The 65,161-nt window shown below is 58.4% G+C and overlaps 6 protein-coding genes across 8 annotated transcripts in view; 3 read left to right on the plus strand and 3 right to left on the minus strand.

Moving 5' to 3' along the window:
* The first annotated feature begins 25,801 nt into the window (after window positions 1-25,801).
* On the plus strand, window positions 25,802-32,353 carry TPST2 (tyrosylprotein sulfotransferase 2). The gene is made up of 7 exons (XM_014068245.2): window positions 25,802-25,936; window positions 28,818-28,900; window positions 29,581-30,472; window positions 30,720-30,918; window positions 31,122-31,172; window positions 31,669-31,717; window positions 31,917-32,353. Exons 3-6 carry the CDS (start codon window positions 29,634-29,636, stop codon window positions 31,696-31,698), a joined length of 1,119 nt encoding a protein of 372 aa, XP_013923720.1. The 5' UTR covers window positions 25,802-25,936; window positions 28,818-28,900; window positions 29,581-29,633; the 3' UTR covers window positions 31,699-31,717; window positions 31,917-32,353.
* A 1,645-nt stretch (window positions 32,354-33,998) lies between these two features.
* TFIP11 (tuftelin interacting protein 11) lies at window positions 33,999-38,912 on the plus strand. Its single transcript, XM_087705412.1, is given in 13 exon segments — window positions 33,999-34,287; window positions 34,383-34,557; window positions 34,647-34,803; window positions 35,092-35,218; window positions 35,574-35,751; window positions 35,980-36,504; window positions 36,597-36,703; window positions 36,798-36,853; window positions 36,856-36,965; window positions 37,052-37,295; window positions 37,777-37,919; window positions 38,139-38,304; window positions 38,425-38,912. Coding segments are annotated over 13 exon segments (2,562 nt in total). The 5' UTR covers window positions 33,999-34,069; the 3' UTR covers window positions 38,781-38,912.
* A 1,508-nt stretch (window positions 38,913-40,420) lies between these two features.
* On the minus strand, window positions 40,421-42,658 carry SRRD (SRR1 domain containing). Its single transcript, XM_087705415.1, has 7 exons — window positions 42,436-42,658; window positions 42,246-42,286; window positions 41,912-42,108; window positions 41,718-41,816; window positions 41,463-41,614; window positions 41,150-41,195; window positions 40,421-40,867 (listed from the first exon to the last, which is right to left on the minus strand). Exons 1-7 carry the CDS (start codon window positions 42,561-42,563, stop codon window positions 40,676-40,678), a joined length of 855 nt encoding a protein of 284 aa, XP_087561541.1. The 5' UTR covers window positions 42,564-42,658; the 3' UTR covers window positions 40,421-40,675.
* Window positions 42,659-42,665: 7 nt separating this feature from the next.
* On the plus strand, window positions 42,666-46,370 carry HPS4 (HPS4 biogenesis of lysosomal organelles complex 3 subunit 2). 2 transcript variants are annotated; one of them, XM_087705414.1, is made up of 13 exons: window positions 42,666-42,835; window positions 42,916-43,006; window positions 43,124-43,267; window positions 43,366-43,473; window positions 43,645-43,761; window positions 43,887-43,981; window positions 44,269-44,341; window positions 44,519-44,555; window positions 44,693-44,783; window positions 45,060-45,231; window positions 45,459-45,591; window positions 45,696-45,804; window positions 46,073-46,370. In XM_087705414.1, the coding sequence occupies exons 1-13, from the start codon at window positions 42,822-42,824 to the stop codon at window positions 46,242-46,244; spliced, it is 1,356 nt and encodes a 451-aa protein (XP_087561540.1). In that variant the 5' UTR covers window positions 42,666-42,821; the 3' UTR covers window positions 46,245-46,370. The 2 variants fall into 2 exon arrangements, with proteins under 2 accessions (XP_087561540.1, XP_087561539.1); XM_087705413.1 differs by having other exon boundaries at window positions 44,663-44,783; window positions 46,073-46,369.
* Window positions 46,371-48,171: 1,801 nt separating this feature from the next.
* Window positions 48,172-52,638, minus strand: ASPHD2 (aspartate beta-hydroxylase domain containing 2). 2 transcript variants are annotated; one of them, XM_014061184.2, is made up of 4 exons: window positions 51,871-52,638; window positions 49,429-50,571; window positions 48,544-48,657; window positions 48,172-48,421 (listed from the first exon to the last, which is right to left on the minus strand). In XM_014061184.2, exons 2-4 carry the CDS (start codon window positions 50,231-50,233, stop codon window positions 48,312-48,314), a joined length of 1,029 nt encoding a protein of 342 aa, XP_013916659.2. In that variant the 5' UTR covers window positions 50,234-50,571; window positions 51,871-52,638; the 3' UTR covers window positions 48,172-48,311. The 2 variants fall into 2 exon arrangements, with proteins under 2 accessions (XP_013916659.2, XP_013916658.2); XM_014061183.2 differs by lacking the exon at window positions 51,871-52,638 and having other exon boundaries at window positions 49,429-51,292.
* Window positions 52,639-55,828: 3,190 nt separating this feature from the next.
* Window positions 55,829-65,161, minus strand: part of SEZ6L (seizure related 6 homolog like) — a 10,315-nt gene continuing 982 nt past the window's right edge. Inside the window, exons 2-16 of the mRNA XM_014061189.2 lie at window positions 65,091-65,161; window positions 64,118-64,307; window positions 63,117-63,302; window positions 62,865-63,030; window positions 62,118-62,284; window positions 60,746-60,940; window positions 60,532-60,670; window positions 59,050-59,246; window positions 58,752-58,946; window positions 58,099-58,290; window positions 57,789-57,983; window positions 57,616-57,648; window positions 57,402-57,516; window positions 57,188-57,290; window positions 55,829-56,564 (exon numbers count right to left, since the gene is read on the minus strand). The exon at window positions 65,091-65,161 is cut by the window's right edge and continues 63 nt beyond it. Of these exons, the coding sequence (XP_013916664.2) occupies window positions 56,535-56,564; window positions 57,188-57,290; window positions 57,402-57,516; window positions 57,616-57,648; window positions 57,789-57,983; window positions 58,099-58,290; window positions 58,752-58,946; window positions 59,050-59,246; window positions 60,532-60,670; window positions 60,746-60,940; window positions 62,118-62,284; window positions 62,865-63,030; window positions 63,117-63,302; window positions 64,118-64,307; window positions 65,091-65,161 (2,174 nt within the window). The 3' untranslated portion in view covers window positions 55,829-56,534. The remainder of the gene's footprint in view (window positions 56,565-57,187; window positions 57,291-57,401; window positions 57,517-57,615; window positions 57,649-57,788; window positions 57,984-58,098; window positions 58,291-58,751; window positions 58,947-59,049; window positions 59,247-60,531; window positions 60,671-60,745; window positions 60,941-62,117; window positions 62,285-62,864; window positions 63,031-63,116; window positions 63,303-64,117; window positions 64,308-65,090) is intronic.

A 65,161-nucleotide genomic window follows, 5' to 3' on the forward strand; every position in this document is an offset into this window, starting at 1 on the left:
CGTGGGCTCCACGGAGGGAGAGGGGCCTCGCTTCCCCTTTGGCTCAGGGGCTTCCCTTGCTCTGAATCGGCAGCCCCAGGGAAGCCGGCCGAAGGAGCTGCCCCCCCCCCGTGAAAGAGCTGCCAAGCCCGGCCCACCCAGGCTGGCAATCTATGGAGGGGCGGCTAATTGGCTGTAATGGGATTAGGAACCTAATATGCTAATGTTTGAATGAGAATTTAATAAACTCTAATGTGATCGCAGAACACAGCTCTGCTCCGCGTACGGCGGCCTGCCGGTGGGAAATGGGCAGCTGTGATTAGCCAAACAAAGTGGGTTCATTACTCTGCCAGGTCCTTCAACCCCTTTTCAATCAAACTGCTCAGACATGAAAGGGAGCCTGTTTGCAGGGCAACTCTGGGCCGGAGGAAGCCAAGAGCCGCCTGAGAGGCTGGGAGGAAAGCGGGGCTCCCCTCTCCTCAGCGGCTGCCTCCACACAAGGAAGGCTCTCCGCGCTGGAAGGAGGATGGAGGCCCCGCCGATGGTGGGGGAGGGGAGCTCAAACCCCTCCTGGGTCTCAGTGGGAGGAGCCCTGCCTGGGTCTTCCCAGCTCCTTCAAGGGGAGCCATTTCTCCCCTGGGCCCTTGAGGGGCCGGGCCCCCCAGTCAGGTGAGGGGTCCGGACTGTGGGCGGATGCTGCCCCAGAGGCTTGCCTGGCGCCTGTGCTTGGAGGACCCAACCATCTCAGCTCCTTGGGCTTCTCCTCCTGGGAGCAGCTCCTCTCTGCTTAAGGCTGCAGTGGTGGGCCTTGGCTCTTCTCCTGTAACCCACCGCCTGGACCGACGCGGCTCGGACAGAACCTCACGGCTGGTTGTGGACCTCCCCCCTAAGAGAGTCTTTCTCCTCTGGGGGAAAAAGGGCCGTGGATCAGGGAAGCTCCGGGGTCCTGTTTGAAGGACAATTGGAGGTTGAACGTTTTCCCTCCATGACTTCCAGCACATCTCCGGAGATCAACCCCTTCCTCCCTCCCTTCCTTTCTTCCTTCCTTCCTTCCTTCCTTCCTTCCTTCCTTCCTTCCTTCCTTCCTTCCTTCCCTCCCTCCTTCCTTCCCTCCCTCCCTCCCTCCCTCCCTCCCTCCCTGGGGGGACTGGTGGGCTTCTGCAGCTTCCCCTTGACTTCCGCTTCCTTCCTACTCCTGCCACTCACCTCCTACTTAAAGACGGGAGCCCTCCTTAACACGGGTGATAGCAGTGCATTATTCAGAGCCTCTATGCATAATGCAGGCTGCGCACTGGAGGATCTATATTTTAAAAATCAATTCCCTCTCAAAGGGCCTGGGAGGGACGGAAGCCTGCTTTGCATCCAGGCCACGTGCCTGATCAGAGCCGGCAGGGAGGCTCCTCCTGCTAGCCTGGAAGCCGAACGCTCACCTAATAACCGGGTATTTTGGGGCATTTGCAGCAGATGTTCCTCAAAACCCCCGGAAAAGCCCGGCTACCTTTGCCTCGGCTCACCTCTGCTCACCCGGCAGCTTTTAAAGCCGGGGAGTCAGGCTTTGTTTACGCTGCCACTTGCAAATTGATATCTCAAGTCGTGTTAATCTGCATATTAAACTGTATTAAGCAGGCGTTCAGAAGCCGGCCCTTTCCCAGACGAGACCACCGTACCGATCGCAAAGGAGGCCTAAGTGGAATCAGCGGCTGGAACGGGAGAGTCGCGTCGAGTCATTTTGATGGCATCGTTGGAGGACTTTGTCCCGGGAAGTTTTATTGCTGATGCACAATTTTGAAAAATGTTCTGAAAACAATTTCTTCTTTTTCTCTTTTAAAAAGCATGCAAGTCTGGAAACGTTTTCAGATAATTTCAAAATTGACTCTCATTATGTTCTAAAGATGAATTTAAATGGATACCAAATAATGGTTCTTAGAGGGTAACCAGCCATGCTCAAATCATCAAGTGCCAACAGGGACCGTCCGAAAAGCCGCCAGGGGGGCCGGCTGGCACCTTTGACTCCGGGCAACCTATCAGTGGCCTGGAGCGGGAGGCAACCTGTCCTCAAATTCGCTCAGAGGCACTTTTGCCTCGTGGGTCGATGATGATGATGATGATCCAAGTGTTGGGTCTTCCGGGCCGAAGGCAGTTAAGAACCGAGGTCCGAACAGCAGAGAGGCTCCCAATAACCTGGAGGGAGCTTTTCCCCTTGATTTCTGGAAGAAACGGCCTCCATCTGATAAATATGAAGCTCATTTATCTAGAAATTTATCTCAATCAAATTAGCCCTTTGATCAAATTAGCCAATGAAGGCGGAGATGTTTGGTGGGAGGGACCCAGTGAGGGAAAGGAGTGTTTCCTAGCAGAATCATGGATGGCTTCCCTATTAATCACTCCCAATCATTATTTCTGCTTTGGCATCTCTTACACACTTTCCTGGCCCATTAATTACCTGAAAATTATTATTTGCTTCTCTCTCTTATAAATTACCCGCCATTCCTCTTCTCTCACTCATCTCTGGTTTGCTCCAACGCACGCGCACACCCACGTATGTATCTTTGTGCATGCACATGTGTGCACACTCTGGTCTGATTCCACCAGCGTTTCTACAGTGGGACAGAGGAGAGCATTGCAAGATGTATCCACGTGTCACAGCACACTTCTGTGGATGCTATTACGGATCCCCCCCTCCCCCCTCCCCGGCCAAGGGGGAACGGCTGCTCACTTTCCAGCCCCGGAATGGGACAACTGGCCAATTCACCGCAGGACAATGTAACAATTCAATTTAACTATTTAAAATTTTAAAAAATCTCAATTTTTGTCCCACCTTTTGCATCCTTTCTTTAATGGCTATTCCAGCATTTCTTTGATATTGGTTGAAGGTCTTGTCCCTCAGCGGGGGTGCTGTGGCGAGTTGGCCATGGCAGGTTGGCAGCAGCAAAGGTCCGGAAGGCCCTGCCAGGGTGGCCACCTGCAGAGGGGAGCCCCTTTCCTGAGAGGGAAGCCTGCAAGAAAGCTGGCGGGCTGCCCTTGTCGTGGGGTGGGAGGGGGGCTGGCACCGCTTCTCCCGTGGAATTAAAGCCCTCGCTTGGGAGCGCTGGGGATTAGGGTGCTTCGCCAGGAGCTTCGGAGGTGCTCTCCGAGGTCCTGATCTCTAGCCCCCTGTCCCTCTGTGGCTGCCAGCTTCCCTGCCAGAGGCAGGTGATAACGATGGTCACTAAGTGAGGAGCAGGCGGTGACAGCAAGTGAAATGCACCTGAGAAGGTGGAGAAGCCTGGGGTGCAACGGAGGCTTTGGGGGAAGAGCTCTGACTTCTGTCTCTGACTGGGGGCCAGATCAATGATTCCCTCTATAAAGGGGCTGCCCACCCTCACCTCTTCTCCCCCCCCCTGAGTTTTCTGTCCCTTCTGAGGCTGCAGGGAGCAGCCAGCCTCCCCCCCCCCCGGGGCGAAATCACCCACCTGCGGGAGTTCAACGGAAGCCCCTCTGTCTTTCTCTGCTGCAGCTGGATCTGGCTCAAGGTCAGAGAAGGACCTTGATCGACATGGCAGACAATATTTTGTAGATTTCAGGGATGAATATGGAAAGGAGCTGGGGGGGGAGGGAGGGGGAGGGGAGGGGGGAGCATCTCATTAATGGAACTGCACAGGGTCCAGCATCGACTCTGGACGGGCTTCTCCCTCCTGCTAGGTTGATGCTTTCACAGGAACATGAAGCATCCAATTAACCGACCATTTTTGCACCGTCTGAGTAGCAGTTTGAAAAAGGTGAAAGGTTGGCACAATCTGGGGGGCCATGCAGAGTGTGTGTGTGTGTGTGTGTGTGTGTGTGTGTTTTCCTCCAATATCTGTTTAATTACTGGAACAAATGTTTGAACATTTGAATATATTAATTTAGCAGGAGCATAATTGTGTGATTACAAATGCACTTTGACCGGGAGAAAGTGAGCAGATGAAGCTTTTTTAAAGCTAAAATGAACACTCAGACGTAAAAGAGAGAAGAAAGAGAGCAAATCTAAACCTGGTCCTCAGGGAACCTGTGTTCAGTTTCCACCCTCCGTTCATTCCTCAAAAGAGTTTGCATCAAAGAGAAGCAGAGAACTTGGCACCCAGAACCTTCTACACCAATTGCACGAAGCGCTTTTTCTGGAGGGCTGCAGGGTTTTTAAGCTGCTGGGGGTGGAAGCGGCAGCATTTCCGGAGCTGCTGGTAATCGTCTTGCCCACCCAGGGCGCCCGTCTCTCTTCCCACAACGGTTGCCACACAGAGGGCAGCAGAGGCAGCTTCACAGTTCTCACCCAGGAGGAGTGCCAGCTGCTGTGCAGAGCCCAGAGATGGGTTGGCGTCGTTTTAGGAGTGACGGGGTCAGGGCAGTGTGGGAGGTGGCAGAGGGAAAGACCCAGCGGGCACCAGGAAAAGGTGCCGGAGGTGCTCAGAGCGAGACGGGCTCGGTGACGTCCAGCTGGTGTCCTGGGTGTGAGGCTCAGCCACTCCGAGGATTGAAGTGGGCCTCCTGGGCGGCTGAGTGTGGACCGGCCGAGTGGATCTGCTGCTAAGAGGAAGAGGAAGATGGCAATGCTAGAGCAACAAAGTGGACACCCTCCAGGAGAGTTGCTGAAACTCTGGTGTCTTGGGTGATAATGCCAAGGTGTGCTGATGACAAAGGGAGGGAAGGAAGGAAGGAAGGAAGGAAGGAAGGGAGGGAGGGAGGGAGGGGCAGCTCCCCCTCTGCAGTGCCACATGGGCGAGCTAATTAAACCCTCCTCCTCCTCCCCCTCCTCCCCCTCCTCCCCACAGATCCCGGGCGCTTGCAGAGAGAGGGGCACGGTGGTGTTGCTGGTGGTGGGGGCGTGGGCTGCCAAGGTACACCGAGGGAGCCCTCAATCTACGGGTCGCTGGCATGATAAACAATAATGTCTCGTTTGGAGCTGTTATAACTTATCTTGTTAATGGGCGGTTTGGGAGCCTGTAATTGGTGATTTGTGCACAGAGTGTCACAAAATTTTAAAACACGTTTGCCATCATTTCTGGGGTGTTTGAACAGCAACTGGCTCCCGAGGCCAACAGGGAACCACAAACAAAACTCCACCTAAGGCTCAGGCAGGGTGTGTGTGGGGGGGGGAGCAGGAAGGAAGCTAGTCCTCCCCAGACCTCCCCCCCCCTCCCACACAGGCCTGTTCTGGAAGGTTTTAGGCCTCCGCTGGTGCTGCCCTCCCAGGATGGCAAATCAGACCAGGGTAAATAAGGAGGCACTCAGGGCACCCTGGCCGCAGCTGAAGGGAGAGCCCCAGGGGCAGCTGGAGGGGCCCCCTGGCTCCTTCTGCAGGATTTCCCAGGACTGGCAGGAGCTCCAGGAAGCCCCGTTGGGGGGGGGGGAATGGCCGGAAGGGGAAGGACTAAGTGGGTGGAGGGGTGTACTCTCTGGCCACCCAGGAGGCAGAGGAAAGGGGTGACCCCCACCCACCACGCTCAGCTGGGACTCAGGGCCTCTGGGAGGGGCTGGGACTCCACCAACATTGGCAACCTTTGCCCAGGCTAATGAGTGGGGGCGGCAGGGGGCAAACCGGGACCCTCCCACCTTCTTGGGCTGTTTTCTGTGGAAGCATTAATTAAGAGCACCTGCCCTTGTGTAGTCAGCCCTGCTTCATTAGAAATACTGCAGAGCGAGTGTCGATGTGTAATTAAAATTATGCATATCTTTTTTAAAAATAGCTCTTTTGAAATAGAGCCCCAGTCATCCATAGCTATTAATTTAATCAGCCAATTTTGCTCAGGTGAATTCCTCCCTCCCCTCCCCACGCAAAGGAGCAGGGGGATTTTCACCGATGAAGTTACCATAGCAATGCAGCCCTTCTCTTCCCCCCACCCTGCCGGGGCCCCGCCAGCACAGGAGCTCAACACCCCCCACTCATACTTCTCCCCCCCCCCCCCAATGCCCATTTCCCCCTGCCTGCCCGCCTGGGCTGGGCTTCTGCAGCGCCAGAGGCATCCCAGAAGGGAAGCGGGGATTTGGAGAGGGAGGGGGGGTAAAACCCTGGGCCAGGAAGGGGGGGGCTCTCTGAACAGCAGTCCCTCCCCCCCTTTTGTCAACACTCTGATGTTGGTCCTCCCTGTGGCACGTTTAGGAAATGCGCAGCCACCGAGGGTCCCTTGCAGGCGAAGCAGCTGAGCCTCACTTGATCTTTGCCACCAGGTTTTGCTGGCTCCTGTCAGCCTGCTGGAGGTTTCGGCTTCTCCCCCCCAGAGCGAGGAGGGTGCAGCTCCAGGGGTCGAGACGCTTGGCCATCTCGGCCGAGGACCTTCCTGGGCAAAAGCAGCTGGAGGTGTCTGTGCAGAAGCTGAGGGAGGGAGGGGAGGGGGCTGAAAGAATCCTGCCTTCTGCCTCCTCCAGACCCCAGCAAGCAAGGAAGCCCACCTGCCCAGGAGGAGAGGCGAGGGGAGTTGCCCACCAGGAGAGCCTCTCATTAGGGATGCAGGGCGCATCCCCCTGGGTGGCGCATTCTGCTGCAGGAAACCGGGAAAGACAAGAAAAATGAAGGCAGCTGCAATCTCATTTTCTGAGGGCTGCAAGTCAGCCAGGAAGCGGCCATGATTCCATCGACTCTGTCGGCATTAAGTTATTTCCTTCGCTAAAGACGGGAGGGGGGGGGGTTCATGAATATCTATTGAGTTCCAGGTAGTGGCGCCTGGCAGAGAGCGCCTGGCTGATTGTAGCTTTATATTCCTCCGACAACACACCTCAATCTCCCTCTGAAGTGAAAGACAATAGTGTTTTAAATTGGTTAATAAATCTCTAGATTGATGCTCCAGAAAGGCCTGGCGACTTCATCTCGATCACATGAATAAAAGTGATAAGGCCTCTGCCACAGGGGGGCTCCGAATTGGGGGGACACCCCCCCCCCACGTCCTTCAGGCCTGCAGCTCCAGGGAGGCTTCCGAGGGTCTCAGCCGTCCTCCTCCTCCTCCTCCAGGGAAGGGAAGGGACTGCAGGAGGGGAGCCGGAGGGGAGCCTGGCCTGGTGGTGCCCCAGGGATGGCAGGGGGAGAGAGCCAGTCCTTTCCCACCCTGGCACGGCTTCCGCCCTTGCCAGGCCCTGCTGGAGAGAGCGCTCCCTCGCCTCCTCCTCAGCCTCGGGGCCCCTTTCTCTCCCGTGGAGACTTTCCAGGGCTTCCTCGCCCTTGAGCAGCTGATGCCCAGCAGAGAGAGTTCCACTTCTGCCAGCCACTTCACGATGCCCTCTCTTTATCCTCCCTTCCTCCTCCTCCTCCTCCTTCCCCACTTGCTGCCCTTCTGCTGCCCAAAGGGCCTCCTCAGGCTCCACAAATTTCTCCCCCCTCCCCCCCTCCCTCCCTCCCCAATTGAGGGTAGCATTTCTGGACCCTCATCTGGAACTCCATCGTCGCGCTGCGAACTTCCACTTCATGCCAGACCAGCACAACTCCACCGTGGCTTCTTGCTGGTTGGCCCGGCTGGCCGGCAGCCCCGGGAGAGGTCGGGGAGCGGCTGAGGATTGAGTCCCCTTCCTCCAGTTAAAGGGTCCCGATCAGCGACGCTCCTGTAGGCTCCTCCTTCTGTCCCTTTGCTGATCCTCTGTAGCCCGGCTGCTCTGCCAGTGAGGAGGCTCTCCTCCTGGCTTTTAATGAAGGCGGGACGGAAGTGGCAGAATCAACCGGCAGGAGGAGCCCAGCGGTGCCCCTTCTCCGGTGGGCTCAGCCTGGCATTGGGCTGTGTGTGTGTTCCTGGCGGCTCCTCCCTTTGCCTTCCTCTGGTCCTGATCAAGTGGCAGCCGCGATGCAGAGACTCTTTGGCTTTGGGAGGAAAGTAGACTCGCTAATTCAAAACGGTTACGTTAGCCGATATAAATTTATTTACTGCCATAAATTACATAATTGAATTTTTATTTCCTTCATATATTTGAGTGAAATAACTAATATTTTGAATCTGCTTGGCCTGCGTATGTCTTTCACAGGAACATATTTTCTGTAATATTATGCCTGTATAAAGCTGACATTTAAGTGGTTTAATAAATGAGCTGTTGTTTGACTTGTTTCAGATTCAATACATTCTGGTACATTAATAAAATATATTTCATAAAGCAGCTCGATAGACCAAATCCTTGATTTATTAGCGATACTTTTGCTATTAGGGGGACAGATATTCAAAATGTCATTAAGGTTAAAATAATAATCAATCACACTAATTAGCCCAATTTTTCATATGCAAATATAATTAAGCATATATTTCTCAGGAACTTTAAAGAGAACTATTGAAGCTGGGGATAGGATCCTGGGCGGGGGGGGGAGGGCGGGCAGAGAGATCCAGTTTGCACTAATGGAACAGCTGTTTCCCCACTTAAATCTGCCACCAGATGGATTTGGCACTTTGCACTCTGCCCAAAACTCAGGGAGGCCAAAGGGCAGCCGAGCCACCCAGGCCCAGAGCAGACTTCACCAGCGGTTGCCTTGGCCTGGTGGGTTTCAAACCTTGGGATCCTTTGGGGAGGAGTCAATCATTTCTGCCCCTCTCTTGCCCCTCCCTGGCATTGGCGCTGGGCCGGGCCAGGCCACCAGCCCACCGGGAGGCTTCTTGGGCGCAGACTCTGCCCTGGGTGCCCTGTGCCGGAGCCCTTTTGGCTGGACGTGGAGAGAAAAACCCTCTGAAGCCTCAGTGCCTGCCTGGGGTTTCCTGGGGGTGGGAGGGGCACTCAAGGGGCGCAAGGCAGCCCCTGGCATCTGCCTGGCCAAAAGCCCTGCCCGACCGGCCCTGGTGGAAGGAGCTTCCCCGGGAGAACAGGCCGCTCCTTGGAACGAGGGAGTCCCTCTTTCTCCTGCGAGGAGAAGGGTTAATAAGGGATGTTTATTTATGAACTTGGAACATTACTGTTGTTGGATAATTTGAATACATGCCTGGGTTATATGTGTCTTCTTTATTGCACACTATAATTTCATTTTTTAAAGCTTCCTGAGTGCCATCCTTTAAAAATAATATCACACACAGGGAATAAATTCTTTTTTTCTTTCAGCTGTGCTGGAGAGAGAGCTACCCAGGGACCCAGCCCCCCCTCTTCTCCCAGAGGCTTTGTGGGGAGGGGTGTCTGGGTGTGGGGAGGGGTCAGCACAGGTCTTAAGGGGGGGGAGGGTTGGGGTCTGCTCTGAAGGCAGGTGATTTCAGGCAGGCCAAAGGGGGGAGGAGCCAGGCTTTGGCCCATCTTCTTTGAAAATCCTGGCGTCCGTCCGTCCTTCCAGCTGTTGGCTTCTGTGACGATCCCCCTTGTGCCTGTCTTCAGCCAGAGGACGAGCAAAGGCAGGGAAGGGCTGGGGGATTCCACCTCGGGAGGCCTGGGAGCAGGGAGGAAAGGGCTTCCTGGGGGCATCCTGGGGAAAGGAAGTCCGTTTCATCCCTCTCCCACCAATGGAAGCCTGCAGATGTCACCGGGGCCAGAAGCCGGCAGCACAGCAGCAGAGCAGCCCGCAACGGAGAAGCAGGAGTTTTGGGGAGAGAGGGGGGACCTCTGATGAGCAGCCTTGCCGTGCCCCCAGTGGAAAGGCCGGCCCACCTGCCCAGCCCAGGACAAGAGCCTGAAATAAGACCCCAGAACCAAAAGAACATATCCCACCCCCACCACCCCCGCACGGCTGGTCTCTGGGGGTGCCTCCTGCCTTTGCTGGCTTGTTAGCATCGCAGTGCAAGGAAAAATCCTCCGGAGCTGAAGGGCGGCCTTGGCGAGGAGAGGGTCAGATGGGAGGTTAATTGCTGGAAGATCCCCGGCCTGGCTGAAGGCAAAGCCACGGCCTCCAGTCTCACCCGCAGCCATCCAGGGTTGCAAAATGCTAACAGGCTGCAAAGCTGAACTGGCATCTGGAGACGGTTGGCTGCTCAGGGCTCTGCACCACTCCTTCCTTTCTCCTTCTCTCTCTCTCTCTTCTTTCTCTTTTCTTCTCCATTTTCCACTGGGAACTTCCCTCTCTTGCAAGAGGCTCTTCTCAGCTGCCTGGCAGGTAGAAATTCAACCAGGGATGCAGATTGCCTGGCTAGATGGCCCAAAGGAGCCGGCGTGGGACAACCCGCCCCCAATGCCTGGCGGGTCCTTGGTTTCCTCTTTGCACCCGAAAACGGACCCCTCCGGCCTGTGTTTCCTTTGCCTCGGCTGCAGTTTGGGCCACTAAGGTCGGCTGCTCCGGACTGGAGCCCACTCGGTCGATGCCAAGCCTTTTCTGGGAAAAACCGGCCCTTTACAAGCTAGTTTCAGGCAGGCCAGCCACGTCCAGGCACTTACGTCGGATCAGAATTGGTGGTTCGAGAGAGCTAGACGGGGGCTGCCAGCGGAGGCTCCCTAGAGACCAGGCTCCGTGTTTGGATTCTGGGTTCGGAGCAGAGCCCCAGTCGTGCCGTTCGCCTGATGCTTGCAGCCTTTCGGCCAAGGCCCACTGCAAAGCTGGGTCGTAGCCCAGGGTCAGAGGGCACCGGAGCCCCTCTCTCCCATGCTCCTGCTGTCCCTCTGCAGCCAGGGAGACGGGCATTGAGGGGGGCTTCCCGTGCATGAAGGGGACCCGGGAGGCTGCTCTGCCCAGGGACGCTCCCTGCCCTGGCCGAATAATTCAGTGCCGCCGGCCTTGGGGGCCTCGTAGTCGGCCGTAGAGGCCAATGAACAAGCCGGCAGCCTGCTGAAAGGACGCCCAGCCGGCTGCCACGTTCCGTAAATCAGGGCTAACGAGGCAAGGGAAGCACCTCAGGCCCAGCGCAGTTCCGCCTGGCGGATTCCCAGCCAAACAATGGCACGGCGAGGCACGGCGGGGGCCGCGGTTGCATGTCCTCAGGCGGTCTGCCTGCCACCTGGCAGCTCATGGATAACTAGTCCTCTCTGCCACTGGACAGTGTCCCCCCCCCCTGGCCTGAGGACACTTCCGGCCAGAGGCCCTGCACCCGCCAACCCTTTGTTCAGCCTTCAGACCCACCTGCGCAGCCTCTCCCGGAGGGCCCCCGCCTTGGGGTGGAGCGCGGTGGGCCTGGGAGCCGGGGTCTTTGCCCGGGAAGAGCCTGGGCAGCCTCCTTTATTCTCCGCCGGCAGCTTCCCTGCCAAGCCTCAGCCGTTCTCCGGAGCACCTGCTCAGGCTCGGAGCCAGCCATGCCAATGGCCCCCCGCCTGGGAAGAAAATGCCACTTGAAAAGCAGGCTTGTCCCTCTAGGAAAATGTCCTCCTTCCTTTGGTCCCTGATCCATCATCCCCTCCCCTCCCGTCACCTTCGCCTCTGGCTGCAGGCAATCCATCTTCTGCTTAAAAAGGAAAAGATTGATTCTCACAAAATGCCATTTTCAAGCAAGACCAACGGAAAGGGAATCCGCACAAGATCCCAGCTGGGAGTCACGGGCAGATCTCTCTCCTGGGAATCCAGAGGGGGGGCTCATAGTGCCAAAAGGAGCGCTTAAAATGGGCGCTGCCACGGGCGTCCCCCTCCTCACCCATCTCCTGGGCCAGGTCAACAGTGGGGAGATGGGGGTCTGGTTAGGAGAAATGATTCTGCACTAAGCCGAACTAGCAGCCCTGATCTGGGAATCCCCCTGCCCACCTCCTGGCCCTCCTCCTCCTCCTCCTCCTCCTCCTCCTCCTCTTAGGAAGAGAGCTGGAGAGAAGGAGCCACCAGAAAGCCCCTCCCTCCCTCCCTCCCTCCCCCCCTCCCTCCCCAGCCAAGGCCTCTTTCCTCTTCAACCAATTCCAGGACCTGGAATTTCACTTCCAACCTTGGTTCGGAGGGCAAAAGCAGGAGTTGCAGCCCAGCCAGGGCTGCTCTCCATATTAGCCTCGGGCAAGACGGCAGCCAGGCCAGCTCCTCCTCGGCTGACCTTGGCTGCAAGGGAGACGTCCATTCCTTGGAGATGGGGTGATGCCCTCAACCGCTGAGCCTGGCAGAGGGCCGGCCTTGGCCTCTCCTGGCAGAGCAGCTCCATGAAGCCCCCGGCCCCTTCCTCCCTTCGGCCACCCGTGGGGAGCCCAGGGCGGGCCAAGAGACGCATCCCCGGCCTCTGCTGAGGAGGCTGTGGGGGGGGGGGGGGTCCTTGCTCCCTTGCCAGGTGGAGGAAGTGCCGCCTGATTGGGATGCAGAGCTTCGCTTCTGCTTTTCTCCCTAATGAGGCAAAATAAATTTACACCGTGTCGTTCCCCTCCCCCTCCGGAGCAGAGGCAGTTTTTACGCCCGTTTAGACAGCCTCCGATCTCGCCCCAGCCACACGGCGCTTGCAAGCTGACTGCATTTTTATGAGCAGCCTTGTTATATGCCAGCAAAGTATGCAAAATATGTCAGGCCAAGCCGAGATCGGAATCAAAATGACTCTAATTACGTGTAATAATTTTTGCATCCCTGCATAAAACAAGATTTTGGCTGAGAGAGAAAAGTAATAATGCCTTCGCAAGAGTTGTGGAAGGAAAAATCATTTAGAGGGGGGTTCGGGAGGGGCACAAGATTTAGAGGGGTGGGAGGCCAAGGGCTCCTGCCTCTGGCGGGGCAAGGAAGGGCAGAGGCGAAGGCTCCAGCATGGGTCACCCGTGGAGCACGGCCTTCCCAGCCTCTATGGCTTCCTCGCCCGGTTTTGGCCCAGCTGCTCCGATGGTGCTCAGCACAATGGAAAGGGGGGGCTGCCCGGCTCCCTCGCGGAAACTGGTTTATCCCTGGCCCGACCTCTGACGGTTTCTGGGCATCTGGCTAGTTGTCCAGCAAGAAGGAATTTCGTCCTTTAGAGAGGTTGTTATTCTGAAATACTCTTGCAAATCCCAAGCAATTTCCTCACGGAAAAGGATTTGTTCCAACAACAACTGGGACTGTGGAGGGTAGGAATTCCAGCGGGGGGGGGGGGAGAAAGGAAGTGGCATTCTGAATGCAAATATGTCATATTTACATAAAATATTAATTTGAAGGCCAGGTTTCTTCCTTGCATTTTTTTACGATTCCACTATTTACAGTAATGGCTGAGATGGTTGAATTGTTTCAATTGCTGGAGAACCCTTTGGCAATTTTTAACCAGGGATGCACAGCACATTTATGGCACAATATCTCTGTTGTTGTGCATAATGCATGCTCACAATACACACACTGAATTGTGTTTAGATTATGAGGCAGGTGAAATACAGCTGAACTGGATGGGCGCCATGACATCTTATGATGCCCATCCAGGCATCACCAGGAAGGAAGAGACCCGCCTGCAGGGTCCCTGGCTGCCCTTTGAGGGGTCCAGGGGTCTCCCTTGAAGGACGGAACTGCCAGGAGTGCCTAGAAAGCAGAGGAGGAGAAGCGCTCGCTCTCCCATTGGCGGGATTGCCCTCCCCTCCCACGGCAAAGTGGACCACCTCTGGCAAACGAGACGTCCAGCTGGTCCGCAGCATTTTCTGGTCTCCAGATCACTTCTAGCCTCAACACAGCGACTGCAAAAGGGAAGCCAAGTGGAAGGATTCAGTACTTGAAGGCCTTGGAATGGAAAGAAAACATTCCCTCCTGGTTTAGGAGCAGGATGGAGCTGAAAGGGATTAGAAAAAGTGGGTAATTATTTATTTCCCCAAATAACCCTGTGTGGCATTGGGGCAGCTGCGCTGATCCATCCCGCCCCTCCTGGAAGACACAGGGATCTCCTTCGCCCTGCTCACAAGAGCCCCATCCTGGGCCAAGAGGTGGAAGTGACCGTTGGGGGTGTGTGGATGACTTGTGACTGGAAGAGCCATTTCCACTGCTTTGACCCTCCCCCAAGGTCTCTCTCTCTCTCATCCAGGTTTCCGGGGCTTTGGAGGAAGCGCCTATGGTCTGGCCAGGTCACACCAGAGTGGAGGCTCCTGGAGGCGCTGCGCCCACTCTCTCAGGGGGCTGACCACCAGCCTTCCCACCCCTGGGGCCTAGTGGGCATCAGAGGAGGAGCAGCCGCTGGCTGAGCTTCTTGGCCTTAGATGTGGAGCCCCTCAGCCAGCCTTCCACAAGGTCTTGACTTCCCCCACCCTGGCAGGAGGAAGGCGCCAACTGTGACTGCAGAGAACTGCCTGTTCTCTGCCAGGGGTCAGGATGACACAGGAGGCAGGGCCAAGGCAAGGAATTTCACTTCATACATGATGTACAATGACAATAAAGGCTATATTATTATTATTATTATTATTATTATTATTATTATTATTATTATTATTATTATTATCGCAACAAAAGAATTATATCACAGTGGCCAGTTGTTTCGTCAGATTTGGCATTGGTTACTAGTCGGGCCCCACCCAGGGGCCTAGGACGTCCTAATGTATTTTCACAATATGAATGCAGATCCAAGCAGTGCGGCTTTTTGCATTTGACTGATGGTGATTTTGTCAATTTTTAACTGTGTCAAATGTAATTCCAGTGCTTTTGGAATAGCACCCAGTGTGCCAATTACCACTGGAATTACCACTGCGGGTTTGTGCCATAGTCGTTGAATTTCAATTTTTAAGTCCTGGTATTTTGCTATTTTTTCATGTTCCTTCTCGTAGACCCTGCTATCACCTGGTATTGCGATGTCTATGATTGTGACCTTATTTTTCTCAACCAGTGTGATGTCTGGTGTATTATGCGCCAGTATTTTGTCCATTTGTATACGGAAATCCCACAAGATCTTGACCATCTGATTTTCGGTGACTTTTTCAGGCTGATGTTCCCACCAGTTTGTTGCTGTTTTAATATTATAATTTTTGCACAAATTCCAATGGATCATTTGTGCTACTGAATTATGCCGCAATTTATAATCAGTCTGCACAATTTTTTTACAGCAGCTGAGTATGTGATCAACAGTTTCATCAGCTTCTTTGCAAAGTCTGCATTTGGCATCATCAGAGGATTTTTCGATTTTGGCCTTAATGGCATTTGTGCGGATAGCTTGTTCTTGCGCAGCCAGGATTAGTGACTCTGTTTCTTTCTTTAATGTACCTGTTGTTAACCATAACCAAGTTTGTTCACTGTCCACTTTATCTTTTATTTTTTCCAGAAATTGGCCATGCAGTGCTTTGTTCTGCCAACTCTCCATTCTTGATTTTATCACATGTTTTCTGTATTCTTGTTTTGTCTGTTGGGCCTTCAGTAGATTTTTGTTCTTTACTTCAATTAATAGATGTTCTTGACTTTCTTTTAAATAATCAGCCAGTGCATGTTTTTCTTCTTCAACTGTTTGCTTCACTTGTAATAATCCTCTGCCACCTGATTTTCGGGGCAGGTACAGTCTATCAGTATCATCACGTGGATGTAAACTATAGTGCATTGTCATTAGTTTCCTGGTTTTTCAGTCCAAAATGTCCAAATCAGCTTGTGTCCAGTTAACTATACCGGCTGTGTATCTTATAACTGGTATTGCCCAGGTATTTATGGCCTTGATTATATTTCCACCATTCAATTTAGATTTTAAAATTTTCCTAACTCTGTTGGTGTACTCTCACCTGACAATAGTTTTTACTTCCCCATGCTTGATGTTATCCAACTGCAGAATGCCTAAGTATTTGTAGGCTTCATTTTCGTTGCATTTAATTAGTTGGCCATTGGGCATTTCAATTCCCTCACATGCAGTGATTTTGCCTCTTTTTATGGATACAGTGGCGCATTTTTCCATGCCAAACTGCATTGAAATATCAGTGCTGAATGCTCGGACTGTATTTGTCAATGATTGGATTTCTATTTCTGACTTTCCATAGAGTTTCAAATCATCCATATATAGTAAATGCGAAATTTTTTCAACTTCTTTGGCTGTTTCGTAGCCTAATTTCATTTTTTTTAAAGATTACTGATAGTGGGATCATTGCGATGATGAAGAGAAGAGGTGAAAGTGAATCACCCTGGAAAATTCCTCGTTTGATATTAACCATTCCATAGATCTCATTCCCTACTGCCAACTCAGTTCTCCATTGTTTTATCGCCTTTTCAGTAACGGATGTAATATTTTTGCTAATGCCAGTTGTTTCTAAGCATTTTATGATCCAACTATGTGGCAGTGAGTCAAATGCTTTTTTGTAATCAATCCAGACCATATTCAAGTTCGTTTTTCTGTTCTTACAATTTTCTAATATCATTTTATCAATTAGAAGCTGATCTTTTGTGCCCCTGCTCCTTCTTTTGTTGCCTTTTTGCTCTACTGGCAAGATGTTGTTTGTTTCCAAATAATCCATCATGTTATCTGCAATAATGCCTGTGAGTAATTTGAAGGTTGTTGGCAAACATGTTATTGGTCTGTAGTTTTCAGGTGTTGTTCCTTTAGTTGCATCTTTCTGAATCAAGTATGTTTTTCCAGTTGTCAACCATTCATCAATTTGGCTCTTTTGTAAAATTTCATTCAGTTGCCTGGCCAATATTGCATGTAAACTGGTCAGATATTTGAGCCAGAAACCATGTAATTGGTCCTTTCCAGGTGATGTCCAATTCTTTACCTTTTTAACTCGATTTTTGACCATCTCAGTTGTTATTTCTAATACTTGCATTTGTTTGTTGCCAATGCTTTTCTCAAAGTCATGTATCCACTTTGCTTCCTTATTGTAGTCCTTTGCATTTTCCCACAATTCTTTCCAGAATTCAACTATGGCCTGTTTTTCTGGTTTTTCACTTTTGGTGTCACCATTCACATTAAGACTTTGATAAAAACGCCGTTGGTCTGATCGAAATTGCTGATTTTGTTTATATTGGATGATTCGTGCCTCATATCTTTCAATTTTTCTAGCTGTTGCTGTTATCTGCTGTTTTACAATCTCTACAGCTTCATTGATGTTTCTTGTATCCAATCTATATCTTCTGATTAGCCGATCTATGATTTTGTTGTTTTTAAGCCGTTGCTCATGCATGTTCCTTAAGTTACTAGCATCTGCCCTTAATTTTTTGATTTTTTGTTCTAATCGGATTTTCCACTTTGGCTTTGATGCTTTTTCTGTTGTGTGACTAGGTACTTTAATTTTAATGCCTAGTTCATTAGTGACTATTACAGCTGCGCTGTACATTAACTGGTTCGTTTCCAAAATGGATCCCGGTTCAATTGTTGAAAACACTGCATTAACCATTTTCATGATAGGGGCCAAAATTTTCTTAGGCACAGTTTTTAGTGATGGTAAACGTTGCCTTTCCTCATTAAGCAGAAAATGCTCCATGATCTTATCCTTCAATTCTTTTTGTTTTTGAGTTAGTTCATCAGTTGGTTCAGTGATAAATGGTTCTAGTGGTGGTGGTGTTATTTCCTCCCCGAGAGCTTCTTCTGGGAGTTCTACTATAATGTCTTTAGTTGTGTCTTGAATATCAGTTATTTCCGCTTGTGATATTGTTTTTTTGGTTTTGCAATTTGCCTGAATTTCCTCATGTTCAACTTCACTAAACACTTTATTCCATATAATAAATCGCCTTTGATCTGCTAGTCGTTGTTCACTAACATTTGAATCTGGATATTGTTGTTTCCATAATTCATACATTCGCTTTAAATAACCTCTTTTTTCTGGCTCTGAGTTGTAGTAACAGGCCATTATGGCACGGTTTTCATCTGCACTATATTTTTGTCATTTTGTTGGCTGGTCCACTTGTAGCCCACTTGTTGACGGATGTCCAGGGACCCCAACATCTGCCACGGCCCTTGTTAACCCGCGCGACGACCGATGCAGTATAAAATTTTTATTTGTTTCTTTCACCATATTGTATGGGTTGGCGGGGTTTTTTTATGGGGCCAGTTGCCAATCTGACCCCAACCCTCCTCCTTTCTCATCCGGGCTTGGGACCGGCAACGGAGGAGTTGTTGTTGTTGTTGTTGTTATTATTATTGCCTGGCTGAGCAGCCACAGAGCCCTCATAGCAGGGAGAGCTGAACATGGGCAGAGGCCTCTGCTGATCGCTTGTGACCCAGCTCAGAGAAAGAAGACTGGGGGCTATCTCCTCTGGGGCCCCGCTCCTCTCCAGAAGGGAAGGCACGTGGGGCGGGGAGAGGAACACGATATCCAAGAAATGGATGAGAAACTGGAAAAAGCAGGAGAAGGGAAGAATGGAAATGAGAAGCAAGAAGTTAGGAACAAAGAGGAGAAGTAGAAGACAAACATATAACACCACAGTTTATAATGGGACAGAGAGAAGAGAGAAAAACCCCTTTAAAAACAAAACCAAAAGGAAGCTTTGTGGGTGGGGGTTCAAAAAATGCAGCCGAAAGAGGCAAAAGGTCCCCAGAAGGGAAAGTTTAGTAGAGACAAAACAAAAATAAAAAGAGAGACAAGATCCCGAGAGAGAGAGAGAGGGGTGGGTGGGGAGGGGGGAGAGAGAGAGAAAAGACTGACCAAAAAAGCAATAAACGATGGGATTTTAGAAGGACAAAGAGATGGTGGAGAATGAGAAAATATATTAATAAAATGGGAAAATACCATAAGTTTAGGTTAGTGGATGATAATTTAGGAGTAGACAATTTAACTGAAGTACGAATATTAACAGGGTGTTAAAATATATTGTGAATTTAAAATATGGGGGATTAGAAATGGTGGGGACCTTGAGATAAACCGTGATGGACTGAATATTGTTAATAATTGGTGTTCTTAGTAGTCCTATACATTTGGAATATGGATGTTATGGTGCAATAATGAGTGATTTTTAAAATAACGAATGACAACATTTACTAAGGGATAATAAACACAGGTTGGGAAGAAATGTTATTTATGCTTAAAGGAATCAAAAGGAAAATGTAAAAGGAATAGGGAATGAGAATAGCATTGCTTGAAGTTGGAAGGTTAGAATTTCACATACTATTTGTACTATTATTGTGAACGTTGTATAAAAAAGAGCTGACCCAATCAATGCACTGTCCACAAAATATGTATGTTTATATTGGGGAAAATGTATACATATAAAAAAGAAGGGAGGGCACATCCAGAGGCCAAGACGGTGAGGTACATTAGCACAGGATCCCTCATCTGAGGCAGGTGGAGCCAGAATGGGGGACAGGGAGTTCCACCACCTCTCCAGAGGACGGGCAGCTCTTGGCTGTGGTCGGGAGCATCCCCTTTGCTGATGAGCTTCGGACACTCAGACTCTTTCACCTCTGGCAATTATCCCCACCAGAGTCTGTTGATAAACACTGGTTGGCTACCAAGAGTGATACAAACACAATAAATATTGTGATTTAAATTAATCACAGATCTATTATGCCTCAACTGCGATCTAGACACTCGACTTTTTAAACAATTCTTCCCAATGTTACAGTTCTGTCTTCACACAGATTGTCGTCATGTTATGGATACCAACATCTGCAGCTTTTCCATTTTGCTCTTATGAATGAACTACCGTGAAATGGGGCCTTTTTCACAGAGCAGGAAGCCTCCAAATTCCCTTCTCTTCTTCCTCTCCAATTTTCTAGCCTTCTTGCAGGAAGCTCCTGGCCTGTGAGCCTGACTTCTCCTGGGCAAGGCCTTCTTCTCCGGCGGGGCCTCTGGGGGAGAACCAGAGTGATCCCAGTTGCTTTCTCTCCACCAGAAGGATTTCCCCTTCCTGGTCGCTCTCTGGCTCATGTCCAGCGTAGGGTTCCTTCCTCACGGTCCATCTCAGCCAGGACGGACCCTTGGCTGGCCATCATCACCTTTGGCCGAAGGTGACCTCCTTTGGTTCTGGATCATCCATTCCAGTTCAAAGGTTCCGGAGCCACCTGGAGCTCTCCAAGGTCCTGAGCTCCCTCGGGCTTCTCCCCCATTGCCCTCCTCAGTCAAAGCCTCTGAAGAAGGGTGCAGGACGTCCCCAGAGGCCTTCCTCCCTCTTCTGCCAAGGGTGCTCGGACTCCTGCCTTGTCTGGCCCCTCCTTCCTTCCTTCCTTCCTTCCTTCCTTCCTTCCTCCCTCCCTCTTGGTGGAGCCCCCTTCAGCAGGGTTGAATTACAGCCCCAAGTCCTCTGGAGGAAACCAAGCCTCCTCTGACTCCCTCCCCTCCCCACCTCAGAAGGGGGTATGCAACGTTCTCCCTGTGCCTGAATGGATGTGTGTGTGTGTGTGTGAGAGAGAGAGCCTCTTCAGACAGAACAACACCCCCCCCCAACAGGCCTTCTGCCCGAGGCCCCTGAGGCAGAAGCTTTGGGATGCCCCCTCCTTTCAGGGCATGGAGGGTGCCCATCTGTGCCCCCAACCCAGACCCGGGGCTCCTCTGGCCCATTTCTTCCAGCAGCCACTCTGCCATTTGGAGCCTTCTCGGAGGCTCGGAGTCGCCGGCAGCAGCAAGCAAAGCTTCCACGGGGGAAGCCGCCACCTGCCCTCCTTGGCAGGGAAAGCCCATTGTTCTGGTCAAGCAGGCTGGTGAAGTCAAACCTGCAGGGGCCGTTTAAGCAGCGGAGGGAAAGACAGAGAGACAGAAAAAGGTGGGATAATGAACGGCGTTGCCTCCTTCAGCTTCAACGTTGCAGGAAGAGGGGAAAGGCCTTCCCTCTCCAATCCTGCAGCAGCTTCTTCCAAACACTCCCCCATACCCCAGCCTCCCTCCCTCCCTCCCTCCTGGCAGGTGGGGAGGCTTTGCTGTCACCCAAAAGAAGTGCCTGTCTTCTTCTTCTTCCGAGCTGCATGGAGGCATTCAATTTGGAGTCAATTTAAATTTCAATTGTCTGTGAAATCTAAATCAATAGGCTATAGTTCAATGGTGCTTTAATAAAACGGGACATAACCGAGGACTCGCTGGGGGATTTGGTATGATAAGAGATTGCAAAAACCCTCCCTGGCATCATAGTAGCCAGGGACCCTTAGAGAATCCGGAGGCGCTTTGACAAAGGGGAGATTCTGCTCCTCAGGAGCCCCAAAGGAGGCAAGAGAGGCTGCCCCACATGTGTCGTCCCCCCCGGAAAGCAGGAAGGACCTTCTGCCGCTCAGCTGCTCTTTGTGGGGTGAGCAGAGCCAGGATCCTGGGACCAGGAGGCACCCCGTTAAGTCCTTTTAGGAAAGGCAAGGAAGGGAGCGGGTTAGATGGCTGAAATTAAAATGTCACCCAGATTCCAAGACTGGTAATTGAAAAAAGATGCCGGCATTTAGAATGCATGAAATGTAATATTTTCCATGCTTTATTTACTTACCTTCTGTTATTGAGCCCCCTTGAAAGAATCCTGAATAGTTTTGCTGATAAAAATTGGGTTTGCAGAAATTAAATGCTCACAGGAGTCAGAAAAACATTGTGGAGAAATCCTTCACAAGCCCTTCACATTTTGCATCCACACTCATTGTTGTGGGTCTTTCTGGAGCCCATTGCTGGATATCCTTTGTGCTGGGGAAACTGGAGGCACATGGGTGCTTTGCCATGCTCCACAGCAGCTGCGCAGTTCAGCAGATTTCACCTCTGCCCATTGCGGCCAGGGGCTTCCTCCTTTCCTAGCTGGGCAAATTCACTGCCCGGGCAGAGCAAGCCCACCAGCTGTGGTTCCATTTGAAACGCCTAGAAAAGGGGTTCAGGAGAGGGCAGCCAGATGGCACTCACTTGGGAATGAGTTGGCCAAGGGAGGTGGGAAAGTGCCCTCCCCCTCCCCGCCCAGAGGATGCCAGGAGCAAACATCTCCTTCTATCCTTTCAAGACTGGTGTGTGGTGTGTGTGTTGTGTCCCATCCCCCCCCCCCCATGATCCTCTTGTTCTTAGGGATGAAGGGAGGCACTTGCCCAGTCTCTGTGCTCACCCAAAGAATGCCTTCACCCGCTGGGCAACCCTCGTGAGCTCTGCCCAGCAACTGTGAATTCTGCAGAGGGGCCCACCCCCAGCGTGTCTCCCATCCCGCCCCAGGCTGAGTGCAGAACCTCTTCCTTTCTTGAGCAGCAGCAAGAGGGCTCATCCTCATCGTCCTCCCAATGCGAGAGGGCGGGCAGGTGGGCATGGCACTACCCAGGGTGCTTGGCCCAGCCGGGCCCTTCCAGGGCGGAGGCCCAGAGCCACTCTGGCCAGAGGCAGGAGCCCTGCAGCCCTGATCAGCCTGGGCCTTCAGTGCGGCTCAACTGCTCCTCCTGCCATGCTTCATGCGCCGCTCGTATCTCCCCTCCTAATTTATGGCTTTTCTGTCACTCTGAGCGGCTCCCAAACAACATTATTTAACTTTATTTGCATTTAATAATAATTCACTTTTTCTCGGCGCATTGCAAATTATCATAATCAGGCTGGAGGTGAGATTGGATTTCATCAACAGCTGAGGGGCTTCTCCCTCTCTCCCTCCCCCCTCCCGAAGCACAGAAGAGGGGCTTGTCCACATCTGGAGGCCTCTGCAGCCGGGCCAGAACTGGAGGCGGCTGCTTTCTGCCAGAAGGGCCCAGGCGGTGGAGCGGGAAGGGTCCGGGCCCACGGAAGGACTTGGCAGTGGCTTCAGCCCAGCACCAGACCGGATCCTCATCCCCAAATCTGCTGCATGAACGAACACGCGTGAAGCAGAGGAAGAGGATTTCCTGAAGGCTTAAACAACCCGGAATGCCTCTCTTGTTTGTGGGGGGGGGGGGGAACCTAACCTTGTTCAACAAAGCTCTAAGCTGTTTGTCTCTCTAAATTTATTATTTGGGGAGAAAAAGCAAACAAACCGAAAGGAATAAAAAAATAATTTTCTGCATGGCCTATTTTTGCCTGAGAAAAAAAAAAGTGGCTGGGAAGGATGCCAGGGTCTCCCCTTTTCCCCCTGGAAAATCAGAATGTCACGCTGTTTACTCCTCCCCATCTCCACCGGAGAGGCTCCAGAGTCCTCTCGAGTTAAATGGAACTTTTAAAAGTCTTGTTCTTGAGAATGGCCAGAGACCTGGAGAGCAGCTGGAAAACAGCCCGGGAAGAAATACTGCAAAGCCCTAATGAGAAAAAGAACAAGTGGAGATGGAAGCTTAACGAGAAAAACGCTTCCTCCGCACAAGAAAAACTACAGCCGCCTGGGGGGGAGGGGGGATAGGGGGAGGGGGCTGCAACCTCCACGCGGCCGGCCGGCCAACCAGCATATTGATCAGGGCCAAAGAAATGAGAGGAGAGACTGGAGGGGAGATAAATGGCGGGAGATAGGGAGCGTCAGGTCTGATGGAAACAAGAGGGAGGGGAGGGATGCAGCTTAAATCAAAGAGCAAACTGGCCACAGAGATGCCGAGATAAAAGGATTTGTGTTTATGGGGCAAAGGGAGGACTAGGGGGGGGGGTTTGGGGCTGGGGCTCACCTACCTCCCTGGGGTCCAGGGGAGGGGGAGGGGGGCACATGCCAGAGGAGCCCACTCCCCAGGCCTTGGGATGAACATCATCTCACCATCCAGAAGGTGAAATCAGAACCGCCGCTATCTAATACGTTTAAAAACGTTCCCTTATGTACAGAATCAGTAATAATTGTAAAAATGGGCATTGATGGGCTGGGCCAAGGTTTAATCCAGAGATTCAATTTGAAGCCAATTCGATCAAATCTCTGAATTGAGTCAAATTGTTAAATCAAATCAAATCACATGCACAAAAAGCCTCTTTTTTCCCCCTGCATTGAGTTGGAAAATCAAATCAAAACAATTTTCTGGATCAATTTGAAGTGTCAAAATAGATCAAATCAGTGACTTGATTTGAAGCAGGTCACAGCCAATCTGCCTCCCCCTTGGAAAGGACAGCCCAGCCAGAGGATTCCAAGGAGGTCGGAGACCCTGACCCCTCACCCGGCTGGCCCACCCCCCAGGGCTCTTAGGAGGACGGAGCCCACCTGCTTCAGTCCTCCTGGGATTCCGGAGGCTGAGGACGGGGGGGGGGGGCTGGTCAGTTTTGTGGAGGGACAGAGGACCGGACTGACCCAAGGGGACGCGCGCGCACACACACACACACACCCTGGACCACACAAGTTGCAAAGAGGATTTTCTGCTTCCTCCCAGCAAAGTCAGGAGACTTAAGGGATATGAATTGTCCCTCCCCACGCAGAGGGCTCCGGACACACATGCCACCCTCAGGATCAGGCCCGCTGCTTCCACAGCCTGACTTGTCCACTCAGCAGAGTGTCCTGCAAAGCCTTTTCAAATTGAAATGGTGATTGGCTGGCCAAGGTTAATAGGAGTGTTGGAAAATAAATAGGTTATTGATTGATAATAACAATACGCTGACTGCAGCCTTACTTCCTGGCCTTCTCTGACCCAATATTACAGAAAATCCAGTTAGCATCTCATTATGACCAGCTGGCTGGCGGAGGGGGCATTCATGAGCCGATGATGAGGGCCGAGGAAGAGGATGGGCATAGGCTGGGGGTTGAGAGCCAGGCTGGCCCCTAGTTATTGTGGGTGAACTGCAGCTCAGGCAACCCCCCCCCTCCATGGGCCTTGGGAGAGTGGCCCCTTGGGCACCGGTGGAGCATTGATGTGGTTTCTCAGGCTGCCTCAGTTGGTCTTCAGACAGGGCAGCCCCTCCGCCTCTCCTGGCTCGGAGGACCAGTTGAGACAGTCTTCCATCTTCTTTCCTGGGGTTGCAAGCCAGTTTTCATTTGCCAAGCTTTGCTTTAAGAGCTTCCACAGAACCAAATTGTAGCCACAACCTGCCAGGAGGCCAGAATCCTCCCAAAAGAACATTCCAAGGGACAGAGAGGGAAGGTGGCCTCAGTGGGAGGAGATGCCCAGGAAACCAGGTCTTTTGCCCAGCACCTGCAGGGGAAGCCAGGCTGGGCCCGGAAAAGGTTGCCAGGTGCCTGGGGCAGCGCTGCCTCCGAGCCCACCTTCTTCCTGCATTAGGTGATGCCTGGGAGGGGCGTTGCATGTGGGGGCAACCGGCGGGAAGCAGCAGCAGCAGCAGCAACACGGGGGGGGGGGCGGGAGGGGGGTCCGGCTCTTGGGGAATAAACGGAGGCCAATAAACGGTTTGTTGGGCGACAGCGCCCCCTCGCCAAGCCCGAGACCATCCTGCCCGCGCCCCAACCGGGCAACGCGGGGGCCGCAGCAGAGGAGGTCGGCTGCTCAGCTGAGCCAGGCGAGGCGTTTCCTTGCTGAAGTCGCCACCTGGTGCCCGAAGTGCCTGCTCGGCGGCCTTTCCTTCCAGGGCCGCAGTGAGAAGGGAGCCTCCGCGGGAAGAGCCAGGCAGCCCCCGAAGGAAGGAAGGGGGTTCCGCTACGGCCCCGAGACCGCCAGCGCCCGCCGGAGGGCATTGACGACCGGGGGCTCCAAGTCCGGCTCTGAACAGCCGGGGCGGTTCGGCTTCCCGGGGTCCAGGAGGGGCGAGAGCTTCCCGGGCGGTGCGTGGAGGGTCCCGGCTGCGATGCCACCCGCGAAGGGGCTCTTTCCGGAGCGGGTGAGAAGAGGAAGGCGGAGAGCCGAGGAAAGGCGGGAGGGATGGGGCGCAGCACGGGCTGCAGCTTCTCGCGTGGGCAGGGCAGGGCGGCGGTCACCCCGAGAGCAACTTGCGCATCGCGGCGGGGGTCGCAGTCCAGACACGCTTGTGACCTTCAGCCGGGAGGCACGGAGCCCGGACTTCAACTCCCATGATGCTTCGGCGGCAGCGCGGAGGGGAGGAGGGCGTCCTCCGGCCCTCGCCCACCCGATTGGCGCCCCAACCACATTCGGGGCTACATGCGGGGCATTGTGGGAGCTGTAGTTCGCCCCTTCCCTCTGAAGCCCACCTTGCCCAGAGTCCAGGTGTCGCGTTCTGCGGAGGGCGGGGGGAGCGGCGGGCGGCTCTCCGGGGGGCTTCAGCCAGGGAGTTCGGGGCCCCGATCGTGGGAGGCGCCTCCTCGCCGCCTTCCCGGGGCTTCGGCGCTGGAAGGGAGCGCGGCGTGGAGGATCTGCGCACGGGGGGGGGGGGCTCTCTAGCCCGCTGCCTTCTCCGCCCGAGAATAAACGGCCCCCGAGGAAGCTGCGCGCTTCTTCCGCGTTCCCGTGGCCTCGTTCCCCGGGACGGGCGCTCGGAGCCGCCCCTTCCCCGCCCTGAGCAGAAGAGCCGGGGACGGCCCAGCCCAGCGACGTCTCCCGCCGCGTGACGTCTCTCGGCGCCGGCCGGACAGCGGGAGGAGCGAAGCCGCCCCAGGGCTGCCCGCGCTCTCCCTGGCCGAAGGGGACTCCGAGCGGTGAGTAGCCACGGCGCTCCGCAGCCCACGCGCCCCCTCCTCCGCGGCAGCCGAGGCCGCCCTCGCCCCCTGCCAGCTGGCGCCCTCTGGGAGCCCCGCTTCTCCCCGGACAAGGGCCCGGCGGCGCTCGGCTCCGGCAAAGCTTTTGCCCCGACGCCGTCGGTCAGCCGCTGTGCTCGCTTCGATGCTCTCGGCCGCTTCCCCGCTTCGGCCTCGGATGCCTCCCCGACACAGCTGACTTACCCCCCCCCCGCCCCTCGGGAAGGCCGCTCGGGCAGTTGGGCTGTGGCTGGGGGACCCCCGCCCGCCCCCGCCCCGCATCTCGAGCTCTCCTTGGGAAAGGAGGCCCTGACCCTCCGACTGGGATTACCCCAAGGCCCAGGGGTAGAGTGCTCCTGACTCTGGAGGCTCCCTTCGGTGGGTCCGCCTTCCACAGGACAAATCTCCCCTCTCCCCCATCAACCGGGACCTGCTTTCCTTCGAAGGAGAGCTCCAGAAACGGCTTTTGGACTTTGGAATGGAGCCGGCCTTCCCCCCCATCCCACCCCAGCTGACTTGAGGTCCGTGGGAGATTTGGCCTTGTGGGGCTTGGAGGGTTGGGGCTCAGGTGTCCCTGCTCTTCTCTCCTGCCACCCCTGGTCAGCCCAGCGTGGAAGGAAACAATGTCTATTGGGTGTCCAGAGAGATTTCTGTCCTTCAGAACAGGCCAGAAGGCGGCCCAAGCCCTGCAGGTGACCCACTCTAGAGTGGGGTTTCCGGGGGCTTCAGTCCTTCAGGAGTGGATGAGACCCTTGTGCTGCCCCGGCCACAGGTGCCAAGGTGCGGAAGGGGCTGCCCAGGCCCTTCTCCCTCTTCTGCCCCTCTGAAAAGAGCCACAGCCCTGGAGGGCCTTTGCAGGAGGAGCGGCCTGTTTCAGGGAAGGCTGAGTCGAACTGAAAAAACGGCAAAGCCCACACGGCTGTTTTCGGAAGTGGCACAGGAAACTCTCATGCGCTCTTCCTCCGCTGCTCCAGGCCTGTGGCTCTTGGTTTCCTGTTGCAGGCAGAGGGAGAGCCCGTCTTCACGACATCCCCCTCCTTGACTCTACTTCTCTGGGGGCCCCTTTCCCCCCTTCCAAAGGGCCAAGAGGGGAGGGCAGGGCTCCCCAGCAGGACAGCATCTCTCCTTCCCTCCCTCTAATGGGGGGAGGGAAGCTTTTCAGCCGAGTGGGCACCCCGTCTGTTTAAGGGCTGTGGGAGCTCTTAGCAAATGCTACTGACCCTGGGATCCACTGGGCAGGCAGTTCCTTGGAACAGAGAGAGCCCCCAGACTCCCTCCAGTCTTGGATGGGGGGAGGGGGTGCCCTAGAGCCCACATTTCAAAATATTTCTCCCCCGCCCCATCTGCCCCACGCACTGTGCCACGCCCAGGCTCCTTCCAGCACTTAAGGAGCAAACTGAAAATGCCCTCCCTGAGGCTTTGGGGCAGGCCTGGGGGGCTGAGCAACCACCGGCCTGAATCATTGTGGTGCAGCCAGCTGTGTGGCTCACCAGTCCCCTAGCAACCGAATCGATGGTTCTAGAAGCCTCACGACTTTCTGGCCAGTTGGAAATCCAGGAGGGGAGCCTCTCCTTTTGCTGGAACTGGGGAACTGTGGGCTGAGCTGAAGAGATTCCCATTAAGGGGGGGGGGGAGGCCAGGAGACACACAAACACCCGGCCCAGGCTGAGCTGCTTTTGCAGTCAGTCGCCCGATGAAGCCTGCCTGCCCACCAAGGGCCAAAGGTGTCCCCTCCCTCTGGGCTTTTCCTGCCAGGAGCGCTGGGCGGTGGGGACGGGGGGGGGGGGCTGCATCCTGGTAGGAGGCGGTTCCCAAAGCATCCCAGCTGTTTCATTTTGTGGGCAGACTCCCTCCGGCCACCTCAAGTGGCACTGGCTGTGCAGGACTCCGGGAAACTGGTGCTGCGCTTGAGGGGTCCATCAAGGTCCCAGGCTGGCCCCCTCTTTCTCAGGGGGTTTTGGCTCTCTTCCCCAGGCGGCCTTTTACGGACAGGGTGGGGGGGGCACTTCCACTTCCGCTTGTCCCAGGGAGCCTGGGAGTCCGAACACAAGCCGGACGTTCGGCCAGCTGGTCTGAGAGTCCGGAACGGCAGTCCAAGGAGCCAAAGGCAGCCTTTGGATGCCAGTTGCTCAGTGTTAGAGTTCTATGTTGCCCATATGCTTCAGACGCTGGATAAACATGATCCGCTACTCCTGGGGAACGCAAACTGTCCATCCATGCTTGGTTCCTTAGATGTTGCAAGGTGAGGTTAACATTTTGCGTGTTACACATCACCCAGGAGCCTCTGATCTGACTGTCCGGCCCGTTCCTCCTGACAGACCCTCCCCCCTTCAACGCCCCCCCCCCAAGGGGTGCAGTTGGTACCCCCGGGGTCTCCTGAGCGGGCGGCTGAACGGAAGAGTCCCTGGGATGCTGTGGAACAGAGGTTTCCTGTTTACCCAATGCAGCAAAGGAACGAGCAGCAGCCTCTCGATCTTGATTGTGCAACCTTTTATCTAGGCCACCCGAGGCCTTTGTGCATGCGTGTGAGCATCGAGTGTGTACCTGGCCTTGATAAGGGGGAGGCGTCTCCGAGGGGCTGCCTGGCTTGGTGGAGCATGGCCGCCTGTCTGTTGTCGTGGCAACAGGCTCAGTCTTTGTCCCCGAAAGAGGCTGCTGCGTTAAGGCCCCTCCAGCTCGATCTGGAATGCAGCTTTAAGCCCAGCTGATCCCACCGGGTGACCGGCAGCACCAGGGCCGGCTTCTGCCCGGGAGGAAGCCGCCCGGGGACCCGAGCCAGGGAGCTCCGATGCAGGATGCGGCCCCTGCAGAGCATTCGACTGACTGGGCTTTCCTTCCCCAGGCTGGATTCCCCTCCTTTGAGGGTTTGCTGTTGGGCTGAGAGGGAGCAACGAGCAAGCAGGAAAATGACCTCCTCCAGCGAAGGTGAGCCCCTTGTCAGCATAGCAGAGGCCGGACATCTCTCAGCCGGGGGGGGGGGGATTAATATCTGATGGCCCTGCCTGCAATTCCCACCCCCCAGCCCACTCTGGTCCCTGCTTTGTGCCATTCCCCTTTTATCGCCTTCAAAAGCTGCCAGAAACAGGTAAAAGGTTAGGTTTATTGGATTTATATGCCGCCCTTCTCCCAAGGACTCAGGGCGGCGTACGACATAAAAGAAAACACATATTACAAAAATTAAAATGGAGATTAAATAAAGTATCAAAAAAAAAACCCCAATTGATATTTACAATAAAAATTTAAAAATTAAATTAAAATTAACAACCAGAGGCCCATCGTCATGGAAGGCCAGCGGGAAGGGAAGGAGAGCAGGTGGAGGCTTGGTGAAATTGGGCAGAATTGGGCAGAGTGTTGGTCTTGGGCTGCCCTCCCCAGCAATTGCGTATGAACTGCCCCCACCCCAGCAGTCCTGGCACGAGACCCTTTTCAAGGAAGCCTTGCTGGAGAGCTGCGGGGGGACGAGGGGAACAGGGCAAGGCAGTGGGGCTCCCCTATGCCCTCCTTCATGCAAGCAGATGGGGGGGCTCCGCCCACAGGGTGGGTTCCGCCCGCCAAGAGGGGGCTCAGACAAAGGCCTAAGCCACCTTCTGTTGTTGTCCCCGCAGTGTCCAGATGTTGAAGGTGGCGCAACCGCTGGTCCCATGTGGAGGAGGCGAGGATGCGGCTGACCGTGAGACGGGTGCTGATGGGGGTGGGCTTCGCCATCGCCCTGATGGTCTCCGTCCACCTGGGCCAGCAGATGCTGCAGTGCCAGCAGATGCTGGGCCAGGGCCTCAGCCGGGCCCTCATGCGTCCCGAGAGCGAGGAGCTGGTGATGCTGGACTCTAACCGGGTCGAGTATCGCTACAGTAAGGAGATGCCGCTCATCTTCATCGGTGGGGTTCCTCGGAGCGGGACCACCCTCATGCGAGCCATGCTGGACGCGCACCCCGAGGTGCGCTGTGGGGAAGAGACACGCATCATCCCACGGGTGCTGGCCATGCGCCAAGCCTGGTCCCGATCCGGGCGAGAAAAGATGCGCCTGGACGAAGCCGGGGTAACGGACCAGGTGCTGGATGCGGCCATGCAGGCCTTCATCCTGGAGGTGATCGCCAAACACGGGGAGCCGGCCCGCTACCTCTGCAACAAGGACCCCTTCACGCTCAAGTCCTCCATTTACCTCTCCCACCTCTTCCCCAACTCCAAGTTCCTGTTGATGGTGCGCGACGGGCGGGCCTCCGTCCACTCCATGATCACCAGGAAGGTCACCATCGCTGGCTTCGACCTCCGGAGCTACCGGGACTGCCTGGGCAAGTGGAACAAAGCGATCGAGGTGATGTACTCCCAGTGCCTGGCCATCGGGCGGCTGCGCTGCCTCCCCGTCTACTACGAGCAGCTGGTTCTGCACCCCCAGAAATCCATGCGGGCCATCATGGACTTTCTGGGCATCGCCTGGAGCGACGCCGTCCTGCACCACGAGGAGCTGATTGGGAAGCCAGGCGGGGTCTCCCTGTCCAAGTAAGGGGCCAGGCGGGGGTCACCCCGTGGTTGGGCTGGGGCTGGTTCTAATTCAGGGCCTGGGATTCCCGTGAAGGTTGGGGTGCCAACCAGGGCGCTCCCCCAAAGGTTTTCAGGTGGGAGGGGAGACAGTTCTGCCGTTAAACTTCCCAGGTTCTTTCAGATTTAGCTTGCAAGTCCTCCGGCTGGACTTGATCCGAAGGAAGGCCCAGTGCAACACACACACACGTTTCTGGTCTCTGCACAGGATCGAGCGATCCACGGACCAGGTGATCAAGCCCGTGAACATGGAGGCCTTGACCAAGTGGCTGGGACACATTCCAGAGGACGTGGTGCAGGAGATGGCTCAGATTGCCCCCATGCTGGCCAGGCTGGGCTACGACCCCTATGCAAACCCTCCCAACTACGGCAGCCCGGACCCCATGGTGATCAACAACACCCACCGGGTGAGTGCGGCAGAGTCCCTGGCCTGCTTGGCGCCTTTGGCCGGGTTCTTACCGCGCCCTCCCCACCAACCCTCCCAGGCGTCCTTCTGGCTGAAAGAGGGACGGGGGGGGGGGCACCTTTTCAAGAGCGAGATGCTGATCGCCCGGCTGAGCAAAGGGCCCAATTCTGCTGGCCCGGCTGACTCTGTGCGCCTCTTTTCCAGGTCCTGAATGGGGACTTCAAAACACCCGCCAATCTGAAGGGGCACCTTCAGGTCAGTTTCTCCGCCTCCGTCCTCCTCTCCTCTCAGGCTGCAGAAGTGCTCCTAATTCAGCAAGGCATAATTCCCTGGGGCCCACTGGCGTCCCTCCCCCAAATACCTTTCCATTGTGGGGCTGGGTAATTTTCAAGGGAAAGGATAAGGAGGATTCCAAAACAGGCACGTTCCCATCTTTGAAATGCTGCCCCGTTGAGAGGGTCCTGTTAGCCACCTTCTCTTGATGGTGGCTCTGCCCTGTCCTCCTTCTCTGACTGTTGCGAAGGCATCTCCTCACATGCATAATTCCTAGAGTTTAAACTACTTTCAGATTTATGAATTTCCTGCAGCCTGAAATAACTAATTCAATAGTATGCATCCCTTAAAATATTTTGACCAACTTTGTTCCTATCTGGACCTGTTTGGAAAACTAGAAACTCCAGACAACCAGTGCAAGAATGGAATTGCCCAGCTCAGAAGCCGCTGACCCTCCCTTTCTGTTTGATCTTTGCAGGGGACTCTGAATACGACTGCTTTTCACTGACCAACCCAACGATTTCCAGGTACGTCTTGGCGCGTCCCAGCAGGTCTCGTCTCCAACTCAGCTGGGGCCACAGAGAAGATGTCCCGGTGCTCTCCAGGGCATCATCCCCTCAGCCCTGAATTCGCAGCAAAGGAGGAAACCCCGGTTTAGCTTGCTTGAAGACCCCCCCTGACGGTCTCCAGGAGTAATTCTGCTTTCTTCCCCTTGCTTCCATTTAGGTGCAAATTGCTCCCCCCTTTTCTGAAGAGAAGAAAATTTGCAAACAGTGGAAGTCTTTTTATCCAAGCATATTGCTTGCTACCGATATTGCCAAATCAATGCTGTCTGTGGAATACATTTCATTTTGCCATTAATTTGTCTTAATTTTGGACTTTCCAGTTCCGGGAAAGAAGTCATGTACCAAGTTTGGACATTGCTCTGCCGTCATAAAAAGGGAACCATAAAGAATATTGGGGGAAATTTGATACTTGTTTGTGGAACACATTTTTCAGGCTCTGTATTAAAACCATCTTGTAATTTTTGTTCTCTAATTTGCAGACCTCAACTAGCTGTTTATATATCCTCTTTAGAGCGCTTTCAGCCTTACTGGCACTTCTTTAATTCTCTCTCCTCAGTAATTTACCAAATTAAAGAGATTTATTTATTAATTCCGAAATATATACATGAGATTCTCTCTGTTCTTGTGAGAGAACAGTTAAACCCTGTTTTCACCGAGTTAATACTTTTAAAACATCAATTGTTAAGTATTTGATAGTCCCTGGAATGGGAATGTTCCCATAGTTTTCTTGGCATTTTCTTACGAAATAGGAAACATGCGACCCCAAGTGAGGTGGGATTGCAGAGCCCCAAACCCCGGCCAGCAAACGCTGCTCTGTTCGAAAGAGGCTCCCTCCGATGATCAAGCCGCCGCGTGACTGACGAAGCCAGAGCCAACCACTGTGGCCTCCACATAATCCCAGAGGAGCAGCACAAGGCTGCCCCCTTGGATGACCCCAGAGCCCACGCATGGACCGTGCAAAGCTGCAGCTGGGTTTTGTGGATGCATCCTATCGGTTTGTGGTTGTTTAGGAGGAAGGGAGCTGCCTTTCCTTGAAAGGCAGGCTCAGCTGAGGCACTGCAGGGCCTGTGAAGGTTGCAGCTTTTTTGATAGCTGATTTGTGTAGGGATTGTTTCCCCAAGGGAGGGGAAAAAGGAGAAGTAAGTTAACCTGCACCATTCCAAAGGGGAAACGAGAGAGAGTGCTGGGGGGGGAGGGTGGTGGTGGTGGTGGTCTGGTTACCTTCTTGGCAATGGCAAGACTCCGCTTAAAGCTCCTGGATCTTTCACCCCCCACAGCTGCCCTTTCTGCTCGGGTCTTCTGAGCTGCTGGGAGCTCAAGTCGAGGGGAGCCCCTTGCCACCCTAACAGGCTCTCCTGACATCTCTGGGCAGCAAGCAGGTGAATATTTGATGGCGCTGCCTGCCACTTCCACTCCCCCCCCACCCCCGTTTTTGCCATTAATACTTGGCCTGCTTAAAAGCTGGAAGGGGCTTGTAAAGCCCGGGGGCAGAAAGAAAGGGGAGATGGAGGATTAGGACAAAGTCTGGACGGGGCTTCCTGGGATGGGGGGCGGCTGTTTAGCAAAGCGCCGTTAGTTTCCCCCACCAGAGTCTGCCTGATCCTCCTTCCCGCAGGAGCCGGCGGGTCGCTTCCTTGCAGCCGCCAGCTCTGGCTCGGGCTCCCCCGCCGCCCTTATTTCTCCTTGTCCCGCTCTCTGCCCGAGGTCGGGTTCTCCGTTCCTCCCATCGGGTTTCCCTTCAATCTGCTCTTGCAAGTCGGTTCCCTTCGCTCCGAAGGACGCGCGAACCGAGATTTCCCACTTAAGCGGCTGGTTGATTTCTCAGCCCGATGTTAGGAGCCCAGCGCTGCCACCTCCACGGCCCCGATTCCTCCCCTGCTCCCGCCCGGTGACTGCTCGGCATCGCTCCCTCCCAGCCGCAAAGCCGAACCCTCTTCCGTCCCTCCGTCGGGGCAGCGGGAGGCTCCCCGGCTTCCAGGCGGCGCCAGCGGGGACTCCGCATCGGCTGCCCAAAAGCCTCCCAGGGAAACCGGGGGGGAGGGGCTTTGAGGCCGGGGGGGGGGCGGGGCTCCCCGAGGCAAAGCAAGAGCGACGCTCCACGCACGCGCAAGCTTTCGCCCCTCCCGGGCATCCCTCGCCACGCCCCACGGCGCGCCACGCCAGCGAGACGGGGGAAGAGAGCGGCCACCTATCGCGCAGGCGCAAAGGCTTCCCTGAGCACCGGAAGGAAGCCTCCGGAGGGCGAGCGGAAGTGGTGTGCGGCGGCTCCGATCCGCGGTCCCGACGTTACGGTTGGCGGCTCCCGCGGTCGCCATGTCGCTCTCGTACCTCTACGGGCGCGGCGGCGGGGAGGCGGCGGAGGCGGAGGAGGAGGGCGTGGAGATGGAGCGCTTCGAGATCAGCGAGTGGGACCTGCAGAACGAGTTCAACCCCAACCGGCACCGGCACCGGCAGACCAAGGAGGAGGCCATCTACGGCCTCTGGGCCGAGCGCGACTCGGACGAGGAGAGGCCCAGCTTCGGCGGGAAGCGGTGCGCGGGCGCGGAGGGGAGGGCGGGCTCGGAGCCCCCCGCCCTGAACACCCCCGTGACCCCCCTCCCTCCCCTCTCCCCCTCCTCCCCCGCAGGTCCCGGGACTACTCGGCCCCCGTGAGCTTCATCAGCGCCGGGCTGAGGAAGGGGGCGGCGGCGGCGGCGGCGGCAGCGGAGGAAGGCGCCGAGGAGGACTCGGAGGAGGAGGGGGAGGGCGGGGCGCGGGCGGAGGAGCCCCCCAAGGAGGCGCTGCCGAGGAAGCTCAGGACGGTGAGGAGGAGCGCGGGGGGGGGGAGGAAGGGGCGCCCCCCTCCCGGCCTCCCTCCCTCCCCGGGGCTCACCCTCCCCCTCCCCTGCAGGGCGGCAACTTCAGGCCCAGCCAGAAGGGCTTCCTGGGCGGCAGCAAGTCCTTCACTGACATCGGCAGCTGGGAGAGGCACACCAAGGGCATCGGGCAGAAGCTCCTGCAGAAGATGGGCTACGTGCCCGGCCGAGGCCTGGGGAAGAACGCCCAAGGTAGGGCCGGCTCCCCCCGCCCCTCTGGCCCTCTTTTGCCTCGGCCCAGCGTGGCCTCACTGCCCCTTTTGCATGCCCATTGCTTCCCTGAGCACCGGGCTCTCATCCACGGTCATCCCAAGTTAGCCATTTATAAAACTCGTAACCCAAAAGACGGGGCTGGAGGGGACCTCGGAGGCCTCCTGGTCAGCTGTCCAATATCTTCTTGACATCCTCCAGTGAGGGTGCCTCCATTGGCCTCTGCAGGAAGATCTCCTCCCTTTTGCTAACCCTGGAGACCTTTCCTAGGTATCATCAACCCCATTGAGGCCAAGCAGAGGAAAGGAAAGGCAGCCATTGGGGCATACGGCTCGGAGCGAACCACACAGTCCTTGCAAGATTTCCCCATTGCCGACTCTGATGAAGAGGAGAAGAGGTACGGCCCCAGGTTCTCCTTTGCCACGTTGAGGTTGGTGTGGGAGAAAGCTCCCCCTCCCTCCGGACTGTGTAGCAAAACAAGGAGGGGGCAATGACTTCCTGGGCTTCTGTGTGGCAAACTGTTTTTCCTGAGCCCGAGTGGTTCATGCCAGCCGTTTCAGTCTTGAGGCAGGGTTAGCACGATCCAATCTGCCTCTGTTCTCCAGCAAGGTCTGCAAGAGACCGGCTGCTGGGAAACCACCTATTTGGGGGGACAACAACCACACACACTCACCCATCACATGCAACCCCCTGCTTGGTCAATAATAAATGGGTGCCTTGTGAATTGCGCCCTGCTTGCCTCTGTTTTTGAGACTCCTCCTCCTCCCCCCTCAGGAATTCCAAAAGGAGCTCAGCCAGTGGCGGAAGGACCCCGGCGGGGGCAAGAGGAAGCCCAAGTACACCTACAAGACAGTGGAGGAGCTGAAAGCCAAGGGCAGGGCGGGCAAGCAGCTGTCTGCCCCCCCTCAGAAGGAGCTGGCGCAGGTCAAGGTGAGCTGGGAGGGGGCAGCAAGATGGGAGGAGGAAGCGGGGTGGGGGTGGGGGGGCTAAGCAGTTCTGCTCCATCCAGGAAAAGCAGCCGCAGGGTGTCTGCCATGGAATGAGCTTGCAGCCCTCAATGCGCCTCCCGCTGCTTCCCTGGGGCTCCGAGGGTGGAATGGATGCCGGCCGCGGCCTGAGTCTGTCTGTATGTTGATCCCTCTTGCCCTCTTTCGGAAGGTGATTGACATGACGGGCCGGGAGCAGAAGGTCTACTACAGCTACAGCCAGATCGGCCGGAAGCACAGCGTCCCGGAGGAGGGTCCCCAGCAGCAGCAGCAGCTGCCCGCCTTGGGCAAGGACGCCAGGGCGCCAGCCTTCTCCCTGCCAGAGCTGGAGCACAACCTGCAGCTGCTGATCGACCTGACGGAGCAGGAGATCATCCAGAACGACCGGCAGCTGCAATACGAGCGGGACATGGTGGTCAACCTGAGCCACGAGATCGAGAAGGCGGAGAAGGTGCTTCTGCAGGAGGAGACGGACCTCCGTAACCTCAGCGAGGTGCTGCAGCTGGTGGAAGAGTGCGAGCGGCGGATGCAGCCCAGCTGCGAGGACCCCCTGACTCTGCCCGAGTGCCTCAAGGTGTTTGAGACCCTCCAGGACAAGTACTACGAAGAGTACCAGATGTCGGACCGCGTGGACCTGGCCGTGGCCATCGTCTTCCCTCTGGTCAAGGACTACTTCAAGAACTGGGACCCCCTCAAGGTGGGGCTTCCGTGGGGCATTCCGTGGGTGCAGCTCCAAGCGAGCTTCTGAAGGCTTGTGGGTCAGCAAACGTCCCTCTTTCCTCTCTGCAGGACTGCACAGCCGGCACGGAGATCCTGGCCAAATGGAAAGCCTTGCTGGAGAACGACCAGTTGCTCTCCCACAGCGCACAGGATCTCGGCTCAGATGCCTTCCACAGGTGAGGCTCCAGCAGGGAAGGGACTCTTCCCCAGGGAATCTCTTAAGTGGGTTGGGGGGATTCGGGCCCTGAACCGCTCGCTTGGGATCCTCAGGTTGATGTGGGAAACGTGGATGCCGTACGTGCGAAACATTGTGGCCCAGTGGCAGCCCGCCACTGCATCCTGATCGTGGACTTCCTGGACAGTTGGAGGCACATCATCCCAGTGTGGATCCTGGACAACATCCTTGACCAGCTGATCTTCCCCAAACTGCAGAAGGAGGTGTGTGTGGTGGGCAATTCCTTGGGCCGCTGCTGCGGGGAAGCTGCTTCGGCAGCCCCGCCCTCTATGCCCCTCTTGCTTTTTAGGTGGAGAACTGGAACCCTCTGACCGACACCGTGCCCATCCACTCGTGGATTCACCCCTGGCTGCCCCTGATGCAGGCCCGGCTCGAACCCCTTTACTCGCCCATCCGCAGCAAACTGTCCAGCGCCCTCCAGAAGTGGCACCCCAGCGACTCCTCGGCCAAGCTGATTCTGCAGCCCTGGAAGGAGGTTTTCACTCCAGGCTCCTGGGAGGCCTTCATGGTCAAGAACATTGTGCCCAAACTGGGTGAGAGCAGGGAAGAGGAAGTGTAGATCCCTCCCCCCCAAAAGGCGGGCAGACTGGCCTGGCCCTGAAACCCCAGATGCCGAGATTCCGGCCGGCCACCACTGTTCGGCCTTGGTGCAAGACGGCCGTTGCTTTCAGGCGGGAGGATTTGGGCTGCGGATGAAGGGCAGCTTATCTGCGAGTGGCTGATCCCCATGTGGAGGTTTAGAGCTGAGGCAGGAAGGGGGAAGATGGACAATGGCCGGCTCCAGGGTGGTTCTTGCTCTCCCCCTCCCTGGTTCAGTTTTTGGGGTCCCCCCCACCCCCCAAGAGTGTCAGGCTTTGCAAAACTAAGCAAAGTTAATTTCACGAAGTGCAAAATATCAAAAAGGCTGGCCTGGCCTGTTGGTTTGCTTGTGAAGGAGCCAAGGCGCTTGTGGGGGAGCAGGTCTGCTGTGCCCCCCAGGAGGCCCGGTTAATGGCTGACCTCCCCTCACCACAGGCCTGTGTCTCAACGAGCTGATCATCAATCCGCACCAGCAGCACATGGACGCCTTCTTCTGGGTGATGGATTGGGAAGGGATGATCTCCGTCTCCAGCCTGGTGGGGCTTCTGGAGAAACACTTCTTCCCCAAGTGGCTGCAGGTGGGTGTCCCTCGGGCTCTGGCCCGGATTAAGCGCCACCGTTCCCCAAGTGGTCGGGGCCCTAAAGCGGTTGGTCATCTTGACAGCCCTTCCCTCGCTCCGGAGCCTCTCCCCAGCCTTTGGGCTGGCAGGAGCAGCATGGAAGGGCCCCCAAGGGCCAGTGGAGCTTGCGGTGGGCGGCTGCTGCATGTCCCCTTTCTCCCTCCCCCCCCCCCACAGGTGCTCTGTTCCTGGCTCAGCAACAACCCCAATTACGAGGAGATCACCAAGTGGTACCTGGGCTGGAAGTCCATGTTTTCCGACCAGGTGCTGGCCCACCCCTCCATCAAGGAGAAGTTCAACGAAGCCCTGGACATCATGAACAGAGCCGTCTCCTCCAGCGTCGGTGGGTCTCCTCCCAGTTATCTGGAAGGCTTCAAGGCCGGATCCTTGGCCAGTTGCAGGGAGGGGGCAGAGCACATGTGGGGCTGCGGGCGCCCTCATCCCCTTTCTCCTCCCTCCATAGGGGGCTACATGCAGCCCGGTGCGCGGGAGAACATCGCCTACCTGACGCATACAGAGCGCCGGAAGGACTTCCAGTACGAAGCCATGCAGGAGCGCCGAGAAGCCGAGAACATGGCCCAGCGCGGGATTGGCATGGCGGCCAGTTCTGTGCCCATGAACTTCAAGGACCTGATCCAGACCAAAGCAGAGGAGCACAACATCGTCTTCATGCCCGTCATCGGGAAGCGGCACGAGGGGAAGCAGCTCTACACTTTCGGGCGCATCGTCATCTACATCGACCGGGGGGTGGTCTTCGTGCAGGGCGAGAAGACCTGGGTGCCCACGTCTCTGCAGAGCCTCATCGACATGGCCAAGTGAGCGGGAGGGGCCCAAAGGGCGGCCCCACCTTCCCCCATCCCAGAACGTGCTTACGGCCCCTCGTGGGAGGGAGAGGGGCTGGGTAAGACCAAGAGGACTTCATCTGTAAATAAAGTGCATGCTTTATTATTATTATTATTATTATTATTATTATTATTATTATTATTTATTTATTTATTTGTCTTGTATGCCGCCCACTCCCGGAGGACTCCGGGCGGCTCACAAAAGACAAGGGACAGGGGGGAACGAGACAAAGACAACATATTAAAAACAAAACCAACATTCACAATTTCTGTGGAGGTAGATGCTTCTCAGCTCCCCCCAGCCTGCTGGAACAGCCAGAACTTGGTGGCTTTGCGGAAGGCTGGGAGGGTAGTAAGGATCCGGATCTCAACAGGGAGCTCGTTCCAGAGGGCTGGAGCTGCGACAGAGAAGGCTCTCCCCCGGGGAGTCGCCAGCCGACATTGGCTGGCAGATGGAATCCGGAGGAGGCCTAGTCTGTGCGATCTGATCGGTCTATGGGAGGTAATTGGCAGGAGGCGGTCTCTCAGGTACCCAGGTCCGATGCCATGTAGGGCTTTATAGGTAACGACCAGCACCTTGAAGCGGATTCGGAGACCAATAGGTAGCCAGTGCAGCTCGCGGAGGATAGGTGTAACGTGGGTGTACCTTGGTGCACCCACAATCGCTCGCGCGGCTGCATTCTGGACTAATTGGAGTCTTCGAACACTCTTCAAGGGCAGCCCCATGTAGAGCGCATTACAATAATCCAGTCTTGAGGTCACAAGGGCGTGAGTGACTGTCTGAAGGGCCTCCCGATCCAGGTAGGGTCGCAATTGGTGCACCAGGCGGACCTAGGCAAAGGTCCCCCTGGTCACAGCCGACAGATGGTGTTCTAGAGTCAGCTGCGGGTCCAGGAGGACTCCCAAATTGCGAACCCTCTCTGAGGGGCGTATAATTTCGCCCCCCAGCCTGAGAGATGGAACAGTTGGACAATCTATGGGAGGGAACATCAGAAGCCACTCGGTCTTGTCTGGATTGAGTGCCAACTTGTTTGCTCCCATCCAGACTCTAACAGCCTCCAGGCACTGGCACATCACTTCTACTGCTTCGCTGAGTTGGCACGGGGCAGACAGATACAGCTGCGTATCGTCTGCATATTGGTGATACTTAATCCCGTGCCGGTGTATGATCTCACCCAGCGGCTTCATGTAGATGTTAAATAGGAGGGGGGACAGGACCGAACCCTGCGGCACCCCATACTTGAGGGGCCTTGGGGTCGATCTCTGCTCTCCGACCAACACCGACTGCGACCTGTCCAAGAGGTAGGAGGAGAACCACCGCAAAACGGTGCCTCCCACCCCCACCTGTCGCAACCGTCGCAGAAGGATACCATGGTCGATGGTATCGAAGGCCGCTGAGAGGTCGAGAAGCACAAGGATAGAGGGGTGACCCCTATCCCTGGCCCGCCAGAGATCATTGATCAGTGCAACCAAAGCAGTTTCCGTGCTTATTCTGGTGCTTGTCTGATAAAAGGCTCCCATCCTTCGGTGGGGGCCAAAGCAATTATTTTGGCAAATCAGTGAAGGAGCTTGAGAAAGTTGGGAGAAGAGGAAGTGCTGTTAATAAAAGGCACAGGGTTCAAGAGAATATTTTTAATGGTTACAAAAGTCAATATAAGGTTCCCCTGCCACTTTTTGGGGAGAAATCCTGGCATGGTTCCCTGGAAGGAGAAAGAGCTCCTCCCCCCCCCCCCCCCCCGCAAATCCTGCTCTGAGCAAGAGTTGAGTCTGTCCTCCGCTTGTGGGGCCCACTGGATGCCCACAGGCTGGGCTCCCTGCACTCTTCCTGCAGCTTTCCCCCCCCCTTCTCTGTGCATGGGGGGGGGAGGGATGTTATTGGGGTTTGTTTCTGATGATCTCCAGCTGAGCGTCTTCTGAGTAACGGGGCTCCGTCCAGCAGGCCCAGCAGTCCTGGGGGAGGCCCCTCAGTCTCTGCAGAGGGAAGCAGTGGACAGACGTGTCGTTGAAGACATCCGGGTGCTGCAGGTGGGGTGGGAGGGCTTCCTCCTGGGTTGCCTCCAACACCTGTGGACAGGTGAGCACAAGAGGGCGTCACGGGGGGGGGGGGAGGCCTTGGGCACAATGGCGACCAGAAGAGCTAATTGAGGGGGGGGGAGCTCAGTCCCAAGACTTCAGCTCTCCCCATCCGCTCTGACCCACGCAAGGCCACCAGCAGTCGGGCAGGATCATTTGCTGGCCCTGGTTTCTGGCTTGCAAGTTCTGCTCTGGTCTCGAGGGGGCTTTGGGGGGGCTCTAAAAATGGGGGCCCACGAGTCCCTCCCACCCAAGCTAGAGAGGAAGACCCACCTTGGCAATGTAGCTATAATTCTCCCAGAAGACTTTGGCCAGCAGCCTAAGATGGCAAGAGGGGGACGAGAGAGACGGGATATTACAAAGGGTGTGTGTATGTGTGAAAACTCAGGGAAGCCTTCGGGCAGCTTTCAGCCAAAGGGGGTGGGGGGGAGGAAAGGGCTGCTCAAATCGCCCCTTCACACCCTTGCAGTGTAGGAATCCACACTGGCTGCTGGTTCAAAGGCCGGGATGGCACCAACTCAGCCAGGGCCTGAAAAGGCTGCACTGGCGCCCTCCCTGCCCAGGTGGCAGTGGGAGCCCCCCCTACCTCTCTTCGAAGCCCCGGAAGCTGTTCCCCACGACCACCATCTGGGACAGGGCCTCCGCAGACCAGTTCCTCCACAGCAGGTTGTTGTACAGCGCCTTCCCACAGTGGATCATGTAGAAGAGGGTGGGGCCCTCGATGCTCCGTTTCCCCTCCTGGGCAACAAAGGGCTTGCCAGGACTGCGGGGCCGACCTCGGCAAAGAGACCCCCAACTGTGGGGCCAGGCGCTTCCCCAGCCCCAGCCCCCCTCGCTTCACCTCGTTCCGCTGCAGCACGGTGAGGCCGAGGCCGCCCAGCAGTTCAGTTTCCAGGGTGGAAAAGACGGGGTCGAAGACGGAGCAGCTCTCCGGGGCAATCTGCAGGGCAACAGCGGGGGGGGGGGGTTTGACTGGCCCCAGGGTCAACCCTGCCCTTTCCCCCCCCCCACCGCCCCCCAGCCGATGGGCTCCACCTTCAGCTCCTCCAGCAGCAGCAGGAGGAAGGCCAGCTGCAGTCGCGCCTTCCCGCACGAGCAGAAGCTCCCGAGGCCGTAGCAGACGCAGCGCAGCCCCCCTGCTCTTCTGCCCCCGGGAGCCCCCAGGGCCGCTTCCCCCAGAGGGGTCTCCTGCTGGGCGGCTGGGGGGCTCCGCAGGGCCCGCAAGATGGTTCCTGGGGGAAGGAAGGGGCCAAAATGGGTCCGCAGGCCAGGAACCCCCCCCGGCTCTCCCCCCTCCCTCCCTCCCGGTTGCCCAGCCCTGCGCTGCCTCCGGGAGGGTCTCCTGTCTGGCCGCTGAGCAAAGCCTCACTTCGGCTGCAGTCCCAGAAGTCGGAGTCCTTCAGTTCAGACCTGCCAAAGAAAGGAGGGAGGAACTCGGCGCTAAGAAGGGCGGGGGCTCTCTCCTCCGCAGATAGACTGCGCCGCTCTGCGGAAGCTCCACGGGAGCTCCATTCCCTCCCCCCTTTTCTTCTTTTTTTGTGGGGGGGGAGGTTCCTTACAGCGCCTCCTGCAGCCTCCGCCTCTGCCGCTCGCCCGCCGCCTCGGGCGTCTCGTCCTCGGCCGCCCCCCGCCGCCGCCGCCGCCGCCGCCTTCTGGCCCCTCCCGCGCGGCCCTCATCCACGGACATGCCGCAGCGGAAGCGCGCAACGCGAGGAACGTCCCTCCGAGGCACCCGTCGCCGCGCAGCTAGGAGGGCGACTCTTCCAGCCCCGCCCCCAGCAGGAACCGCTTCCGCACACGTGACTTCCTGGCGGAAGTGGCTGTCTTCTCCGAGTCCGGCCGCCGAGGGCGCCTCTGAGCATGGGCAGAGCGCCTCCGGTCCCGTCCCCCCCGCCGGTCGCCCGCCGCTCTTCCCGTCTCTTGTAGGCCCCGCCGAGAGCCCAGAATGGCCCCAGCCTGGTACGGCCCCCCAAACCCCCCGCCCCCTCCCACCCACTCCCCAGCTGACCCCCTCCCTCCCCCCCCCCGCTGTCCCGCAGGTGGCGCTGCTTCTTCCTCTACGACGCCTCGAAGGTGCGGGGCGAGGGCGACCCCACCCGCGCCGGGATCTGCTGCTTCCACCCGCGCCAGGTAGGCTCCCCTCCCCCCCCGGGTCCTTCGGCTGCCCCTCCCCCTCCGCCCCCCCTCCCACCGCCCCCCCTCCCACCGCCCCCCCCTCCCACCGCCTCCCTCCCTCCTGCCTTGCAGGCCCCGCGGGACGAGCAGGAGCTGCTGTGCGGGCAGATCGCGGGGGTGGCCCGCTGCGCCCTGGAGATCTCGGGCTCCCCGCCGGGCCTCATCCGGCTGCGGAAGCTGAAGTTCGCGCTGGAGGCCGAGGGCAGCTTCCTGTGGGTGAGTCCGAGGGGCTGGGAGGGGCAGGGAGGGGGCGATGGGTTGGGGGTCCTTGGCCCACGCCGGCCCTTCCCTTCTTCCTTCCTTCTCTCCCGCAGGTCCTGGGCTGCACCGCCGACCTCTCGGACCTCAGCTGCAGGCGGCTCCTGGAGCGGCTGCTCGGCCTCTTCCTCTTCTACAACGGGCCGGCTTCCCGGGCCTACCTGGTGGGTGTTTCCCCCTGCCTGCCTGGGCTGCTCCGGGTTCATTGAGGCCACCTGAGGGCCCCCCCCAAAAAAGGAGGGCCTTCCTGCATGGGGGGGGCTGGGCAGTCTTGAAGGGGGGGGCCGCCTGTCCCCTGCCCCCACTTCTGACCTGCTGCTCTCTGCCCTCCCCAGGAGCGCCCCCAGGAGGACCTCGACCGGGAGTGGGAGCTGTACGTGGACCACCTGCAGCAAAGCTCCAGCGACCTCCACCGCGTCTTTGACTCCCTCTGGGCCTGGGACAAGACCAAGGTGCCTCCCTGGAGGGCCTGTAGCTCACCGGGCTTTCTGGTCGGAAGGGCCAGGCGGGACGAGGCCCTTCGGCTGCCACGAGGGGCCTAGAAGGGCCGTTTGCTCCGCTCTCTCCTCTCTGGCAGGTGGACCCTCTGCTCCTGCTGAAAGCTGCCCTCATCCTGCAGAGCTGCCAGCGTTCGCGCCACGTGCTGGCCGGCTGCATCCTCTACGAGGGCCGGTGAGTGTCTGAGGAGCAGGGGGGGGTCAGCACTGAGACTTACGGCCTCCTCCACTGGCCTTCGCTCAGCACCTCCGAAGACAACCAGCTCCAGAACGGCTGTGTGTCAGTTCGGGGCCAGATCCATCCCCTGTACCCCATATCCCCCCCTCCAACGTGAAGACCTCCGCGCAGCCAAGTGGTTGGGGCCACCTTGTGCTCTTGGGTGGGCCTCCTCCTGCAGGGATCGGGGGCTTGTAGCTGAGTGTGACCCCCGCGGGTGACCTTTCCTTCCTTTCCCCATGCAGGGTGGTCAGTACACAGCTGCCCCCTGAGCTGACTGCCAGGGTTTTGCTGCAGAAGGGAGCAGAGGAGGGAAGCGTAAGTTGTAGCTCTGCCCTTTTGGCAACCCTGGGGGTGTGTGTGTAGAAAATGTGCCAGTATCACCTGGATGGTTCTGGTGTAGTAATCGTGGGGGGAGTAATCCTGGTCTGAGAAAAATAACCTTTTTTCTGCGGCTTGGTATCCCCTGGCTAACTCTCTCTGCTTCCATTCCAGAGTGGGCCGGAAGAGGGAGCATCTCAGCTCAAAGAAGGTAAGCGGGGAGGCTGGGCATGGCTCCGTCCACCCTCTGGAGCCGACCGTTCAGGCTCTGCTGCCCCTCCTGAGCGCCTGAGGATTCTGGACTGGTCATTTCTCCAGGCACTTCCCTGACCTCTTTTGCGCTGACAGCTTTACCGCCCGGGGTCTGCGTCACGACTGTTTACCTCTTGGAGGCCGAAGCAGCCGCCCTGCGGGAACTGCCGGTAGAGTGGACGACCAGGTAAGGCCAGAATCCGTTGCAGCTCCAGTGTCTCCATCAGGCTCTCCGAGGGGATTCCCGGCCTCACTTCCTCTCTTCTGTTGCCAAGGCAGGTGCCCTCTGGCCTCCCTCTGCCAGTCCAGGCGGCTCAGCTGCCTTCTAGTGGGATGAGCAGGGACAGCGTTGATGCTCCGTTAGTGTCCAGAGAGCCAGCCACTCCCCAGGGGTGGCAGGGGCCCTTCCAAGGGGAGGCAGATGGGGATAGGCCGGCTCAACCACCTCGTTCCGCCTACGCAGGGGGTCCCAGGAGGACTTGGCCAGCAGCAAAGGGAGCGAGACTCCCGCAGGAGGAGCAGACGGAGCCCCCTTGGTGAGGATGGCCTTGTACGTTCACCACATCCGGGGCTTGGTGCTGGCCCTCCTGGCTGAAGAGCCCTTGGTGAGCTCCACAGACTTCATGGAGGATGTGGTAAGGAAAGCGCCCCCTCCCTCCCTCTCAACTCGCTCAAGGCCCTGAGGGCAGCCGTTCAGGAGGGGGGGCCCAGGCTGGCTCCCCTGCCTTCCAGGGCCTTTTCTGGGTTGGCCTCCTGGAGGCAGCTTCCCAAGCGGGACTCTGTGTGTGTGGGGGGGGGGGGAAGCTCTCACAAATCTTTCTCTCTCTCTCTCTCTCTTCCCCCCAACCTCCTAAACCCACAGTACCACAGCAGCCTGGCTTCCCTGAACGGCCTGGAGGTGCACCTGGCAGAGACCCTTCCCAAGGGCCCCCTCCCCTCCTCCAGGAGCACCTACAACTTTGCTCACTACGACGCCGTCCAGAACATCCTCACCAGTGAGTGGGGGGAGGGGCTGGGAGGCGGACTCTGGCCAAGACGGAGGGAGGGAGCCTTCCCTCTCCTGCCCCGGCATCACCGGGGGCCCCACCTGTCCCTTCAGCCAACGTCCTGCAGACCACGAGCCCCGAGGACCAGCTCTTCCTGCTAGGCACCGGCCTCATCCACGCCACCTTTGAGCAGCTGCCCACCGCCTCCGAACTGACGCTCAGGTAAAGCGGGGGGGGGGGGGGACGACTGGGCAGCTGGGGTGAGACGGCCACCATTGGCCCAGCACTGTCCGTGGCGCACAGAAGCAGTGGCGGAGGCTCAGAGCCCCCCGTCTAGCAGACCGAAACCAGGCACAACTCTGATTCCACCCGGGTCTCTCGCCAGGCAGCTGCTGCCCGAGTGTGTGGCTGGCGCAGTGGCTGTAGCCGTCTTTCCTGCACTGCTCCCCCAGCGCCAAAGACCCCCTTCCCGTCTCTTGGTCTCTTTCAGGAATGCCAGCACGGCTGTCTACGGCTGCCGGAACGCCGTCCAGGAGAGCTACTTCCAGCAGAGGGGTTTGCCGCCCTACAACTCGGGGGTGCCCAACCCCCGGGACAGCATCGTCGGCCTGCCTGGCAAGGCCAGGCAGAAGCTCCTCAAGCACGGAGTGAACCTGCTCTGAGGGGGACTCACCACACCTGCCCAGGACTGCCTGGCACAGAGGCCTCGGAAGCTGCCGACTGGGCTTGGCCCACGGACTCCTCGCCATGCCTCCCACGGGTGGCCCTGCCTGAAGGAGCCTCTTGGCCAAAGAGAGCGGGGAGTTCAGGTCCTGCCCACCATGGGTGGCTCCCGTCTTTGGGTTTCTTTCTCCTCCACCCTCCCCAGTGCCTACAGGTGCAGCCCCCGCCCCCCTCGCAGGCCTGGGGAAAGAGGGGGGGGGCTCTTGCCCTGGCAGAGCCCTTGGAAAGAGACTTGGCCCCAGGAGGGGGCGTGGCAGCAGTTGGGGGCCTCCCCCTCTGGGAGGCACTTTCTGAATGGCAGAGGGTGGCACTTCCTCTGCCTTGCCCCCATCCTCCTTGCTGCTGGCACTCCCCCAGGCTTTCCTATTTTGGGGGCGGGCAGTGTTTGCTAAGGAGTTCCTGCCCTGGGATGGGCTGAGGCCCGTTGCCCCCCCCTGCTCCTCCGGAGCCTCTGGAAATCTCCCTTCTGCAGGAAAGCAGGGGCCTGGGGGCTTAAATAGGGGCCTGGGGGCTTAAATAGGGGCCTGGGGGAGAATAAAGCTGCCGACTAAAGCTGCTTCCTGGCTCTCCCGGCCTGCATTCGTAACGAGCCCCCCCCCCTGCGCTCTTGGTCCCATCCCTGGGTCTCCTGGAGGGGAGTGGGGGCCCTGGGAGGGAGCTCGCCAGTGGGGGCAGCCCTGTTTTCAGCCAGGCGGGAGTGTTTGCCTGGCAACAGAGGCTCCGGAGGGAAACAGCCTCTGTGCCCGCAGTTGCTGCCAGAGAGCCTCAGCCGCCGTCTGTCCAGGCGTCTGTCCAGGCGTCTGTCAGCCGCAGCCGGCAAGGCAGCCGAGGGAAGCTCACCCTGGCCACGTGGCTCCCACGGCCTCAGCTGCCCCCGAGACCCCCGTTTCCCCCACAGAGGTTGAGCCCCACTTGATCGGGTCTTGCAGTGTGTTTGCAATGGGGGGCCCCCAGATTCTGGGAAGGGGGTGAATCATTATAGCAACCATTTCTGGGCTGCCATTTCCAGCAGATGTGCTCCCCCTTGGTCTCTAGGGCTCAGGGTTCCAGAGGGGTGCCGGGGGATTCCCCCCCCCCCCCCCGGGACGTTCCCTGCCTGATCTGCACTCGGCACCTGTCAACTGCAGTCTGCTCAGCCAGTGGCAAGGGAACGGCCGACCCCCGGGGCTCCTCCTGGCTCCTGAGAGAGAAGAGGGGGCTCCTTCCTGGGCCAAACACTTTCCCCTCCGGCCCCAAGTCTAACTGTGACCCCCGCCAGCCACAAAGAAGAAACCCGGAATTGAGCACGTGTTTTATTGGAAAGTCCCCGGCCTTGGCCAAGCCACGATGCCCCCATGCCCCAGGTGGGGGGCAGACTTTGCCCGTGACTCTGATGGGTGAGAAATGGCATTTGGGGCTGGCTTGCTTTCAGCTTCTGCCCCTAAGCGGGCCAGAAAGCCCCCCCCCTCCTCCTGCTTGCCACTCTGCAGGGAGACCCCACGGCAGCCCCTCCCCCCACCGGTGCGCCAAGGATGCTGCCCCAGTCCAGCACCCCCAAAGGAGGCACAGAGGAGCCAGTGCAGGGCTGGAGGAAAGGGGGCCGTCCCCCCAAACGCCGCCCTGCTTTGCTTCCACTCACTTCTGCCAAGGAAAGGCGGGAGGGGGCAGGATCTGGCCTGGGTGGGCCCACCGTGGCTTTTGAAGCTGCAGTGAGGATGGGTGACTGGGTGGTTTGCCTTTGGAGGAGGTTCACAAGGGAGAGATTGGCACAATTAAGTTCATCCTCCAAGAGCTGCAGGTGGGAAAATCGGCACAGCAACGCACAAGTAGCAAGGGGGGGGGGGGACGGACACTATAGCAGCATTTGGCCTAATCACAGGGGGGGGGGCAGCCCAGCCCGAAGCAAAATGGGGGACGGGAGGAGGGGGGAAGGTGAAGAGGCCTGGGGGCCAAACCCCACGTCAGCTGGGTGTGAAGGGCCCCCTCCACAGAAACACGGAACCTGCCCCGGAAAGGGGGAGCCCACGTCACCGTCCAGGAGCAAAAATAAAATCCAGGGCCTGGCGCTCGGCCGCAGCAACGTTGGGGTGCCAGAGGTCCACCATGAACACGGCACGGGGTCCATCCTCAGGGGGGCCTGGAGGGGCAAAGAGAAGGGAGGTTGGTCCAGGCACAGAGGCTCCCCTCTCCTGCCCACAGGGACCGGGGGGGGGGGGGGGGCTGGAAAACGCCCTCCCAGTTTCTGGGGCTCAGACTTGCCTGCGTGGTAGGCTGTGTGCAGGAAGGAATCGTCAAAAATCAGGCAGCGTCCTTCGGCCCAGCATTGGGGCTCCCCTCCCACCACTAGCTCACAGCTGCTGGGGGTCTTCAAACCTGCAGGGGGGGAGGGAGAGAAAGAAGGGGGGAGGAAAGGCAGAGCATCAACCGAGCCCCCTGGCCTGAGGAGCTGCCCCTCCACGATCCCGGCCCCCCACCAACTGGACCCCCCAGTGACTCATCCAGAGCACTTCTCCTCCCAGCTGGCCAGAAAGGAGAGAGGTACGGAGTCCCAATTGCATCTCCAGCACCCGCCCCCCCCCCCAACACAGAGGAGTCGCCCAGGTTAGCCGAAGGCCTCCGTCTCGGGCAGCTGCCTGGCCGAATGCAGATCAGGTCACGCTTGCAGTTGCCATGGCAGCTGCCCAGACTGGTATGCGAGCCAGCTTGTGCCAGCCATGCAAATGAGCCTTTACGGTGGGTCTGTAACAAAACGGGGGCCCTTGAATCCTGAACAAATGCCAGAGTGGGATTCCAACCTTTACACCGGCTGCATCTGATGCCACTTGGAAAGGCACAGAGAACCCGATTCCTGCCACCACCATCCGCAAACCACCTTTTCAAACAATCTTGGAAGATTCTGGCGGGTGGGAAGGTGATGCCAGATGAAGCTCCTTTCCCTCATGCGGCCCCCAAACTCTGCAACTCTGAGCGGGCAGAACGCTGCAGCAGAGGCAGCGCAGGGCAACCCCCGGCCCCTCAGGGACGCTTTGCCTCCCTCCTTGCTGACCAGCTCAAGGCCACCCGGCGCTCGTCCTGGGTGGTGACCGATACCCCACTTGCCGGGACGCTAAGCCAGGAAGCGGGCAGGGGGAGCGCGGAACCTACCCAGGTGGCAGCGCACACGGATGTTGGTCGGCCCATAGTGCTCGGTGATGACGGTGCCAGGGGTCAGCACGGAGATGCAGGCGTTGCCAAACACGTTGCTGCCCACGCAGGTGCGGAGGCTCCCCAGCAGGCGGTATGTCCGAGGGCACTTCCGACAGTTCCGGGGCACGCAGGTGCCCTGGTTGACCAGGTAGAAGGTCAGCCACTCGCCGCTGGGTGTGCTGTTGACCTTCCACCCGTCCGGCAGGCTGCAGTTGGAGAAGGCCTTGTAGAGGGATTCAAACTCGCACAGGATGGTCTGGAAGTTGCGCTCCAGCAGCTCCACGTCGTGTTTCTGGGCCTCCCGGGAGAAATACGGAGTGGTGGGCAAGTCAGGCAGGAAGAAGACCTCCGGGCGCTGGATGGATGGGCGGCTGGCCAGGTAGCGGCCCTGCTCGCGGATGCCCTTGTGGATCCGGCCCATGCCGGCCCACGAGTACCGCTTGGCATACTCCTGCAGGTTGTGGTAGAGCTTCTGGTTCAACCCATCGCTCTGGGCGCAGCGCACGCACTCGGGGGAGCGGCAGTGGCTGAAGCCGTTCTGCAGGCCGGCCACCTCCACGCCCCCCGGGAGCACCGTGGCGAAAGGCCGGGGCTGCTGCTCCCGCCCCACGTGGTAGCAGTACCAGACAAAGAGGGCCAGCAGGACGCCCAGGGTGCCGAGCGCAGGGGGGTCGCAGTCCCGCACCGCCTGGATGGTAGAGCCGATGAGCTCCCTTAGCCAGTCAAGCGACCCACGGCAGCACATCAGCCCCTCCAGGGACATCTCGGCAGCAGCCAGGCAAAGCCCAAGGGGAAATTCAGCAGGAAAAGCTGGGCAGGATCTGGGCGGCTTCTTCAGCCATCTGAGAAAGGCCGCTCACGCAGCGAAAGGGTTCCTAGGGATCCGGGTGCCATGGGTCTGGCTCAAGGTGGCCGGTGGGGCTGGGCCCATTGTGGGCCTGGGCTCTTGGCCCATCAAGGGGCTTTCCCACGGCGGCATCGTGTCTCTTGAGGGGGGAGAGAACCTTGGCCCTCCCCTCTAAGATCCTCCTCCTTCCGGGGTCTCCAAAGGAAGCGGCTGTGGGAATTCAGCCTCCCCCGGGGTCTTCCTTCTCGGGCAGCCTGAAAGGAAAAGACATGGGGCACTGGGGAGGGGGCTTCCTGCCTCTCCCATCGGCTCACCCCACCACCTGGTGCCCCAAAGAAGTGCAGGGGGGCACCTCCTATAATTCCTGAACCTTAAGGAGCTGTGCAACCCTTTCTCTTTGAGCTCTGAGCGGGCTTGGCCCTTTTGCCAGTCTCAGCTGCGGTTAGCAGAGTTGCCTCCTTCCCTGGCAGCCCTTTCTCTGCCACCCAGCTGCCCGCCTGCCTCAACCGCCTCCCTCCCTCTCCACATTGTGCCACCCACTTAGCACCAAGGCAGCAATTGGTTAGGGATCCAGAGGCTGGTGAGTCACCAGCTCTGAAGGCACCCAAAGGTGACCCAGCTGTGGCTCGTTGGCTCAGGCGGGAAGCTGGGATGCCCGTTCATCCGGGGGCTGCAAGCGCCTTTCCCTGAGCCAGAGGGGGGGCTGTCCCACCCATCCCAGCTGGGAAAGGGAGAAACCTCCAAGGCAGCACCCGGGTGGAGCTCAGACCCACTTGGGACCCCCTCTGCAACAGGGACAGAAAGACCCACCTCTGGTGCCATCTCCACCCTAGATGGGGGGGCTGCCCCCCATCAAAGGGGCCCTTCCTCAAAGATCCAGGCACCCCTCCACGAAGAGCAGCACCTGGGCACTATATGCCAAGTGCTGTGCCAGGGAAAGCGTCCTGGGGGGCCACACGTGGGTGGCAACCTCTGCCTGAGATAAATGGCCTGGATGGGACCCCTTAAAGAAAGCAGCCCTCCCACCCCCAACCCGTCGGCGCCCTTGGAGAAAGAGGCAGAGCCGAAGCAGTTTGGACTCTGGCTTTCCTTGCCTCTGTTTCTGGGGGTCCCTTTTCGGGGGAGGCTCCGTGTCTTGTCGGGGCCCCCCAGGCGGAAGCAGCCTTATGTAACGCGGACGCCGGACCGCGGGGCTCCCCGGCTTGCAGGGAAATCGGGCAGGCCGGGAGGGCAGCTCCGCCGCTGCGCCTAAGGAGTTCCAGACTTCCAGCCCGGACGCCGGGCCTGCGCCAAAGCCCCTACCTTCCCGGGGAGACGCCCGCCCGGCCGCCCACGCCGCTGACCCGCAGCCCACACAGGCGTGGCCAGCGCGAGGGCTGCCCTGCCAAGAGCCGGGGCGATGACAAGCGGAAGCCCGAGGGCTCCCGGCCCACAGGGGCGCCGCGGCGGGGCAAGAGCCCTCCGGGCAGCCTCGCCCCGCGTCGCCTCCGGGCAAAAGAGCCGCTCCGGGGGCGCCCGCCCCTCCCCTCCCCGGCGCGCGCCTGCAGCCCAACCTGCCGCCGGGTTCCGCTCGCTCGTCCCGACCGACGGTCTCTCCGGCGCTGGCGGCTCGGCGGCGCGGACCACAACTCCCAGCAGCCCGCCCGGCCCCGCCGGGGAGGGGCGCCGTCGCGCGTCCTGGCCAGCCCTGGGAGCGAGCGAGGCTTTCGGCGGGCGCGGCGCTTCTTCCGCCGCGGAGGGGGCCGCCTGCGTAGCGCAGTCGCCGCGTGGGCAGCCCTGGGCGCAGGAGCCGCGGGAGCCTCGCTCGCCGGCCAGCCGACGGGGCTGCGGATGCGGCGGCCGGGAGCTTGGCGAGCTTGGCCTCTGCGGGCGCGCCCTGCCGCCTCGGGCGGGGTGGATGGAGCTTGGCGTCCCCGGGTGAGCCGGGTCCCCTTTGCAGCCGCCGGAGGGGCGAGGGAGGAACGGGCCGACCTGCTGGGAACGTCGCCTGCCTGCCGGCCTCTCCAAACGGGGACGGATCTGCGACGAGACCGCCTGGGATGCTTCCAAAGCGGCGCTTAGTCCCGGAGACGCGGGCACAGGGCGGAGGTGTCTCCGGGGAGCGCCCCAAACGGTGGGCCGGAGATTCGGCCGCCCAGCCTGGGAAGAGGCGTGGGGCAGCGGAAGCCTCGAGACCTCTGACTGGAGCCTCGCGTAAAGCCCAGCGCTGCTGCCGCCGCCGAGACGAGAGCCCGACTGGGCGGCATGAAAGCAGCAGGGCGGCCGGCGGCCCTCATGGCGAGGCCGACCTGAGCGGGACTTCCGCAACCTGCTCCAAGCGGCGGCGGCGTCGGTGCGCCAAAGGAGGACGCCACGAACACGCCCAGAGCGCCGCCTGCCTGGTCGCTATGGGAGAAACGGCCCCTCTCGGCCGGAGCACTTGTGGAGGCCCTGCAGGGGCTGCCAAACCCTTGCCTGGATCCCGCCTCCCTTGGCTGCAGCCTTGGAGTCTCCGGCTTCCTTCCTTGCAATCTCTCACGGCCGGCGGTTCTGAGCTGGCAGCAGCCCAGCCTCTTCAGCCGCTACTCAGGGACAATAAGGAGGAAATCCACTGAAGTCTGTGTTGGGAGAAGCCTGCAGCACAATCCATGTCCCTACCCATGGTTCCCAGCCAGCAAGCAGCCATCCCTCAAAGCCCCCTCTTGTCCTGCCCCAGGAGGGCATCAAGGCGCTTGAGGGCAGCTGCGGGCGTCTTCTCCCGTGGGGAGGGGGGGGGCTTGGCTGCTGCTCTCCTTGGGGGTGGTGGTGGCTCTTTTGCAGGCAGGGCTGGGGGAAGGCTGCCCGTTCCTTGAGGGCCAATTAGCCCAGAATGTGCCGTGGTTTCCCAAGTCTCAGCAGGGGGCTATGCAAGAGCATGATGGGAAGTGTAGTCCATCCTATCACAGAGAGGGTGGGCCCATAATCCTCAGTGCCAAGTCCTTCCTGGTGGATTTAGCCACAGAGATCTGGAAGATGCTACCTGGAGCTCTCCCCCCCCCCTTGCTATCTCTTGGTTGTCTGGATTTCTTCCCTCCCCAGGATGATTGCTGAAAGGAGTAAGAGGGAGAAAGCCAAGGCTTGGGGGAGGGGGCTCCATTCAACAAATATCCCGAAGGGGAATGAGGGATGGAGAGGAGGCTCCCAGGCCTCCAGGCAGGGGCTAATGAGAGGGTCCCAGGTGGCCTTCTGAGCAGTCAGGCTGGAGTGGGGGCTGCTTAGCTTGGTCAGAGGCAGCATTGATTCCCCCCTCCCGGCCCCTGGAATCCCAGTCAGAGTGGCTGAAGACCTCTTGGCTTCCCAGCAGGATAGCCAAGCCCCCCCCCCCTCCTGAAGTCAGTTGCAGCAGAGGGGATGGGCGGGTGGCAAGTCAATCAAGGCCTTGGAGAGCAGGCTGTTCGAGCAGAACCCCCCGAGTGAGGGGGTGGCGTTCCTTAGCAACCAGACCCCCCCCCCCCCGCTGCTCTTTTCTGTTCAGCCATCAGAGGGAGAAAGTGACGCCCAGCCCCCCCCCCCCCCCCGCTGCTCCCAGGCAGGAGAGCAAATGCCCGTCCTGGCAGCCTTTTGGGAAGGGGAACAAAGTTCCTGGTTGGCGCACTGCAGGACCCATGGCCAGCCCGCCCCCTCCTCTCCCCCCCCCCAATTGCCTGTAGTAAAGCTGGGCTGGGCCAGGTTCCTTGTCCCCAAGCCCAAGGATTCCTGGGGCTGCCAGGGGAGCAGCATAAAGGGGGGGGTCTTCCTCAGCCTCCCCTCACTTGAAGGCCCTTTGTGGTGGCTCATTTGTTCAACATGGAGGAGAGGGAATGCCTATCCCCATAGCCCAGGAAAAGGAGGCGCAGCCTTTGCAACGGAGCTCCCCCCCCCCCCGGTGGCTCTGGGCCAGGGAAGCTCCCAGCCTTTCTCCCCTCGGAGGTGGGTGAGGGAAGAGAGGCAGGTGCCCTTTGCAAGCGCCAGTCAGGCCTCCAGATGGCCCCCCTGCTCTGAGCTTCTGGGCTGTGAGGAGGGACACGGCCTTCGGGTAGGAAGGGCGCCCCACTGCAGTGACACTGCTGGATGGGTCATTTGAAGGGTCAGGCAGCGGGGGGTGGTCCCTGCCCCCCCCCCAAAGGCTTCTCGGAAGACCCCTCCCAGTTGGTCTCCCAGGGGCCGTTTCTCTCCTGCTTGGTGAGCCCTGGGGCTCTTCCGGTCCAGGGCTTGGGGCCCCTGCTTGTTTGATCTAAACCGGCAGGGCGAGATGCACGTGGCCTCCTGCCGGTGCTCCGTGTCTTGTGTGGCCGCGTGAGAAACTCCGTGACGCTGCATCGATTTTGCATCATGAAGGGAAGGAAGCCCTTGATGGCTGGCAGCCGCGGAGGGAGGGAGGGAGGGAGGGAGCCGTGCGGGTCTGGTTTCCTGCTGGAGAGGAAAGATCACAGCTGAGCAGCCGTGTTGTTGCTGTGTCTTCACACTGGCTCAAAAACACCCAAGCTGTTAGGTGCCGACACTCGCGCTGTTACGACTACCCCAAGCAGCTCAGAACCACCGAAAGCGCCTTCCCACTCCGCCACCGGAGAGCTCACTCAATGCCAGCCCTGTCCAAAGAGGTCGCGTCATCTTCCAAAATATTTAATCCCATCACACTTAGAAAAGGAGGAGGAGGAGGAGAGGCGTTGTGTACATTTGCTTCCCCAGCCTTCGCAAACCACAGGACACTTTCACGGGAGGGGGAGGGAGGGAGGGGCCTGGATGCTTTAAAAGGAAGGAAACACACACAAACACACACACACTCCCAAACCCCTGACACCTGCAGAGAGGTTCCAGCCTGGATTTCTAATCTAAAACAGACATGTTTAAAAAATCGTCATGGTTACATTTTCACTCTTTTTACAAAGGGGGGAATAAACCAGCCCAATATCTTCCTCCTCCAGTTCGTGAGGGGGCTGGGGCGGGGAAGGGGGGTTGAGGGGCAAGGAGAAGGGCAAAGTCTTCTGTCCTCATCACGGAAAGAGGGGCAGCAGGGAGCCCACCAGCCTTCTCTCTTTCTCCTCCTTAAAACCCGACGTGGTCCAGGGCAGAGGCCTCCAGTAGCACAAGCAGCTGAGAGTCACTTGGTGGGGGGGGGGTGTTTTTGTCCTGGACATGGCTCCAAGGGGGTGTGCAGGGGAGGGGGCTCCAAGTGGGGGGGTGCAGGGGGAGGGGGCGTCAGCCAGTCTCGGGAGTTCTTCTGGCTCATCCAGCTGGCCTCTCACCCCTGCAGTGTAAGTCCCCTTTAAGTTCCCCGGGGGCTCCTGATGCAACCTGGTGGGTGGGTGGCAGTGCCAGAGGCCTCCGGAGGATCCCCAGTTGTTCTGCTTGGGAAAGGGAGGAGCTGGGTGGGAGAAGGGCCTGGAAATCCACCTCCTCTCTCCGTCCATCCTGACAGCAGATCTCCGGAGGCCAAACAGGTGCCGGAGCAAAGGGGGACTTGCCCACAGGGTCATCAGGGCCAGGAGGACGGAAGAGGCTGTGACAGCCAAGGCTTTCTTCGGAAGGACGTGTCCGAGACCCCCCTCAAAAGGTCCCCTGCCCTTCATCTTCCAGAGCCCCCGCTCTGCATCTTCTTCCTCCTCACTCGCCCTGCGGCTGCTGCAGTTCATACCCCTCGCTCGTGATGAAAGTGGGGAGGGGGCTTGGCACAGGTTTCCCTCCACTGGGCTTCTGGGCCCCCCTGGCAGCCAGCGGACCCGGAGTCTCAGGGCTGCTGGGTTTCCCCACGGAGGCTCCTCCGGCAGAGGCAGAAGTGGCACCCGCTGTGCCCAGAGGGGGCCAGGAGAGGAGCTGCCCTGCCAAGAGGTCGGTGCTTTGGCCCGATTGGGCAAGTCAAGTCTGGCCCCTTCACCAGAGGGAGCCTCAGTTTTCAACCACAGGTTTGCCAAGCACATCCACGAGGCCCAGGAGGAGGACCAAGCAAGGGCGTCCCTCGTGGCCGGCCGGGCGAGCGGCTGCGTTGCCAAGCGGGCTCAGCTCCACGCCAGCAAAGCCTGAGCCCAGCACCGCCAGGAGGCTGGAGACGCCACCGAGGGAGGGTCCACCAAGACGAAGAGGAAGAAGTGGGCACAGCTGGATGGAAAGTGAAAGGAGAGCGGGGGTCCAAGCTCTCGGGCAGATTCCACCACATCTCCCAGTGGGTCCCTTCAGGAGATGTTGGGGGTGGAAGGCGAGGTGGGGTGTGTTAGGGGCTGCTTCAGATGGACACCTCGTATTCCCGGGTTTCCTGTGGAGAGAGGGGGGGGAGGGAGGGAGAGAGGAGAGGCAGCGGTCACTGATGCATCTCCTCCTGCGGCCCGTTTGAAGAGAAGCTCTTGGGGTTTGAATCCAGCCCTTGGCCAGGAAAGGCATGGGGGGAGGGGCATCTTCGCACCTGACTCTGAGGTTGACCTGAAGGAGGGAGCAGTTGGGGGGGGGGGCTTCCCTTGCTGGGTTAAAGTTGGGAGAACGGCCAATGCAGGCTCAGGAGAATGTCCTGCCATTGCTTCGTTTTCTCTCAAATAAGGAAATGGAAGGGCTACTCGTGTTGACTGCACCCCTGGCAGACCCACCGGTCCAGTCCCAGGGTTCTGGGGCTCCTCCACGTGGGGAAAGAAGAACAAGGGGGATTTCCCTGCCCCCTTCCTGCTCTGGCCACTCTGAGGGCACCGGGGTGAGGCTCCCCCCAGCCCCACGGACAGGGTCCACCCGGCCAAAAGGAGGAGGACCCTTTTGAACTGGAGGTGGCTTTGCAAGGTGTCCGGTGGCCAGCTGCTTTCCAGGGTGGCTTCTCTAGATCCGGCCCTGGGACGTCCAGGCAGCCTCCGTTTAACTCCCAGCCGGCTCTGCTGAGAGGAGGCAGCAACTCACCCCCGTCTCGTAAATTGGATTGTCAAACTCCGTCTCCACCGTGATTTGGCTGTATGGATGGGAATACATGAGGGGCAGCCGAAGGCTGGAGTAGTAGCGGCATCTGAAGGGCAGAGGAAAGCAAAGCCTCTGTGGCTCAGCCGCCAGTGGCTGGGAGGGGAGAGCATGCATGGTGGCTGTGCGTGAGACCCTCCCTCCCTCCCCCCCTCCCTACCTCGTGACGTAGACGTAGGCGCCCCCCAGAAGCAAGGAAACGACAAGGACGGGGATGAAGATGGCCAGCGCCATGTTGCCTCCCTCCAAGGACGTTTCTGCAGCAGCTTCTGCTACTAGAGAGACAAAAGGCTGCAGGGCCCCCTGGCACAGCCGGCCCTTCCCAGGTGCCCAGATCCCATGGGCAGAGGGGGGGGGGACTGACCGAGACTTACCTTCCAAGGCGTGTTCAAAGCTGTCTTGGTTGACTGGAAGAGAGGCAGGGAGTCAGGCGGGGTGGGGTGGGGTGGGGGGCACGATGGCTAACTGGGCCTCTGACGCCCCCCCCAGCAGAATCCCTCCCCCTCCCCCTTCGGTCGCAGGGCTCCTCTTGCCGAGAGGGAGTTACCTTTGCAGGTGGGGAGCGGCCCACTCCACCGGGAGGGCTGCCCCAGGATGCACTTGAGGCTCAGCTCCCCCAGCAGCTCAAACCCTTCGTAGCACATGAAGGTCAGGGACTCTCCCGGCAGGTACAGGCGCTTGTAGAGGATCTGGTAGCCGTTTTCAGGCAGCCCTGGGTTGTCACAGGCCAGGGACTCCTCCGCTGCACGGGGGGAATTGGGGGAGCAGGTGAGCAAGGGCGCCCTCCCGGGGGGGGGCTCATTCCATGCAAACAAGGGAGAAGCAGGAATTCCCCCCCAGACGAGCTCTGGACTTACGCACGCAGCGGGGCAGCCGGGAGGTCCAGATGGGGGTCCCCGTTTCCCGGCTGTAGCAGGTGAGAAGGGAGCTGCCCTCCAGCACGAAGCCCAGGTGGCAGGTGTACTGGATGGTGGTTCCCACCAGGAGCACCGGGTCCGAAATTAAGCGGGTCGAGTGTTCCACCTCTCCGGGATCCGTACAATACATGACTAGGGTGAAAAGCAGGAGGCCAGGCTGGAGCACCCTGGTGGGCTCAGGCCAGACCCTCCGGCACGCTCCCCCGTCTGCCTCGGCCTGAAGGGGCAGCCCTGACCCCCCCCCCCATAGAACCAGGTCAAAGCAGCTGCCTTCTTTGCAAGCTCAGCCCGTTGTGTGTGTGTGTGTGTGGCTGGCCTGTGTGTGTGTGTGTGTTCCAGAGTGACTGACTCCCCATTTCCTGGCTGCCAGGGGACTTAAAGACAGCCAGCCGTCCTTCTCCCCCCACCTGCCCTCTACAGCTTGGGGTGCCCATCCATTTCCCAGCCAGGCTCCTGTGGCTGCCACGGCAGAGACGGAGAGGAAACCCCAGAAGCTGAGAAGCGGAATTTCCCTGCCCGAAACTCTGGTTAGCGTCGCAGTTCAGGGCCTCTCTCAGCCCCAGAGGGGGGGTAAGATCTGGGCGGAGCCATACTTTTCTCACAGAAAGGGGGGTCGCTGCTCCAGGTGAGGTCCCACTGGCAGGTGAGGGTGTCGCTGCCGACAATATCGTAGCCCGGGTCACACTGGTAGGTAATTCTGGCCTCCCGGACCAGCTCGGTGTGAGAAGTGGTCTTCCAGCCATTCTGGATTTCCGGCAGGTCCGAGCAGGACTCATTCCGCGAGGCTTCTGCAGGAGCCAGGAGGGGCCCTGGTGAGAACGGGCGGGGGGCCCAGAGGCTTGGCTCCCTGGCCAAAAGCGGGGCACCCCAAGGAAGCCCAGGCTCACCCACCGATGTAGCTCATGGTGAAGCCCTGTCCCTTCCCGAAGACGAGGCCGGCCGGGTCCGAGTGGAACTGGATGGTCAAGTCAGGTGTGGAGGAGTAGAGCTTCTGGGGCCCGCTGGGGCCCAGGAACTGGCCCAGGATGTGGCTGTTGAGGTCATCCCCGTCGTAGACCGTGAGGATGTCACTCTGGCTCAGGTTCAAGCTGCAGGGAGAGGAGAGCGGGAAGGGCCTGCTGGGTCATCACGGCCTCTGAGGGGCGATCAGAAAGCCACTGCTGAGATCTGCCGGGATCTCCTGGGATCAGCAGCTGACGGCAACTTCTCTCCCCTCCTTTGGAGGAGCCCTGGCTGGCGAGAGGGGGTGGAGGAGCCGGCCCTGGTTACCGGGAGTCCCGGAGAAGCTTATCAGAAAGATGGCAGCATCCTTTCCTGCTCTTGCCACCGACAGATAGACTGTTCCTGGATAGGAGGGCTCTCGGCTGCTGCAAGCACAAGAGCTGCCGGCTGCAGCCTTTCCTTCCCCGAGCCCATCATCCACAACCCAGATTGAGCTCCAAGTGAGAATAAAACTTTACTTTGCCTTACTGCTTCTGCTGGCCAGCAGGGGGAGCTGTTAGCCCAACATTGCCAATCTTTACTTGAGAGTTTTGTGAGAAATGGGGGGGGGGAGCTGGGGTTGCCAGCTGACTTAAGAAAGCCTCCCCCCCCCATTTCCTTAACTGCATTGGGCTTTTCTTAGGCAAGAAGGGGTTGGGGGAGCACGGAGCCTGCTGGACGGACATTGGTGCTCCTGGTTACTTCTCCTCCTCCTCCTCCTCCTGGACACTCGGCTGAGGCTGGAGGATTCTGAACGCCTTGGAAAGCAAACATTTGCAACCCCAGGGAGACGGGACAGGGTCCTTCCAGAGAGCAGCCCCTTCCCTTCCGCAGGGGCCCCGGGCTTTCCTCCACTTAGGCCCCTCGTAATCCAGAGCAGCGAAAACAAGGGAAACGTCCCCCAAAAGATCCAGACTGCTGCGTTGCTGGAGAGAAGAAAGCCGCTCTGGCAGACCTCCCCCCCCCCCCCCGTGTTGCCATTGGTGGGGAAGAAGCAGAATCAAAGTATCTGTCATTCAAGCTGGATTATCAAGAGCCACGCAGGGGTTTCTGCAGGGAGGAATCACAAGTCCCAAGTGAGGCTGTAATTGGCTGTGGGGTGTGTGTGTGTGTGTGTGTGTGTGTAGCAAGAGCCGTGAAGAGCTCCCAGGGGCTGCCAATCCAGAGGCTGCCTTTTGCCCGGTGGGGTGCTTTTGTGGCTGAGGTGGCCAGAGGGAACTCTGGTCAAGTGAGACCACCGAGCAGATCTGCCTGTGCCCCTCCCCCATTTTCACTCTGCAGGCAGACAGCAAACCCCTCCCCCCAACAGCCTTTCCCAAGTGCAAACTCTCCCTCCCCAATGCTGAGTACAGATGGATGAAATCCCCCCCCCCAGCTGGAGGAAATACTCACAGCTGGATGTCCAGGAAGATCCGCTTCTCCTCCCCCACGTGGACCTTCCAGACGCAGTCCTCGCCTTCCGCGTAGGGCTCCGGCCAGTTGGGGGACAGGACGACTCCAGCCGCCGTGGAGAGCTCCCCCCCGCAGGTGGCTGCAAGGATAGGAGTCAGGCGGCCTCTGCTGCAGCCCCCTCCCAGGCAGAGCCCCCTGACCTGACCTGACCCACCTCGGCACAAGGGCTCCGTGTCGTTCCAGTAGGGGTCCCTGAGATTGATGCACTCGATGACCGCCGGCCCCTGCTCCAGGCTGTGCCCGGGGTCGCAGGTGAACTCCACGACCGCCCCCAGGTTGTAGGTGGCATCGGAGGTGGTGAAGTTGCCGTTCTGCAGGTGGGGCTCGTAGCAGTGGCCCTTCTCAAAGGCTGGGGGGACGGGAGAAAGAAGGGCAGGACTGGCACAGGGGGGCCCCCAGCGCCCCCTTCTGCAGGCAGCCCTTGCGGCTCCCCACCCAACAGGCCATTTTGGTGATCAGCCCAGCCAGGAAGCAGCCTCAGGCCGGGGGCAACTATTTTGCAGAGGGCCCTGAATGAACCTCAGTTGCTGGAAAATTAGAAGGATTCAATTCTGATTCCACCCGTTGCATTGAATTGCCAAAGGGATCCATTCTGTTCAGCTTCTTTCTTTAAAGGTCTTCTGCTCATGTGCAGCCGACCGTTTTATCATCTTTCGGCCCTGATCTCATCCGGGGAAATTGAGCCGGCCTCCCCATGCGGCTTCGGGCTCTCTGGCCTCCCTCGGCCTGCTGGGCTCCAGGAGCCCTCCGAGGTGCTGGTGGCTGCCAAAGGGCCTGCAGGGGACCAAGCGGGTGCCAGCAGAGCCTTCTTGGGCATGCCCGGGTGGCAGAGGGCTCCTGAGGCAGGCAGGGAAAGAGCAGAGAACCCGGGGAAGAGGATGGATCGGCTGGGGAGGCGCAGCCTGCAGACAGCACAGAATCAAATGCTGTTCAGCATGGCAGAATTCTAAGTGGGGGAAAAGATGGAGGAGGAGGAGGAGGGAGCCATAATGATGATGCAGCAAGTAATCATCAGGAGCAATAAAGGCCAGAAAACTAGTGCTCCCCGCTTGAGAGATAAGAAGATGCCTTGGCCGAGGATCCGGATTCACCAAAAGAGAGGAAAGGCTTTGATCATTTCGCTCCTGTTTCCCTCTGCTAGGTCCCCTCTAGGTGATGGGGGGCAGGCTGAGCGGCTCCCCCCACCCCAGGTAGAGGAGGGGAGGAGGCTGCTCCAGCCTTTGGAGGAATCCAAGGGTCCCCTCACCCACCAGGAGACCTCTGGAGAGCTCAGTCTGGCCAGTATTATTGCAGAGACACCCCGACTTCCTTGGTACCTTTGCCCACCTGCTCCCGTGCCCAGTGGGCAGCCTCCAGTTAGTCCCGATCTCCAAGGTGGGAGGACTGGCCCCCCTGCAAGCAGCCCTCCATCACCCGGACCTCCCCGTTTGGAATGGGGAGGTTTGCATCCCAGCCCCCTTGCCTTCCCTGGGCACCTTCAGCAGCAAGAGGCAAAGAGCCCCCCCCCCGCAGGATGAGTGCATCACCTTCGAACCGAATGTTGAAGGTGGGCTCTCCGTCGGGGTCCTCCGAGGTGAAGGCGACACGCAGGGCGTTTCCTTCGCTGATCACTCCTTCGAAAGGCACGTTGCTGCTCTGCTGGGAAGCGTAGAGCACGGCTGAGCGGTTCGATTCTCCCCCGTAGACCACCATTCTGGAGCACAAGGAGAGGCAAGGCCAAGGTCAGTGAGTGTGTGTGTGTGTGTAAGAGTGAAAGCCCCAGGGGAGGATGGGCCTCAGGGCCACCTGGCCACTGCCCTTGCGCCCAGTGCAGCTGGGTAGGGGCCCCATTCTCCTCTCTTCCCACTTCTGAAGCTGCTCTCTGGTGCCAGGGTCCCATTAGGAGGACATCAAGAGGGGCAAAGTCTGCCAAGGGATGCCAGGGAAACTGCCATGTTTTCTATGGTGCTAAACAGGTGTTTTACTCTGGAATCTCAGCACAGCTCATCAAGTGGTTTCATTGTCTGCCTACCAGTCCCTCATTTTTATTTTTATTTATTTATTTATTGAACACCTGCCACTTCAAAGGCGGTGCTGGCGACGTCTGCTGGACAGCCAAATACTCCAGATGTGGTGGGAGAAGGATCCTTATTCCTGGCAGCTGATGCACAAGCGGGTGGGAAACAGCGCCAGGGGTTGGAATTTTGAACCACACAGCTCGATGTTAGAAACCATGGTGGCCGTCTTGTTTCCCCGCCCTTGTTGCCTCTCAGAAAGCATCAGCCGTCTCTCACCTTTCCTTGGGCCCCAGTGCCAGCCTCTCAAAGTGCAGGTGGAGCTTCTGCCCCTCAGGGGCGCTGACCGTCCACACACACGCCAGGCTGCCCAGGGGGCTCCTCGGAGAGGTTGGGGCCAGGATGCGGCCAAAGGTGGCGTTGCGCACGGTGCCTCCACAGGGGGCTGAAAGCAGAGACGGGGAGGGGGGGCAGGTGGTCAAGGGGCGGCCTGCCAGCCTTTGGCCACCACTGCCCGCTCACCCCCCCTACCTGAGCAGACGGGCTCCGGGGCGCTCCAGTGTGGCTTGGAAGCATTGAGGCAGGTGAGGCTCCGCGCTCCCTCCAGCTCGTAACCCAGGTGGCAGTTAAAGTGAGCCAGGCCCCCCGAGTGCAGGCCCAGCACGGCCACCTCCCCAAAATTGGGCCTCCGCGGGAAGCTGCAGCTCAGCATGAAGACTGTGGGGGGAAATGCACAGCTGACGTCACAAGGGGGGGGCGTGGGGGATTTGCCAAGCAGGACGGGGCGGAGGGAGGCTGCCAACTGGCTCTCTGGATTCTGGAAGCCCTGGGGTCTGCTGGGTGACGGGGAGACTCCTCAGCCTGCCCTGCCCAGGGGGAGTCGGACCACAGAGGCTGCGTCCAGTCCTCCGACAGGGAGCCCAGAATGGTGCCCACCCTCCCAGCCGAGAGGTTTCAACAGGGCTCTGCCCCCTGGGATGGCTCTCCTCTGAACACCACCCTCGCCAGTGTTCCCTGGAAATCTTGCCCCCAGCCTCCTTCCTTCCCACAGCCCCCCCCCACATGCCACATCAGGCCTTGCCCTCTGTGCCCCGGGGGGTCTCTGCGCTGAAAGACCTTGATGCCCCGTTGCTCTCCCCCCTTCCCTCCGCCTGCTTCCCTTCCAGCCTCTCCCTGAGCACAGCTGCGCCTTTCGCACCTGGAGGGGAATTGCCTGTCTGGGAATCAGATGGGTTGAAGCCCCTCAAAGAAGCAAAAAGCCCATTTCCTTTGGCTGCAGAGGCCCTAAAATCGGCCTGAACCCATAACCCTCATCCAGGCCGGAGGGACCGGTCATCCCCTGTGAAAGGCTCGGCTGTGGGGCAGCCCCATTTCTTCCAGAGAAGGTGGGGCCGTGTCTGGTGGGGCATCTCGGGCCTCCTTTCGGCCCCTTCGAGCCCTGGCAGGAGGCCAAGTCAGCAAAGAGGCTTTTGGAAAGGAAGGCCTGCGAGGAAGCTTTGGGAGGGGGGATCTTGGATGGGGAGGGGGCTTACTTTGATAATGCAGCTGGAAAGTCCCCAGGCCGTCCGGGAAGGCTTGGAAGAGGACCGAGATGGTGTTGGTGGGGCTGCGGATGACCTGGCCTTCTACCAGGAGCGTCTGGTTGGCCAGCGTGACCAAGTGGCCGTCGTCCTCCCCACGAATGGCCAGCACTTCCCCCTCGGACAGGTTCACGCTCTTCACCTGCACTCAGGAAGAAGAGGCCCATCGTCGGGTGACAGGAATCCAGAAGCCCCACAGCGGCTTCACTCGGGGGGGGGGATTTCCACCAGGAGGACCTCATGATGCCCTGATCCACTCAGGTCCCCCCTGGGGAGGAGCAGCCAAACGAAGGGCCTGGGAGCCAATCGATGTTGAACGAGCTCCATGGTTCTCTCCTTCACCTGAAGGCTTTTCCTGAATAGCAGCCTCTGAAAGCTTCGCTTCTGCTCAGCCTGGCATTTGTGCCGCCTGAAATGCCCTGCATAAGCAGCCCCAGAAACTACCCAGCAGCCTCCTCTCCACCAGCCCCGGCTCTCCCGTCCCGGCCCAAAAGAACAGCAGAGCTGGAGACCCCACACAGCATCAGGAACCCTTCTGGATGATGATGAACCAGGCGGGCGAGGAGGAAAACGTCCTCGGGGTCAGAGCTGGCACGAGGGAGTCTGCCCATTAGTCTCTGGGCGCCTCATAGGAATGGAACTGGAGAGGTCTTTCCTTTGGAAGAGGCTGGCCCCACCCTGCTTTCCTCTGGGTGCGGCGGAGGACTACAACTCCCAGGATGAGCAGCAGGGGAGGAGGGTGTAAGGCCCTCTGGAAGGCTCCAGAGTGAGCCGCAATTTCTCTGGCTCCCATTTTGCCCCTGGGTGGGAAGCCAGGAGCCCAGGGAGGGTGCCCTCCTTAGCCGCAATAGCTGGGTTTGTTCAAGAGGGAAGAAACAGGTTCAGCAGCCCCCCCTCATGCCAGCCCCCCGGCAGCCCTTCCTACCTGCAGCTCCACCCCATATCCAGTGTAGACTCTCACGCGGAAGGTGCACTCCAGGAAGCCGTTCTGGGGCG

Source organism: Thamnophis sirtalis, unplaced genomic scaffold (genome assembly GCF_051295495.1).
Source record: "Thamnophis sirtalis isolate CommonGarterSnake01/CBP01778 unplaced genomic scaffold, rThaSir2_p1.2 scaffold_2, whole genome shotgun sequence".
NCBI classification, from domain to species: domain Eukaryota; kingdom Metazoa; phylum Chordata; class Lepidosauria; order Squamata; family Natricidae; genus Thamnophis; species Thamnophis sirtalis.

What these genes read in the sequence shown, in the direction of transcription:
- TPST2 (XM_014068245.2), top strand. Translation starts at nt 29,634, where the DNA reads ATGCGGCTGACCGTGAGACGGGTGCTGATGGGGGTGGGCTTCGCCATC. An exon ending in GGCGGGGTCTCCCTGTCCAA is followed by an intron (nt 30,473 to 30,719) that starts GTAAGGGGCCAG and finishes GTCTCTGCACAG; the next exon opens with GATCGAGCGATCCACGGACC. An exon ending in ATCTGAAGGGGCACCTTCAG is followed by an intron (nt 31,173 to 31,668) that starts GTCAGTTTCTCC and finishes TGATCTTTGCAG; the next exon opens with GGGACTCTGAATACGACTGC.
- SRRD (XM_087705415.1), bottom strand. Translation starts at nt 42,563, where the DNA reads ATGTCCGTGGATGAGGGCCGCGCGGGAGGGGCCAGAAGGCGGCGGCGG. An exon ending in TGCTGCTGGAGGAGCTGAAG is followed by an intron (nt 41,817 to 41,911) that starts GTGGAGCCCATC and finishes GTTGCCCTGCAG; the next exon opens with ATTGCCCCGGAGAGCTGCTC. An exon ending in ATTATAGCTACATTGCCAAG is followed by an intron (nt 40,868 to 41,149) that starts GTGGGTCTTCCT and finishes ACCTGTCCACAG; the next exon opens with GTGTTGGAGGCAACCCAGGA.
- HPS4 (XM_087705413.1), top strand. An exon ending in GCTGCTTCCACCCGCGCCAG is followed by an intron (nt 43,007 to 43,123) that starts GTAGGCTCCCCT and finishes CCTGCCTTGCAG; the next exon opens with GCCCCGCGGGACGAGCAGGA. An exon ending in AGCATCTCAGCTCAAAGAAG is followed by an intron (nt 44,556 to 44,662) that starts GTAAGCGGGGAG and finishes TCATTTCTCCAG; the next exon opens with GCACTTCCCTGACCTCTTTT.
- ASPHD2 (XM_014061184.2), bottom strand. Translation starts at nt 50,233, where the DNA reads ATGTCCCTGGAGGGGCTGATGTGCTGCCGTGGGTCGCTTGACTGGCTA. An exon ending in CCGTGTGCGCTGCCACCTGG is followed by an intron (nt 48,658 to 49,428) that starts GTAGGTTCCGCG and finishes CCCCCCCTGCAG; the next exon opens with GTTTGAAGACCCCCAGCAGC. An exon ending in GCACACAGCCTACCACGCAG is followed by an intron (nt 48,422 to 48,543) that starts GCAAGTCTGAGC and finishes TTGCCCCTCCAG; the next exon opens with GCCCCCCTGAGGATGGACCC.